Genomic DNA, 72,089 nt, shown 5'->3' with positions numbered 1-72,089 from the left:
GAAGAAGAAGCTTGCAAGCTATAAATGATACAATGTTTTCAACTGCTCAAAGGGGAGTGGGAAAGGATGAAGTTTTTATACATATTTGAGATGTTTAGGTATTTTTGACTGTCAGGATTAAGGGAGAAAGAATCAATTGGGAAGTCAGGTAGGAAATATGTGTGTGTTGGGGTGGTCTGGGGATAAGATATATGTAAATACAATAAATAAGAAAAGGAGGATGTTTTCTGTTCTTTAGATTAGTCCAGAACCAAGACATCTTTTTCCCTTTATACAAGGCAGAAACCAAGATGTTTGCTTCTCTCTAAGCTGGTCAAGACTGGTTTCAACAGTTGCAGACATCTCTGAGTTCACCTAAAGTTTACTTAGCAAAGGATCACTCATATGTCAAACAGCCCTGAGAGTCAGAAGTCCTCCTGATTGGCTACTTGTTGTGTTACTCCATTGTCTAGTTCCCTTGTGAAAAACAGAAGATCTAGCACATTTAATCAGTTAGTGCAAGCATTACAAAGTCCATGTTCGCAGGAATGAAAATACACTGAATTATAGGAAAATTGGCAAGGAAAAAACCTGAAGAAAATAATACAACATTAAAGGAAATACAATCTCCATACATACAAAATATTTTAATATCTTATGTAATAATAAATATATTAACTCTAAAAGACAGGATTTCTAGAGACAATTTAAGGATTATAGATATTCCTGAAGGATATGGCATGTCAAAAGGAAAAAGAAGAAAAATTGAACATCTTAATACAAGAAATAATTCCAGAAAACTACCCAGAATATCTGAAAACAGAAAGCAAAGTATCAAATAAAAGAATTCATGGATTACCTCCAGGGATGCAAACTCCAAAATGCATACTGATTAGATTTGTCAATTATAATGACCAAAAAAATTTCTACAGATGACCTGGAGGACTTTTATATAGAAAGGATAGTATAGTAAAAAAAAAACCACCAGAATCCTATTCTCTGCCCACCACAAAATGCAGAAGGGAATGGAATAATGTGTTCTGAAAAGGAAAAAAAAAAGATTTCAAGATATAACCCAAGGTGACAAGCTGCAAACCTGAGCTTAGTCATAAATGAAAAAAGATAAACATTCAATAAAAAAATAATCATTTGGAGCATTCATACAAAGAAAATCAGACATAAGCAGATCATTTGCTTTGTAAACTATTCATGAAGAGGCTCTGATCTGATTTTGTACAAGAATCTTGAAAACAAATACCAAAGACTAAGTTAGATAAATGATCATTATTGGAAGAAATTGGGTGTCAGAGAGAAGCTGATATAGCTACACAAAGAAACTAAAATATCAGAGACTATAGGACAGAGAAAGAAACTATAAGACTATAGAGCTGAAAAACCAAGGATCTGAGTGGCAATTAGGAGATGAGCACCAATGACAAAAATTTTGTTTATTTATGATGATGATGAAGAGTTGACAAAATGAGAAGATCTGCGGTTTGAGCCAATTGGAAGAAAGGTTGAATCCTCATCTGAAACTGAAAAGGCAGCCTGGCTCTCTACTGCCATCTATATATTGAGAAATCCCTCAAAACAAAACCTGAATAGCTATACAGATTCCAGGATTTAAGGGAGCTTCCTTTTTTATTGGAGTGTCATGTTGACTCAGCTCTTAGGCAGGAGAGCAGACCTAGAAAAAATGCTATTCCCAGGTTTAAAACTGCTAAAATGAGCTTAACCACTATTCTAGCATTCTGAGAGTATCATAGAAACTGCTTCATGAGCAAAAGAGTGAAAATAGCAGAGAAGATTTGGTCTAACAGAAGAATCAGAGTAGAAAAATGTCTTTTTTTTGGGGGGGGGGCAGGGCAATGATGGTTAAATGACTTGCCCAGGGTCACACAGCTAATTAATGTCTGAGGCTGGATTTGAACTCAAGTCCTCTTGAATCAAGGGTTGGTGATTCATCCACTGTGCCACCTAGCTGCCCTCCAAAATATGTCTTTTTATAAAAGTTAAGTGAGAAAGTTTAAAAAAGAGGTAGTCTCATCTAATAGGTGATGTGTGGTTCAAAATATTTCCTCAAAAGACCAAAGACATCTGGAGCTGTAGTAGAGTCATCTGTGGCCCTTGGTACATGAATTTATTTCACTACTCATGTGCCTCTCTTCTAGAAGGTTTCTGTAAATAGGATCACTTATATGTCAAACAGCCCTGAGAGTCAGAAGTCCTCCTGATTGGCTAGTTGTTGTGTTACTCAATTGTCTAGTTCCCTTGTGAAAAACAGAAGTTCTAACACATTTAATCAGTTAGTGCAAGCATTACAAAGTCCATGTTCACAGGAATGAAAATACACTGAATTATAGCACAATTGGCACCGTCCCCACCACCAGACACTTTATTTGTTTATGGGAGAATGAGACCAAAGTTTGTGGTTTTACTATAAGGTTTTAATTATTCTGTCCTTAACCTTCTATTTGGTATGTTACATTATAATTTTCTCACTTTTGCCTTTTTTGTTTATTAAATATTTTAATTAATGACACCATTAATTGTGCTGATTTGTGACTGATTTGTATAAATGGGAACCATATTAGTGGGGCCTCACAAGCTTCAATTATTATTGTTGACATATGGTTTTCCCCCATATTAGGGTTATATGTAGGATCCTGAATACAGGATATATCATCATAATCTCCTGTGATTTCCCATGGCTACTCCACTTTTGGGAAAACACTCTAGACCTCTCAGAAGGCGGGAAACAATGAAGCAAGTGATCCACCTCAAAAAGAAATAAGGTGTATTATCTCCCCTATCCCTTGGCCAAGCATGCTACTTTAGTATGCTTTGTCATTCCCCCTTCATCTCTTTTTCTTTTTAAAAAATAAATTAAAATTTTAAAGCCATATTCCAGTTATGAATCTTATTCTACAAAATCTCAGTGATACCTGAGACATTAAATATGCTTATGTATTCCAGGAACTCATGCTTCATGCACTGTGTATAGAGAGCTGAAGTCCTGAGTTTTATGTGTGGCTCACATGAATTACTAAGTTGTTTTCCTAATGATTTTCTTATGTGGTAACTAACTACTCTATGGTATCTTATGGGTATAAATATTTGAGATTTTTTTTCTTCTCTTATCTTTAGTTTATAGCCCATTAGATTCAATTTCCAAGTCTACTATTAAATATATCTAGTATGAATGAATGTGGTGCCAACCTCCAACTCTCTTCAAATTCTTTTTCTGTGTTGGGACTGGTTTGTGTACCATATGTGCACCAACTCTGACACATTGGAGTGGTTCTATAGAGGGAGCACACTACTACACAACACATTCTCAGGATCCTAGGTGTAAATATGGTATGAAGAAACTGTACAACTCAAGCTTCTGAACAACCATTTGTGTGCTTCCCATTTAAACAAATAAGTTATCATGACACATTTATTAAGAAGAAAGCAAAATAATAATAATCAAACATGTAACACATAATGGAATATAAAATAACATAACATATGACATGACATAGCAGTTCACCCACAAACCTAGGTCATGCTTTCCATCAATGCACACAATGTCCAGAAACCTATAAATGTGACAAAAATGGGGAAACCAATGTACCTGGTACAGTGGATAACTACAGAGTCCTTAGTGGGCCTTTTTTTTCTTTGCAACAAACATTTATTTTAATTTTTCCAGTTACATGTAAGGGTAGTTTTCAACATTCATTTTCATAAGATTTAGAGTTCCAAATTTTTCTCCCTCCTCCCTTTCCTCCCCCCTCCACAAGACATCAGCCAGGTTATATATGTACATTCCACAAGTGCTCTTTTTATCAGTTCTTTCTATAGGGGTGGATAGTATGCTTCATCATTAGTTCCTTGGGATTGTCTTGGATCACTGTATTGCTGAGAGTAGTTAAGTCATTCATAACTGCTCATCAAACAATACTGCTGTCACTATGCACAATATCCTCCCAGTTCTGCTCATTTCACTATATATCAGTTCATATGAGTCTTTCCATGTTTTCCTGGTATCATCCTGCTTATCATTTCCTATAGCACAATACCATTCCACTACAATCATACCATAGCTTCTTCAGTCATGTCTCAATTGATGGACATTCACTTGAATCCCAATTCTTAGCCACCACTAAGAGTTGCTATAAAAATTTTTTGTACAGTTTTCCCTCTTTTCTATTTTTCATGATTATTCTTGTTAACTGTTTCCCCTCTATCCTATTCCCTTCCTCATGATATTGACTCTATTATCTGTCTTTTTCACCCTATCTGTCTTCAAAAGGGATTTGCTACTTTCTGTCCCCTCCTCTTATCTGCCCTTCCTTCTTTTGCCCCTCTCTCTTTATCCCTTCCCCTCCTATTTTCCTGCAGGGTTAACTAGATTACTCCACCCAACTGGGTGTGTGTGTGTGTTAATCCCTCCTTGAGGCAACTCTGATGACACTAAGTTCTTTGAGCCTATTCTGATGAGTATAAAATTCATTTACTGCCCTGCTCTTCCCCCATCTCTTCTCCCAGTCCATAAGTCCTCTCCTATTTCTTTTATGTGGGATTTCACCCCCATGCTACCTCTGTCCTTTCCCCTCTCCCAGTACATTCTCCTCACCCCTCAATTTAACCCTAAAGATGTCATCATGTGGCAGTTAGGTGACAATGTACAAAGCATCTACCCTGGACCCAGGAGGATCCCAGCCAAAACCTGGCCTCAGACACAAGACAGTTGCCCACTGAATGACCCCAGCTCCATTTTTTTATGATTCTCTAGGGTCTTGTGTTTGAAAGTCAAATTTGCCATTCAGTTCAGGTCTTTTCATCAAGAATACTTGAAAGTCAGGGGGCAGCTAGGTGCTGCAGTGGATAAAGCACTGGCCCTGGATTCAGGAGTTCCTGAGTTCAAATCTGGCCTCAGACACTTGACACTTATTAGCTGTGTGACGCTGGGCAAGTCACTTAACCCCCGTTGCCCCACAAAAAAAAAAAATACTTGAAAGTCCTCTTATTCATTGAAGTTCTATGTTTTCCTCAGAAATATTACGTTCAATTTTTCTGGGTAGGTGATTCTTGGTTGTAACCCAATTCCTTATCCTCTGGAATATCATATTCCATACACGCTGATCCTTTACTGTAGAAGCTGCTAGAATTTGTGCTATCCTTCCTGGGGCTCCACAGAACTTGAATTCTTTCTTTGTGGCAGCTTGCAATATTTTCTCCTTGATATGAGAGCTCTGGAATTTGGCTATAATATTCCTAGGAGTTTTCCTTTTGGAATCTCTTTCAGGAGGTGATTCATGGATTCTTTCAATTCTATTTTATCTTCTGCTTCTAGAATATTGGGGCAATTTTCCCTGACAATTTCTTGGAAGATAATTTCTAAGCTCTTTCCTTGATCATGTTTATCTCCCCTGGACCTATTTTCCAGGTCAGCAGTTTTTCCCAAAAGATATTTCACATTGACTTCTATTTTTTATTCATTTGGATTTTCTTTATTGTGTTTTGGTTTCTCACAAAGTCACTAGCTTCCATTTGTTCAATCCTAATTCTTAGGCGATTATTTTCATCAGAGAGCTTTTCTACCTCCTTTTCCATTTTGCCAATTTGGCTTTTCAAGCTGTTGACTGTTTTTCTCATGTCTTTCCTGCATCACCCTCATTTCTCTTTGAATTTTTTCCTATACCTCTCTAACTTTACCTTCAAAGTCCTTTTTGAGTCCCTCTATGGCCTGAGATCAAGTAATATTTTTCTTTGAAGCTTTAGATATAGGAGCCCTGACATTGACATCTTCCTCTGAGAGTGCGCCTCTATCTTCCTTGTCATTAAAGAAACTTTCTATGGTCCTCACCTTTCTCTGTCTGCTCATCTTGCCTTTCTTTTACTTGACTTGTATTTCCTTAAAGTGGGGTACTGTTTCCAGGCTGCAGGATCCCAAGCTTCAGAAGGTCCCAGGTGGTATGATTTAAGGAGGAACAGGTTTTTCACTTGCCTGACCTGTTCCATGGTCCCTAGATGACCACAGGCCAACTTGCTAATCATCCAACTTTTTATGTTGTGGTTGTCAGCTTCATGGAGTCTATGTCCCTGCCCCACCTGGACCACTGATACTCAAGCCTACCTCCTGGTTCCCAGCAGGGGTGAAAAACCCAAGTTCTGTCTCAGCACCAGCATAGACCCCTGTACTTTCCCCCATGCCAAGGGCTCAGCCCTTTCACCAGACTGTGAGCTTAGTTCCATATGACACGGGTGCTGCAGCTGATTCAGAGACTCCTGGGGCTATCTCTTTCTCTGGTGAGGCCTTCCTAGGACTGGATCTGTGTCAGGGTGACTGTGGGGTTGGTCTCCACTCCTGTCTCAGCATAGCAGCTCAATCCTTCCAACCTTCCAAACTGTCTTTGTTTGGAAGATGATTTCAGCACATTGTTCTGTGAGTTTTTCTGCTCCAGGCATTGTCCTATGGCATTATTTGGATGTTTTTTGGAGTGATTGTGTCATGAGTTCAAGAGCTCACTGCCTTTCCTCTGCCAGCTTGGCTCTGTCAGGAATTCCTCCTTCCTTAGTGTGCTTTTAGTCTCTTTAGGCAACAGTCTGCACAATGTATAACTTTCTGGACATCATGACTCTTCTTCTGAGCCTCAACACTCTTGATGGATGAAACTACTTTTCTTTTACTTGTTTGCCACCAATGTATAGTTAAGAGCTTTGAGAAAACTACCTTATTCCTAAGATCCACAGTCTTTCTCATACCTACTCCCTTTCCTAGTCAGTAAGGTAGCATTATGGTCTTTCAAAAAACAAACCAAAGGAAACAAACAAAACCTGGAAAACGAAAACAAACAAAAATAGTTCCCTTAAGAATAGGATCAGGGCAGCAAGGTGGCACAGTGGATAGAGCACCAGCCCTGGATTCAGGAGGACCTGAGTTCAAATATGGCCTCAGAAACTTGATACTTACTAGCTGTGTGATCCTGGGGAAGTCACTTAACCCCATTTGCCTCATTAAAAAAAAAAGAATCGGATTTATAAAACTATTCAGGTCTGTTAACTTTGCTAGGATTATCCACTTAAGCAACAGAAGGCTATAAAGGGAAACAGAGATAAGCTTATAAGGGTTTTCTCTCAAGCTGTTGAGGGAAGCAGCTTTTTTTTTTTCCAATCATTTCTCAAAATATCAGGTAATTAAGATTTCTCCAGTCATCTATTGTCATCAACTGTAGTCCCTATCTGTCCTTGTCTAGCTGATCTCAGTTCAAAGAAGTTGCTATTGTCTTCTATCCCCACTCTCTTTCTCTATTTCTATCATGTCTCTGTTCCATTAGCTTCTGTCTTCTGCCCTCTATTTTCTTGTTTCTGTTTTCTATCTTTTGTATGTAGCTTCTAACTTCTAATTCCTCTGCTCTTTTTTTTTTCATTCTTGTCTCAAATCATAGCCTCCTCATATGTAATGACCTACATGTATATGGGGTCAGTAAGTTAAAAGTATACACTTCTTTCAGATATGACATGTGTCATATAAAATTTTTCCATAATATCCAAATGGCAGTTCTTTTATTCAGTTTTCTATCCTTAAATTTTAAACTTCTAGAGATACATTTTAAAATGTGTAAAAAATTAAAACAACAGCAATGATGTGCAAATTACCTTCTGTGAAATAGCTTTTTTTATCAGCATGTGGTTTTGTTGTTGTTGTTTGGGTTTTGTTGTTGTTGTTGGTTTTTTTTTTTGCTTCTGTGAGGCTGAAGGATTTCTCTCAAGTCTTCTAAGAATGATTTGCATCTCATCAAGCACTTTTATAAGTGGCTGTTTCTCTAATATATTCTCAGAACTGTCTGTTTCTCCTCAAGCTACCCTTCTCTGTGTTTCATACACAGATGTCTTTTTTTCCTGCCAATTTCAGTAAATAAAAAGTCCAGATGGGAAAGGTGCAATGCATTACACACACACACACACACACACACACACACACACACACACACACATGCGTGCGCACACTTATGAATTTGTTCGCTATTCTTCATTAGCAACCTATCATTACTATATATTAACCTAATGTTTTAGAAGATAAAACCAGAATGAGAATAAGTGTAAGAAAAAAATGATTTAAAGACCTCGTGGCTATAGTATACTCAGACCTTAAAGTAAGTCAGTTGTATAATGTGGTTTTTTTTAATTAAAAAAAAAAAAGAGCCAAACTTAGGTAATTAATATTTATTGGCCAGAATGAGGAAGGTGATAGTTTCATTTTGTTTGTTTGGTTTCTTTGTGGGACAATTGGGCTTGTGATTTGCCCAGGGTCACATAGCTCGTGTGTCAAGTGCCTGAGCCCAGATTTGAACTCAGGTCCTCCTGAATCCAGGGCCAGTACTTTATCCACTGTTCCACCTAGCTACCCCTGTGATAGTTCTATTATATTTCCCTTGCTAGAATGAACCAGATACAGAATTCTTGGAACACATCTGGCTATAGAATTTACAAAAGACTTAGATTGAAATAAACATAGAGGAAAAATATATTTGATGGTGAGGCAGCCCAAAACTTTTTCCCCCCTGGAAAAATTCACGTTTTACCAAACATTTCAAGCATTTCACAGTGTGTGTGTGTGTGTGTGTGTGTGTGTGTGTGTGTGTGTGTATTAAAGATTCCAGAAATTTAGCTTATTTACAAACTAAAATCTAATTGCTATATTTGGAACCTTGTTTTGAGGCCTCATTATTGGAATCCTTTGATTCTGAGTCCTTCCCACAGCCCTTTTTGGAAGCCTTACTATTTGAGTCTCTTTCTCTCTCACTCTCATTTTGATTTAACGCTTGGTGAAGGTGATGGGGACTCATTGTCAGAACCAGTGGAATGACTTTTTACTGACTGGATAGATTCATTACTATTTGGACCCTGAGTGTCTCCTCTCTGGAGTTGACTTGGTCACTGGCAGAGTACTCCACTGAATCCTACATGCTGAATGTGGACATTCTGACTTCACTCCCAAAATGCTTTGTGTTCTTGTTAGAATTGTTCTTAGACATGACAGGTTTCTTTAGCAGATTACCATCATAAGAATCACTTTTGCTGTTCTTTCCTGGCATGTGTTTTTGTTTTTGTTTAAATTAAAATATATATATTTAGTTTTCAATTGTGAATTCATTCATCTATCCTTCCATCCATTTATTCATTTATCTATTTATTTGTTTGTTTGTTTGTAGCATGTTAGGATCTTACAACATGCCTGTGGGAGAGTAGGGAATGCAGGGAGGCTGATAAATTAAGGAAAAGGACTTTGAACTCATTGAAGAATTTCCTGAAGATCAGTTGGAGTCAAGATGGTAGAGAGAAGCCAGCAATCTGTCTGAGCTCTCCTTTAGTTCCCTCAAACAGAACATTAAATCAAGCCTCTAAAGAGATTCTGAAACTACAGAACCTACAAAAAGACAGAGGGACACATTCTTCCAACCTGAGATAATTTAAAACACTTCAGGAAAGGTTGGTCTCACTCTGGCAGGGGGAGAGGGGGGAACACCTCACACCTCAGCACAGCAAAGCTTGTAAGGGGTTGGGGCAAATCATAGGGAAACTAGAAGCCACAGCTGAGCAACTGAGGCCCTTTGATCCTGGCTTGGTGGGCTGGTGGTGCAGAGGGCCTGTGGTGAGATCCACCAGCACCAGCTAAGAGGGCAGGCTGACAGATAGGGGGCCACCCACAGGACAGGTGTGAACAGGGTTGGCCATCTCAGCCCGCACCAGGAGTAAGCAAAGGGAGCAAGCCCAGGGTGGTGAGGAATCCACAAGCCATAGAAGCCTCAGAGTAGGAAGCCAGTGACACAGTCCCTATCTCCCAGCACAAGAAGCTTGAAATAGTGGCCCTGATTCCCAAGGAGTAGACCTCAAATTAAAATAATAATAATAATAATAATAAGCTGCAATATGAGTAAGAAAAAAAAAAGAGCTCTCATTTTTGAGATCTTCTGTGTTGACAGAGAAGAGCCAAACCCAAACTCACATGAGGAGAATACTCTCAAATTGCCTATATGCGAAGCCTCAAGAGGGAAGGTGAATTAGTCTTAAGACCAAAAAGCCTTCATGGAAGGTCTCAAAAAGGATTTTAAAAATCAATTGAGAGAAGTAGAAGAAAAAAGGGGGAGAGAAATGAAAGGAACACAAGAAAATTATGAAAAAAAATAATCAGCGGCTTGGAAAAGGAAGCATAAAGATTGACTGAAGAAAAGAATTCCTTAATAAAATTCATTTGGCCAGATCAAAAAGGAGGTACATAATCTGAATGAAGAAAACAATGCCTTAAAAATGAGAATTGGATAGTTGGAAGCTAATGACTCCATGAGACACCAGAATTCAGTCAAAGAGAATCAAAAGAATTAAGAAAAATAGAAGAAAATGTGAAATATCTCACTGGAAAGACAACTGACCTGGAAAACAGATCCAGGAGAGACAATTTACGAATCATTGGACTGCCTGAAAGCCATGATCAGAAAAAGAGTCTAGATGCCATATTCCAAGACATTATCAAGGAGAACTGCCCTGACATTATAGAATCAGAGTAAAAAATTATCATTGAAAGGATCCACTGAACACCTCCTGAAAGTGACCCCTAAAGGAAAACTCCAAGGAATATTGTAGCCAAATTCTGGAATTATCAAGTGAAGGAGAAAATACTCCAAGCAGCCAGAAAGAAGGAATTTAAATATCGTGGAGCCACAGTCAGTATTGCTTAGGACCTGGCAGCTTCAAAATTAAAGAACTGCAAAGCTTGTAATATGATATTCTGAAGGCAAAGAAGCTTGGATTGCAGCCAAGAATCTATTACACAGCAAAACTTAGCATTCTCTTTCAGGTGAAAAGATGGACATTCAATGAAATTGAGAACTTTTAAGGTTTCCCGATGAAAAGACCACAACTGAATAGAAAATTCAGTCTAAACATACAATACTCAAGAGAAGTTTAAAAAGGTAAATAGTTGGGGAGGGGAGGAAGTTATTCAATAAGGTTAAACTGTTTACCTTCCTACATGGGAAAATAATATTTATAACTCTTGAGAACTACACATATATTTGGGCAGACAGAAGGATTATACACACAGGATATAAATATAAATTGTCTTTGATGTGATGATATAAAAAATTCAGGGGTTAAAAAGTAATTTAAGGGGAGAAGAGGAAAAGGGAAGTAGAATGGGGTAAATTACATCATATGAAGATGTGAAAAACACCTATTACAAGAGAGGGAAATAAGGGAGGGGTGAACATTGTTTCAACCTTACTATCACTAGATTTGATTCTGTAGGGAAGTAAAAGGGAAAGGGGGAAAGGGAGTACTGATAGAAAAGAGTACAGAAGCATGGGAGAAAAGGATAAAGAAAAGGGAGGGAGGCTGATAAAAGGGAGGGAAGATTTGGGGAGGCAGGCATAAGAAGCAAAAGTTTGGTGAGAAGGAATAGAGTGAAAGAAGGGGGTAAAAGTAAAAAGGGGGCAAATAGAATGGAAGGAAATAGACAGCTAGTAATAATACTTGTGAATGTGAATGGGATGAACTCTGCCATAATACAGAAGCAAATAGCAGAGTAGATAAAAAACCAGAATCCTAAAATAAGCTGTTTACAAGAAACACATTTGAAGCAGAGAGATACACACAAGAGTAAAGGTAAAAGGTTGTAGCAAAATATATTATTCATCAGCTGACATAAAAAAATAGGGGTAGTAATCCTTATATCAGACAAAGCAAAAGCAAAAATAGATCTAATTAAAAGAGATAAGGAAGGAAACTACATTATGCTAAAAGGTATGATAGATAATGAAGTAATATCAATGCTAAACATGTATGCCCCAAGTCGTATAGCATCCAAATTCTTAGAGGAGAAGTTAAATGAGTTACAAGAGGAAATAGCAAAACTATACTAGTGGGGGACCAGAATCTTCCCCTCTCGGGATTAGATAAGTCTAGCCACAAAATAAATAAGAAAGAAGTTAAAAATGTGAAAAGAATATTAGAAAAGTTAGGTATGATAGATGTCTGGAGAAAACTGAATGGGGATAGAAACGAATATACCTTTTTCTCAGTGGTACATGGCACATATTCAAAATTTGACAATGTATTTAGGCACAAAAACCTAATAGTCAAATGTAGAAAGGCAGAAATAGTAAATGCATCCTTCTCAGATAATGATACAATAAAAATTACATGTAATAAAGAATCATGGAATGGGAGACTGAAAATTAATTAGAAACTAAATAATTTCATTCTAAAGAATGAGTGGGTCAAACAACAAATCATAAAAACAATCAATAATTGCATCCAAGACAATGACAATATTGAGATAACATACCAGAATCTATGGGATGCAGCCAAAGCCGTGCTTAGGGGAAATTTTATAACTCTAAATACTTGCATCAATAAAAAAGTGAAAGAGGAGATCAATGAATTGGGCATGCAACTTAAAAAGCTAGAAAAAAAAACAAATTAGAAATCCCCAATTAAATACTAAATTAAAAATCCTGAAAATTAAAGAAGTAATTAATAAAACGGAAAGCAAGAAAACTATAGAATTAATCAATAAAACTAAGAGCTGGTTTTAATAAAATAGATAATCTATTGGTTAATTTCATTAAAAAAAGAAAGAAGAAAACCAAATTACCAGTATTAAAAATGAAAAAGGTGATTTGACCACCAAGGAAGTGGAAATTAAAGCAATAATTAGGAACTATTTTGCCCAATTGTATGTCAAGAAATTTAAAAATCTAAATATAATGGATAAATATTTACAAAAATACAAACTGCCCAGGTTAACCGAAGAGGAAATCAAATCCTTAAATAAGCCCATATCAGAAAAAGAAATTGAATAAGCCTTTACTAAACTCCCTAAGAAAAATCTCCAGCATCCAATGGGTTTGCAAGTGAATTCTACCAAACATTTAAAGAACAATTAATTCCAATATTCAAATTATTTCAAAAAATAGGTAAAGAAGGAGTTCTACCAAATTCGTTTTATGATACAAATATGGTGGTGATACCAAAAACAGGCAGAGCAAAAACAGATAAAGAAAATTATAGACCAATTACCCTAATGAATATTGATGCAAAAATCTTAAATAAGATATTAGCAAGGAGATTACAGCAAGTGATCACCAGAATAATACACTATGATGAGGTAGCATTTATACCAGGAATGTAGGGCTGGTTCAACATTAGGAAAATTATTAACATAATCAACCATATCAATAAGAAAACTAACCCAAATCATATGATTATTTCAATAGATGCAGAGAAATCTTTTGACACAATACAGCACCCATTCCTAATTAAAAAAAAAAACTAGAGTGCTTAGGAATAGGTGGTGCTTTCCTTAAAATAATAAGCAGTATCTACCTAAAACCATCAGCAAGCATTATATGTAATAGAGATAAGTTATAGGCATTCTCAATAAGATCAGTGGTGAAATAGTGATGTCCATTATCACCTCCATTATTTAATATTGTTCTAGAAATGTTACCTTTAGCAAACAGAGAAGAAAAGGAATTAAAGGAAATAGAATAGGCAAGGAGGAAACAAAATTATCACTCTTTGCAGATGATATGATGGTATACTTAGAGAATCCTAGAGAATCAATTCAAAAATTACTTGAAACAATTAACAACTTTAGCAAAGTAGCAGGATATAAAATAAATCCACATAAATCATCAGCATTTCTATACATACCCAACAAAGTCCAGCAGGAAGAGATAGAAAAAGAAATTCTATTTAAAGTAATGGTAGACAATATAAAATACTTGGGAGTCTACTTCCCAAGACAAACCCAGGAACTCTATGAACACAATTACAAAACACTTTTCACACAAATCAAATCAGATCTAAATAATTGGGAAAATATCAACTACTCATTTACAGGCCGAGGTAATATAATAAAAATGACAATTCTACCTAATTTAATTTACTTATTCAGTACCATACCAATCAGACTACCTGAAAATTATTTTATAGAGCTAGAAAAAATAATAACATTCATCTGGAAAAAACAAAAGGTCAAGAATATTGAGGGAAATAATGAAAAAAATGCACAGGAAGGTGGAATCTGAAGCTTTACTATAAAGAGGCAGTCATCAAAATGTTCTTCATCTTCTCCACATGGTGGGCTCACAAGGATTTTCTTCTATCATTCTTTCTCTCAAAGACACTTCTCTGCTTATTTCTTCAGCAATATCATTTCTCTTTCTTGATGCTATTTAGCCACAACTGTCTGTTTATGTGTGTGGGCCATGTGGTATTGAGCCTGGCTTAGCACTGCTTGGCTTCTCTAGCAGCAAGGCCCAAGTCAATCTCATTTTTTCCCCTCCTATGTTACTCAAGTAACTAAAATACCAGTGGGCAAGTTCCAGTTGTGTAACCACATTAAGCACCTCCTTGAGATTACTTTTCTCATCCTTGAGGACAGAAATAGTCTCTGAAGTCCCTGAGCCACATTGAACATGAGACCTGTATTTCTGGGTGCCACATGTGTAACCTTTAGCAAATTCTGTTTCAACTCCTACAGCTTGCATCGCTTAAAGAAGGATAAGGCCAAACATAGGATGATGTCCAGGTTCTAGTGTTTATAGAACTTTCAGGGGAAGTTTTAGTACATCTGAACAGCACTGATATATTGCTTGTGATCCATGTAGATGTGTGCTGTTTAGTCACACATCATTGAAATCTGTGATTGCCTCTCGTATTAGGGCAAATAAATTATGAACTTCAGGGAAATATCCTTTGAGGGCCAGCACAAGAACTATGCCAATGGCTATGTAGAGGTTCTTATGATTATATCTGAGGATTTGTTTGCTAATGACTAAAGCACTATTGTGATGTTGCTTTTCTTTCTTAGGGCTCTGGTGGGGTGATGCAAAGTTTGTCACCAAGCCACCAAGGGCCAGCATGGAGTATATGTCATTTTGAGTGTATTGTTGAGTTAATATTCTTTTAAATTTCTTCTGTCCTGGACCTCCTTCTTGCTTGGTCAAATGAAAAATGCCAATTGGAGACCAAACATCTGAATGATCCTGATTAATCTGAAGGGCTTCTTAAAACCAATCTTAAGTCTTAAAAAATCTCTCTTATTTTTACTCAATGTTCCTAAGCACTAATACCAACCTACATAATTAGGATAATCTGATAATGTAAAAGCTATTCAGCTTTCTTGCTTCCTGGAATTTACACATTGCCTCATAAAGCCTGGCCACATTGGAGGCTGAGATGGCATTATAGTAATTCTTTTCACGTTAAGTGTCTGCATTGGCAGGATCCAAATAGGCCTTCCCAAATTTCTTTGCCTCACTTAAGTTTCTGAACCTAAAATGTTGCATGCCTTTGTTAAATAAAATCTCTGGTAGGATTATTTACACCTATCCTATAAGATGTGGGTCTCTGTTCTTCAAACTGACATGGTATTTCCCGTATGTCCGTCTGTTCTAGTATTTGTGCCAATTCTATCCACACCTTGACATCAACAGGATAGTGATCAGTGTTTTTCCTCAAGTAGCCCTTGGAAATGTCTTCTTTGTCTTGATTTTCTGAGGTTCCAGAGAAAGAACAAAATTTTTTCATTGTTTCATAATTAAGATAAGCTTTCAAAACTTTTTTCAAAGCATTGAGATGGATTCTTGTCACCTTGGTAAATATACATTTGACACAAACCAAAAAAAAGGACAGTAGTATAAAAGAGGATGAGAAACATTTAGTGACTTGGTCATAGTCTTTCTGAATACAGAACGACCCAGCCAGTTAATAACAACTTTCTGCCTGTATTAGCTTCTACCTCTGTGTTCTGGAGAGCATGGAGAGTCAAGTGCAAGGTTTTTTAGTAATCCTTTTTGAAAAAAAAAGACTTTTATTATCCTTTTTGAAAAAAATGACTTGCCAAGTGGCTTAGTACCATAGAATTGCTAGGATCAATTGTATAAGCTCAATAAAGAAAATAGATGTCATTCTTGGTAGAGTTACCTTCTTTATTGAGTGTAAGACAGCCAATCCAACTAATGTTCCTACAATTTGGAGTTGAGTGCCAGGGCCCTGCCAAATGCCATAGGAACTTTTTCCAGTTTGCTCAGTTTCAGAAAGCAATGTCTCATTCCTAGGTGGACTTCTACTGGTCATCCTAGGTAGGTACATAGTGGTTTTTTATAGTATTCAAGGGCTTCTCTATAATCTTTCTTATTAAATGAAAAATAAGCTTTACCCAGAAGGGCTGGTACAAAATGAAACCGCATCAGCCTGGTCCCCTTTGTCATCTTGCAATAGATAAAAACAGGCTCCATGTACCACTCCTCCCAAAATGGTTCTGATTACATATACATGATAATTTTGTTAGCCATCATATATAGCAAGATTGCCTGTGGGGTGAGTTCCTTCTTGTGCTTTTTTTTTTCTTTCCTGATCTTTTGTACATAGCAGCCTGCCAATGTATCTAAGGAAATCATCTTTTTCATGGTTTCTATAATACAGGTTGTCATGTATTTGTGCTACTTTGAACAATTTCATAAAATCTTCTGATTTTCCTTGTTTGTAATATTCCTGACCTAAGGCAATCCATATGAGTAGCTGAGTATGTTCTTGTATCAGAAGAGGGATAAGCTCATCTTCTTCCAGTAACTGATGGAAGTCAAGTTCAATTATCTCTTTACTAGATACCTTTAAGGTCTTTTCCAAGCTGTGGCTCTATAACCAAAGTCCCTGGGTTCAGGTGCTATCCCTGCTGTCAAATTACCTCTGTGACCTTGGGTAAACAAGTCAATTCATTCACTCCACTCAATCCATCTGTGTAATTTAAGATTCTAAATGTGGATTCTAATGTGTTCCCCCAGTTTGGGGGAAACTGACTAAAAATCACTGATAAAACGAGTTTAGGTTTTTAAGGGTTTATTGGAAAATAGAAAGAAAAAGATTGAGAACAGAATTCTAACAGTCTGGCATTCCTATCTTTCCTCAAATCTCCTGTGAAGTCCTCTGCCGCCACCACCATCAAGTCCGGAAGCCAAAAGGGCCCGCGCTCTCTGCGCAGGCTCCCTTTCCTCCTTCCTGTCTCCTCCCAGACCATAGGAGGCTCCTCCAGTTGATTGGCTGGTAGACTTGATAGACAGCACCCATGAGCAAGCGTCATTTCCTGACGCCAAGGAAAAGCCACAATGCCTCTGAGGCATTTTCCTCATGGTGGAGCTCTCCACAGCAAGTCTCCAGTAGGTGGCGTCATTCCAATCATTACACATCCTAACTCAGTTTTCTTGGATTACATGGTCTGTGGTCACCATCTCAGCTGAACATTAAACGGAGGGTAAGAGATGTTTCCAATCCTGTTCCAACCATAATTGTTGTCTCCAGTCCTATCATCCCATCTGCTGATTTACATTCTGATGCAAGCTTCAGAATCCATATGAGGGTGTTAGGGGTGAACAGTTGTTCAGTTTAGAACTCAGATACTTTTAGATAGAAAAATACACACAGACACACACACCCACATACACACATACCCTTTGAGCTCAACATTGTATCTAGCTGTTATTTTTAGATGGACTATCTGTACACTGAAGATTCTCCTAGCAACCTCCACTCTGACTTTGTAGGTGACTATTACCAAGTAAGAAGCTGATACTGTTCAATCTCTTCCATAAGTATTTGGACTGTCAGTGGACTATTACAGATAGGAAAACAACCAAAGGATAATAAAAAAAAATAAATAAACATGTGGCTAAAAAGAAAGTTATAATATATTTCATTTCATAATGCTATCAAGAGAACTCAAAAAATGGCAACCTATGATTCCATAGATAGAAAATTTTGCCAAAACTTTGTATCCTTGTATCACAAATAGTTCTTTCCTTATAATGTTTGAGTTTTTATCTCCAACTGACTTTCTGTGTGAGTTTATGTGTCTCTTTGTGAGTCAGAATCATAGGTCCTCTTCTCTGGCTGCTGTTGTTGAGTTGTGCACTTTGGACTGGCTTAAGCCAGAATTGTGTTAAACTGTTGCTACAAAATATCCTACTTCTGTGTCCCCCCCTGTTTCTGGAAAAGACTGTCCACTCTCTATCTTAATCTCTCCCTGATCTTCTTCCATTAATTGTCCCTGCCTCTCCTAAGCTATGGGTTCCATTACCTGGTTGTCCCAGCACACATCTACTTTTCCTTCTAATAAAACTTTTCTGCTTTTAAATTAAATTGGAATGGGGCAGCTAGGTGGCACAGTGGATAAAGCACCAGCCCTGGATTCAGGAGTACCTGAGTTCAAATCCGGCCTCAGACACTTGACACTTACTAGCTTTGTAACCCTAAGCAGGTCACTTAATCCCCATTGCCCGGCAAAAACAAACAAACAAACAAAAACACAAAAAACAAATTAACTTGCACTCCTCTCTTTGTGAGAGGTAGGCTTTGCCTGGATGACACTCTCAATCACTTTTTATTTTATAATAGTACAGTTAATGTGTTCTATGACCCCATCTCAAGTCATCTTTTGATAGCTTCCTCTCTTTCAAATATTTTGAAAGTTGATATCTCAATACTATCAAAATAGTGGTGACAATAACACAAATTTCCTGAATGTATTTGTCTAGTTTTTTTTTTCTGTTTTCATCTATGGAGAGCTAAATTTCTTAGAGTCCAAGTATGTTTGTTTCACTCATATTGATTTTTAAAATAATTTGTTGACTTTTAATATGATTATCACACATTCTGACAAATTTGCTCCATATTTGTGTCTATTGTCACTCTTTCATAATATATGGAAATATGTATATCATGATTATATATATACATATATATAAATTATATATTTATAACTAATGTATATTATTTTCATATTAGTCATGTTGTAAAAGAAGAATCAGAACAAAAGGGAAAAATCACAAGAAAGAAAAAAATAAAGTGAAAATAGTATACTACAATTTGCATTCAGATTCCATAGTTCTTTTCCTGAATGTGGACAGCATTTTCCATCATAATTCTTTTGGAATTTCCTTGGATTATTGTTTGGCTGAGAAGTGCTAAGTCTTTCATAGTAGATCATTACACAATGCTTCTGTTACTGTGTACAATGTGCTTCTGATTTTGCTCATTTTACTCAGCATCAGTTTATGTAAATTTTTCCAGTTTTTTCTGAAATCTGCCTGCTCACCATTTCTTATAGCACAATAGTATTCCATTTATATACCACATATTCATATACTACAACTTGTTGAGCCATTCCCCAATTGATGGGCATCCCCTCAATTTCTGATTCTTTGACACCACAAAAAGAGTTGCTATAAATAATTTTGTACATGTGGTTTCTTTTCATTTTTCATAATCTCTTTGGGAAATAGATATTGCTGAGTCAAAGGGTATGCACAGTTTTGGAGCCCTTTGGGCATACTTCCAAATTGCTCTTTAGAATGGTTGGATCAGTCCACAACTCCACTAACAATTCCAATTTACCCACATCTTCTCTAACATTTATCATTTTTCTTTTTTGTTATATTGGCCAATCTGATAGGTGTGAGTTGGTACCTCAGATTTCTTTTAATTTTCATTTCTCTAATCAATAGTGATTTAGAGCATTTTTTGATATGACTATAGTTATTTTTGATTTCTTCATCAGAAAACTGCCTGTTCATATGCTTTCACAATTTCTCAATTGGGGAATAATTTGTGTTCTTATAAATTTGTTTCAGTTCTCTATATATATTGGAAATGAGGCCTTTATCAGAAAAAACTGTCTATAAAAATTGTTTCCAAGCTTTTTGCTTTCCTCCTAGTCTTGATTGCACACTAAGTCTGTATTCTAAAACAGTTTTGCCTTTGGATAGCATATCTCTGCAAATGACAAAGCAATAAAGTGTTGACTGAAATTTCTGGGCTCTTTTGGTTTCCTTTTTTATAGTGATTCTTTACATTGGTTGATTTTCTACAAGAAATGGTGGCAGATAGTTTCAAGTTCCATCAACCAATATACATTGATACTTTCCTGGCAGCTTAGGGTTTTAGATAATTTCTTAGACCACTGAGAGGTTGTGACTTTTCTAAGGTAACATAGACTACATGTGTCATAAGTGAAGACCGAATCCAGGTATCATTGATCCAAGGCTAGCTTTCTATCAAACACACAAGGCTTCTGCTTCTTTAATCTTATAAAATATTCAATTTTATTTAGAGTGATATCATTTAATGATTATCATATGCCATATATTCCAGATGTCTTACTGAAAAAAGTATATATGACCAGCTTTGTGGCTTCTGAGTAGCCTACATAACTTTGGTTTCTTTCACTTCTGAATTCTATACCATTTCCCCCCAATATCTGTTCATTGCCCTCCTTTATTCTTACTATCTCATTAAAGTCACTGAGAATCAAGGCTAGGTTTGGAGGAGCTTGTTCAGGTCTTCCTGAATTTCCTATACCTCTTCATCTCTTAAAATAGATGTTTATGTATATGTTATGATTATCTTCATGCTGTCTGCTTTGTGAATGAACAGAGCAAAACTGGATGGTAAAAACATCCATTATAATGCCTTCTTGTTACCTTTGATTATACAAAGAACTTATCTTCATCAACTCTTTTTTTTTTCCTCCCCAAGGGGAACATTAGAGCCATTCTCCCATTTAGCTACAAATTTCTTGTGACAACTGTTTTTATTCATAATGAGAAAAGGATCTCACTTTTATAATACTAAGTTAAATTAATGTTATATCTTTTCCTTTTAGATGGAATTGGTATGCTTTTTTTTTTTGCTTAACTTTTTTTTCTTTGTTACAGGGTAGGGCTCAGTGGTGGGAGCTTTAGTAGGAATTCGAATGATGAAAATACGGAATAACTAATGGACAGTCACATTGTGTTGTCAGGAGATTGCAATGAAGGACCCCACCACATTGGGTGGACTCACTGTTGTGAACCTTGGGAAAGGTATGGATAAGAATCATGCAGTAATGCAGTCATAAATGTGTCATCAATCTACATCATTAACATGAATACCCACATTTATAAACAAAGACAAAATACAGTAAAAATGTCATTTTTTTTAAAAAGGATGAGTCTTAATAACCATTGCCTTTCTCATGACATTTTACCAATATCACTACAGAATCATAAGGGTTATGAAAAGTTTTAAGGGCCATTTGTGATTTTTCTTTGTGACATGGGCTGCCATATTTTGAAAAGTGGCCTGTTCTTTTTTTTTAGAACTTTTTTTTTCCCAAATTACATGTAAAAACAAATTTTGACATCAATTCTTTAAAACTTTGTGTTCAAAATTCTCTTCCTCCCTCCCTCCCCACCCCAAGAACTCAAGCAACTCAATACAAGTTATACATGAGTAATCATGCAAAACATTTCCACATTATCCAGGTTGTGAAAGAAAACAGATAAAAGCAAAATTTCAGATAAAGGAACTAACACAAACATCTGGGCATCCTTATCTTTACCAAACACTTTTTTGGATTCCTGTATTATTATCATGATGCTTCTGTATTTCCCCCATACTTGTTATAACTGAAATTGTTAAACTTCTTTTTTGCTTCTGGGTTGATTTCTGTATAATACTATTGAAACTGACAATGTCTTATAAACAGTGGACTAAAACCTTATATACCCTCAGAAATGGGGAGTCCTCTGAGCTTTTCTCTTAGGAGTGACAATAAAATATCAAATTGACATTTGTTTTTTTCTGTCTGTCTCTATTTTCATAGGTGGACAGGTATGTTTTGTTTTTTTGTCTGTCTCTGATTTGTAAGAGAAATTAAACATTATTTCCCTGATCTGTTTGTAGGAGACAGGTAGATATATCATGTTCTCTGATCTGGTTCATTGTAATTTCTCTGATCTGTTTGTAGGAGGCAGGCAGATACAAAAGCTATATTTTAATATTCGACAACTTTTATCCAAAGAATCAGTATTTTGTTGGTAAGGCTACTGGTGATGAACCTCTCCCTCCTTGGCTGATATGGTCCTTGAGAAAATATATATTCTGTTGTTAGTATTGTCCTTAAAACCCTTAAAATTCTGTAGAACCTGCTAATCTTTGTATAACTGATATACACATTTCATCTCTAAAAAAATCACATATAAGAGTAAGGCTTTTATGGAAATAGTGAATAAAAATATTTAAATTCATAGAAATTACCCTGTTATAATTGTTTTTAGTTTTGTCCATATATCATTCAGTATATCTGATTTCATATAGTATTTATACAGTCTATAATTATTCATATAGTCTCCATATTGAATTCTAGGATAAGGAAATTTTGAAAATTTGATGTATCTTCAATTATTTAAAATATTTGAAATGTGAACACAGAGTAGAATGACAAACAACTATAAACACTGAAATGGTAGGAGCACTGGGGTTTTATGAGTCCCTGAACTGTATCTCCTAGTAGCCTTTACACAGGCAGAGATTCTGCATAGGTATTCTTTATGCATTCCTGATTTAAGAATACATGACAGAGATTTCTCAGGGGGATGAACCGATTTGGGTTCCTGGTTCTTGCTTAGGTTTCCATTTTGGAGTCCTAGGGTCCCAATCAACAGACGGGCAGTTCAACTGATGAAGAATTCTGCAGCAGGGTGGACCATTGGGGCTGCTGAGGCTGTCCCAGATAGGGCTGCTACCCAAAGACTCAACCATTGGGCAGGTATCATAACTTCTGAGCTCAGATACCAAAGTCCATGTTAGGAATTCGACAGGCCTCTGAGCCACCACCCCAGGCCCCACTCCCACCCCCCACCCCCAGCCCGGAAAAAGGGTCAGTGGGTCTCAATTAGTTTGTTAATGCTTCAAGGGGCTGCTGATCACACAGTCTCATCACGTGCAGTTGGGGGCGGAGCTCCTGGTTGCTAAGGTTCAGTCCTGGTGGGGAAGGCTTCAAACAGCCATGAAGATATTTCAGAGTCCCCTTTATAAAGTGCGGGGAACTTAGAAATGCCCAAGACAGATGTCGGAGTTCTTGATAGTGAGTCAGAGCAGCTATGGGAAGAAGCATCTGGCCCATCTCAGCCGGATGAATTTGGATTTTCAGCTGCTACTTCTGTTACCTCCCTGGTCTGGCTCCAGCTAGAGAATGTTAAGGAACTAGCTTTTGCACCCCATAAAAGGACCTTTACCCTTATACAAACTGGAGCTGTGCTCCAGATTATCTCTTGATAGGTCTGTAATCAGCCATATGATGGGCACATGATCAGCGAGTGAGTTATCAAAAGCTTTACACCTGGAGTTGATATGTATTACCAGTCAAGTCCAAGTTTTCAATCCAGGCCTAACCATTTCTAGAAAGGAATCATGAACTGGATCTTGACAAACTCCCAGAAGCTTCTCCAGGTACCAGTGATGTTGCTGTAAGCAGGTAGGGACCCTGGAAGCAGATATTAAGATTTTGTTCCCAGGGATCATGCTGGTGTAACCTGAATATGTAGGCTCCTCCTCTCTAAGCCTCCTTATGTGCTGGAAAGAAGCAAAGTCCCAGTTTAAAATAGAGTATTATTTGTGGTATCCTTTTCAGAGGGCGGGTGAGTATGGGGATTGTAGCAGGAGGACTTTGGGGTCCGGGTTCCATGTCAGTAAATGAATGGTTGTCAAGTGGCTGCTGGGGATGGATGCCTGGGGCCCTTTAGGTTGGCTATGGAGAGGTCTTACAGTTCCTGTCAATGGGTAGTTGGGTGGGATTGCTCCAAGCTACTGGGGTTGGGGTTTTGAGTTGGGTGGAGCTTGGAACTGCTAGGCAAGGGTAGCTAGGGCTGGGCAGGCAGGATAGGAAGGTAAAGGTAAGGCTGCTGTGGAGATCTCAGTGTGTCCACGGAGCCCCCAGCTTCTGTGCAGGGTCTTAGAGTCCTCAGGGCCACTGCCTGGAGAAAGGGGTCGGTGTGACTGAGGGATGTTAGGAACTCCAAGGGACTGCTGAACCAATCTCAGTTCTCATGTCAGAGGTGAGGGGTAGGCCATAGGGTTGGGGTAGGGGAAACTGAGAGGCTTCTTACTGAGGATGGGTTCTGGGTAAGTTGGAAGAGGAGTGCAGAATTTTGAGCTGCTAGGAAGGGATCCTGACGTCACCCATAGCAAGTGTGAGGGGTTCTAAGCAGAAGAGGAAGGGTGCTAGAATCCTTGTCAGCAAGAGAGCAGCTGCTGGGAGTGGCCTAGGAGGGCAAAGATGTTATAGCTCATTACCAGGAAGGGATTCCAGGGTGTCCCTGTGAGGCAGGTTAGTGGAAGATAAATTGGAATGGGGTGAGACTTGAGGCAAGGAGACCAGGTGGAAGGTTTTTTTGCAGTAGTCCAAGTGAGAGATGACCAGGGCCTGAACCAGGGTTGTAGCTGTATGGGTGAGTGGGTAGGAGCCTTATACAAAAGATATTGTGAAAGCAGAGAGGGCAAAATGATTTAATGTGTCAGATGAGTGAGAGCGCAGTGAAGGATGACAATGAAGTGCAAGTATGGGTGACTGGAAAGATATTGAAACCCTTGACATTAATAGAAGATTCTATTCAATAAGCATTTGTTTATTTATTTATGTTGTAAGGCAGTCAGGGTTAGGTGACTTCAGCTAGAAGTGTCCAAGGCCAGATTTCAATTTAGATCCTCCTGACTCTAGGGCAAGTGCTCTATTGTCCACTGTGCCTGTTAGCTGCCCCTAAATAAGCATTTATTAAGCATTTACTATTTGTAAAGCATTTTGCAAGGTACACAGGAGACTAGGAGAAAATGTGATAGCTATTCCCTTCAAAATCAATCTTGATCTGTAGTTAAACAGAATCAGAATGAGGTGAGAAACCAGAAGAACAGATAGTTGTGAATTGTCAGGATGCAATCATGATGAGTGAGAAAGAGGGAGAAATGGAAAAAAAGAGGTTATGTGAGAATAAAATTGGATATTAGATCATAAATCTCCCCTACTTAACTTTTACCTTAATTTATCTCAGGCAAATGAGGTAAAGTCAGTGGGGGTTGGCATAGTAATATAATCAATTTGTAAGTGCTCAAAAGGTGTATATGCTAGGGGACGCCCTCCATAAGCTTTGGCCTTAAAAGCATACTGATATACCAATAAAGTGACATATGCCAAAGAATTTCCCATTTCTTTTTTTCTTAGGCTTAGATAGGGCCTCAACTATACTACTGGGACATTTTGCCTAGACCAGTAGTAACAATTTAAGTTCATTATGGTCTGCTTTTACAGGGACCTCAACTAATCATTTTTTAGCTCATGTAATTAATGGCCAAGGTTGTTGGTAAAAAAAAAATACCAATATATTAATATCAGACTTCAGAATTACTAGAGTAGATGATTTGGAATAGGAAGCATCAATATTTTAAGATATTAAAATAATTAACCTTTTTTTAAAAAATTTTGTATCATTTATACTGCTGAAGTTAGTAAAGCTTAAAAATACATTAAGAAGGGGCAGCCAGGTGGTGCAGTGGATAGAGCACTAGCCCTGGAGTCATGAGGACCTGAGTTCAAATCCAGCCTCAGACATTTGACACTTACTAGCTGGGTGACCCTGGGCAAGTCACTAAACCCCAATTGCCTTACCAAAAAAAAGAAAAGAAAAATGCAAAAATACATTAAGATTTTCGGGATATCTTGTACATAATTCAATATATACATACCTTCAGTGGTAATATTTTACCTACCCAAGAATTATTTTATTCATTTTAAGTAAGAAACACTGGAAACATTGTTTACCTCTTCTCTTTCCATCAGCATTTATGCTTGTTTTGGACTTCACAAAACATGATCCACCTTCTCATCCCTCTTTTCACCTTGCTTTTGTGATCAACACATAAGACCCACTTAAATGTTTCTTGAATTCAATTGAATTGGTTCATAGTGGTGAAGAGGCTTGCCTGTAGTCATATGGCTGGTAGATGATAGAGCCAAGATTCCAGCCCAGATTGTCTGTTTCAAAACTTGTGTGCTTTCCAATTCAATTATCTGAAAAGTATTTCATTCTGAAAAGTAATGTCAGTCATATATACAACTAACAAATATTTATTGGGCACTTACTGCCTATAAAGCTTAATGTTAAATACTTGTCAAATGCTATGTTGCAATGTTGAAAACTGAAAAGGGCTATATTTACTGAAAGTCATTTCTACCCATCTTTTGCCCCACCTAGTTCACTTCTACCTTTCAAGGTGCAGCATGAGTATTGCCCTGTTGTAGGGCCTGGCATTTTGGCTGCTTGATCAATCTGTTTAGGTTAGGCCCTAAACATCATTCAAGATTGTGCAAATGGATCTCAAAATCTGGCCTGAACTCTGCTTCCTGAACACTTGGTGGTTCACTCTTGTTAAGGGCTAAAATTCTAGCTAGTCTGTCTAAAATATCTAATGAGTGGTCGCCAATAAATTATAAGCTTTAGCAAGAGTTAGGTTTTTAAGCATTTATTAAGGAGAATAAGAATTTGGTAAAGAGAGAGAGAAAGGCCTAGATTCCTATCTATTAAAGGGAGAGCACATTTCTAGCTCCCTTCTCCGCCAGCGTCCTCAGGAAAAAGAAAGAGACTGAGCGCCAGTCTCTTCCTTCCTCCTCCCACTAGTCTGCGTCACTTCCTGATGCCTGGTCTTGCCCTCAGAGACCTTCGCTTCATGGGCAGAACTCTTTTACAGTAAGTATCCAGCAGGTGGCGTTATTCCAATCGTTACAGTCCCCCCTGTTGTTCCTCAAGAAACAAAATGTTTCCTTGACGGAACAGTAAAAACAATATGATAACTATTGCTAACTAATAATATGTGAACAACAATATAGAAAAGGAAGAGAGGAAAGTTTTGTCCAGAGGGGCGATTTTTTTTTGTCCTCATGAACTGACGCTTTGACATTAGTCTTGCAAAGGGAGGGCCTCTGCAGAGAATACACGTTACAGATGGTGTATATTATAACAGAAAGAGAAAAAAAAACAACAAAAACAACAAATCAAAACTGTTCATTTAAAGTCTCTGAAAGTCTTTTCTCAGATGTCCTCTAGGTGTAGTCGTGGAATGGAAGTCTTTTCAGGGGTTGATGTGTGGATGCTGGTAATCAGCCAGGAAAATTTCCTACAAAATTGAGCTTAACACAACTTTAAAATAGCTTTGTCAATAATCAAATCAAACAATGAAAGTTCTCAAAAACATGTCTAAGGGAATTCAGAATCTTAGTTGTTACACATGAAACATATAATAAAACAAAAATTGAAACATTCTTTAAAATTATAATATTACTATAGTCCCCCCTTATGGAGGGTAATTGAGAAGACAATTGCTGCAATATTAATTAATAAAAATAATTTTTATCTTTGTTTCATCACTTTTTGCATCATCTGCCTAATTATCCTCATGCCATTATGAGAAATTAGAAAATCTAATATAATTGGTAACAGATGTCAAGGCCAAATTCAACACTGTTATTTATCATGACACCTGAGATAATTATGGGGGTTACCATAAAAGAACAGAGAAATGATGGGATATGAGCATTCCCACACTTGAGCAATATATACTGCCCATGCAGTATGCCAGGTCTAAAATAGGTGGATGGAATATATGTCCATGCCACCAAACATATTGGAGGAAACTGAGTCAGACTTAATCAGATACATGGGATTGAGATGTCCATGGCATCAGGCATATAGGAGGGAGCATAGAAGCCAGGTGTAGAAATGAGATGGGTGGGATGAATACTTCCAGCCATCTGTACAATATTGTGGGGAAAAATAAAATAAAATATTAAACCAAGAGAATCCAACCTCAACATTAGTCAAAAGCCGTTCCCTCGGCCATACCTTGACTTCATGCATGTCTCCCCTCATGTGACAGTTCAGTGTCTGCTCTTGCATGTATTCCTCTTGTGATTGGATGGCATCTTGGCCAACTGGCATCTGATAACTCAGAATAAAGGCAATTAATGTCTTAAATGATAAATTCCCATAATCCAAGTCTCATATGGATTTAAAAATTGAGGATAATAAATGATTGCAAAAAATGTGAATATATCTTGACTCAGAATATAATATATAATTATGCAACAATTTCAAATAATACCCCTTTTTTTTACTTAGTATACAATTACTTTTGTGAAAAATCAGAACATATTTGAATACAAGTTAAAGCACAACACAATCTCAAAGACAACTTTTACAAATGTTCCTCTCTTTTTTTTTTTGGAATATGCTTATCAAAAATAATACTCCTAGAATCAATTTACACTTGCCATGGCAAACAATTTGCCAGGGAAATGCTTTAAAGAGTTTGATCAAATAATCAGTTGAGAAAAAATAACAAAAACAAACAACTCAGAATATGGGAGCACAATACTCCTAGAATTAACATTGTATTATGAAATCAAAACCATCTCTCAATTTTTTAAAATTAGATAAATGAATAGAAGAAAATACACATGGAACAATAAAAAACAGTGAAATTCAAACTAAGGAAATCTACATGAGCATGAATTTAATATTAATAAGAGTATTATAAAATATAAACTTGATCACATGACTAAAAAGTTTTTACAAATATTCTCCTTGTTTTAAAAACTAAGTATAAGACACAATCTCAAGCCTGAAAATCTCTATGAAAATAAACCCATACCATTAATTTCAAAATGTATATGTAATAGCATAGAAATCCTATGTAACCTCTGAACTGACATTAATACTCTGAATGAATTCAGAACACTTTTGATTCCGGTATCTAAAATCCCCAATACTCATATCAATACCTTGCTGCTTACTTCTACATTTCTGTACAATATATACCCTTCCATGGCAAAAGAAGCGGAGTCTTGAACTATGGTGATGATTGTCATTCTTATTCAGCTTAAGTTTTTCTTCTTTAACCCCTCTATATTGTCTGTCAGTCTTTTCACCATACAAATGCTTTATAAGATTACTAATTAAAGACAAAAGCAGGTTAGCAAAATTATGAACAAAACGAGCATATCTGGAATTTAAAGGGCTTTCTAAGGTTGTCTCAGAAGCACAGCCAGGCTGGGGAAGGGCTGAGCCTGAAGCTGCAAATGTAGTTAGAGAAAGTTGAGCATGAGCATTAGATCTCTGGACTTTCCAGGCAGGGGAAGCAATGGGCTTGGCCATAGGAGTAATAGAGGGTGGGGTCTGGAGAGGAGGGGAGGGACCAGAGCAATTTGAATCAGACTTGATTTTGAACTCAGGCCTGGATTCCTCTTCCCCCACTTTGCCTCCAGGTGCTAGGGGATTAAAAGCTTCTAGAGAGTGGGTCATTGCCTCCAGGCATGCAAAATTAAAGCAACAATTACTGTTAGAACTGGGAAAAGCTGCGGGAATCTTTTCAGGTTTCTCTGAAAAAGCATGGTTGGGAGAGGGAGAGATATTTCCTTGTGTGAGTAAGTTGCTGGCTCTTTTAACAAAAAGAAAAAGAAAAATAGAAAATCCACAAAAACAAAGCATTAACATGATCTTATCTCCCATTTGTCTGGTTAAACAGACTAAAATCAAAAATAGGGTAATTAGGGAGTTTAAAAGGTCCATTCGAAAAAATTTAAAGGGAAAACACAGCCAGTACACCAGTACTTAGCAGTTAAAGGGAGAGGGAGGGGAAATTTCTTACCCAACCAGAAAATCAGAAGACTGAGGTTTAGCTTTCCTCTTCGTGGTCAGCCATCTGTTAAGGGCTAAAATTCTAGCTAGTCTGTCTAAAATATCTAATGAGTGGTCGCCAATAAATTATAAGCTTTAGCAAGAGTTAGGTTTTTAAGCATTTATTAAGGAGAATAAGAATTTGGTAAAGAGAGAGAGAAAGGCCTAGATTCCTATCTATTAAAGGGAGAGCACATTTCTAGCTCCCTTCTCCGCCAGCGTCCTCAGGAAAAAGAAAGAGACTGAGCGCCAGTCTCTTCCTTCCTCCTCCCACTAGTCTGCGTCACTTCCTGATGCCTGGTCTTGCCCTCAGAGACCTTCGCTTCATGGGCAGAACTCTTTTACAGTAAGTATCCAGCAGGTGGCGTTATTCCAATCGTTACACTCTACTGGCCTTTGATGATATTAAAATTACTTATGTATGTGTTTTAGCCTCTTACTAGTCTATAAGCTCTATGCATAAACTTCCCTGGTATCTAGCACAATACTTTGCATCTTGTATACATTACATAAATATATGTTGAATTTGGCTGAATGACCAAGTTTTTCATTTTTATCCATCACTGTTTTTTATATTTACTTTTTTTTGACTATTACTCAGCACAGAGTATGATTAATATGTGACATTTGACTCAGAATATCCTCCGATACACAATTCTATAGACTGAGCTGGGGTCATGTTTTATTACTGGAATTAGCTTTTCTTATACATGTATATAGATACCCATAGAAGATAAACAGAGATCTGTAAAAAATGTCTGCTCTATCAGGAATACAAAGGATCAGATTTATCTTTCCTGGTCCAAAATCCAGAAGAGTTAGTAAAGGAGAAAATGCAAAGTCTTACAACACAGAGGGCAAAGTACCCTACAATTAGCCATTGTAGGTTGGAACCCTGCAAGGAATGGACCCGGATTTGCCCATAGCCCCCCCTTTTTTTTGAAATGGGCACAACTCTGTTATACACTCCATTGGATAGTGATGTACCATGTTAATTTTAACCTCTAGAGAAATATATATTTTTCTAGCATTTAGAGTACCATAATATACTGTGTGAAATAGAGTGGGGGTTAAGTTTGGCGGGGAGGGGCCAGGAAGACTCTCTATGACATAAGAGCCAGATGGAGGGGCTATTCTGCAGCCACTTTCAAATAACTTATTAGGTGTTACCAAATACTTCTTTGAAAAAAAATATTCAAATCTCACTCATTTTCAATGATGGAAAACTAATCAATATTTGTAGAAAAAAGAATTGAATTACAAAATATTAAAAAAAGAAATTGATTTCAATTACTTATATTTACACAAAGTAATTTATAGGAGATTAAAATAGCATGGGCCAGTGGAGATATTTAAAGGACTTACATAGATACTTCAGTAATTTGATAAGAATGCCTTGTAACTGCTCTATTTTTCAAATGTGATTATAAATGCCATAAAATAGTCTGTTGTCCCATGTAGAGTAAGCGTTTCTCTTAGAATCTAATTTGCATTATGATTTTTCCTAGCAAATCCTTTTTTAGAGGTAGTTCCAAACTAAATTTCAACCTTTTCCTTTCTATATTACAAATTCTGAATTAGCAAAAGCTGAATTAATGAGGGGACATTTCAAGTTCCTAGGATTTAGAGCTGGAATAGCCAGAAACCATGAGGCCAAGTTGAATAACATATAATAGTACTGAGAGAACTGGTCTGTGGTTATCATTTAAACATATAGAGAGAATGGGGAAGGTATCAGAGGATTAGAGAGAGTAAATTTTTGCCCCCTTTTGGGGAAGAGGAGAGGGATTATAAACAGGGAAAGTCTTAAAACTATGGGCCAGTGATCTTGAATTTGATTAATAGTAAAATACTAGAATGTATTATTAAAGGAATGACTTAGGAGTACTGCACATTTATAAAGGCTTTATAAAGAACAAGTCATAACAATAACTTCAATTCCCCTTTTCATAGAATTCCTGGACTGGTAGCTCTGGGAAGTACCGCAGACAAAATATTCCTGGATTGTAGCAAGGCTTTTTATGAAATTTCTCATCATATTCTTATGGGCCACCTGAATGAGTTTGACATGATTGCACATTAAGAAGAATTCCAAAAGGTAGTAATGAAGAGCCCCTCAAAGCCATCAATCTATCTTATCCTGGAGAAAGGTTCTAGTAGAGCTGTCCATTTTCCTGTGCTATTATACAATTTAAACAATGACTTGGATAGGAATATCATTGGAATGCTTGTTGAATTTGCAAATGACACATTTGGGAGGTATTGCTAATACAAAATGACAGAATCTAGATTTTGATAGTCTATAAAAAAGCCTAAATTTAATAAGATTACGTTTAACTATGGATAAACTTAAAGCACTATACTTGGGTTGAAGGAATCAATCCCACAATTGCTAAATAGAGAAAGCATGATTGAACAACAGGTTATGTGAAAAAAAAAAAACTATGAATTTTATTGGATTATAAATATGATTCATATGAGTTAATAATGACATGGAGGCCAAAATTAAACTAATGTTATCTTCAGATGCACGAATACAGGCATAGTGCCTAAAATACAAGGGAGTTTTTAGCCCTATTGTTCTCTGTTGATCAGGTCATTTGTGGAGTTTTATGTTTAGGTGCAGGCACCTTTTTAAAATGAGGACATTGACAAACTACATGTCCAGAGGAAAGCAACCTAAATGATAAGACTAAATAATATACTATGCAGCAATAGTTTCCCTTCAATTTTAGATATTTTCTCTGGAGAAAGAAAGGCTACAAGGAAACCTTATATCTATATTCAAATATTTGAAAAGTTATGTGGAAGTCTTGTTTTCCTTGGCTCTGGGTAGAAGAATTATTAGCAATAGGCAAATATTTCAGACAGGTAGATTTTGCTCATATCAAGAACATACTTCATAATAATTAGTACTTTTAAAAATGAAATAGGATGGGGGCCGCTAGGTGGCGCAGTGGATAAAACACTGGCCCTGGATTCAGGAGTACCTGAGTTCAAATCTGGTCTCAGACACTTGACACTTACTAGCTGTGTGACCCTGGGCAAGTCACTTAACCCCCATTGCCCCGCCAAAAAAAAAAAAAAAAAGAAATGGGATGTTGCTAGGTAGTGATTTTTCCGGGCATTCCTGTTTATGGTTGGTTTGAACCAGATGACTCTTGAGTTTCTTTCCAACTTAGAGGAAACTTGATTATGTAATTTTTTTTTCCTTCTGAAATATAAAGTCTTGTAACCTGAGAAGTATGAATGCCTTCCTTTAATGTTTCTAGTAGTAATAGTGATTGTTTCAGGGATCCTAATTTTAGAACCTGCTAAGAATTAGGGATCCTGAAAAAAGTAATGTATGTGTTTTACTCTATTCATTTGATTTTTATTTCTTATTTTTACATTTAAACAATTTAGTTGATGGGGATAAACTGCTAAATTACTAAATTAGTTAAAAAGTAAATTAAAGCATTAATAACTCAGAATTTGTCATTTGTAAACTTTTTTTGTATCACATATACACCAGCTCATCAAAACTGCTCTCGTTCCTATTTCCAATATAATTAAATTGCTTTAAAAAACAATAACATAATTATGATCAACAACAAAACATTATTTACTTTATTTGCATGCTTCCTGATAGATAATGTAGTTTAAGACACTTTACCTTTGAGGAGCTTATAAGTAAGTGGTTTGAGAGGCATTACATATGATGAATGATAGTGGAAGGGAGCATAGCTTGAATATTGAGTGATAAAGTATGTGATGATTGGAATGATGCCACCTACTGGAGACTTGCTGTGCGAAAGCTCCACCATACCAGAATCCAGCTTCCTCATGATGACTTCTTAAAGGAGGGAAGGGAGCCTGCGCGGAGAGCTCGGGGGCTTTTGGGTTCCTGACTTGGTGGTGGTGGCGGCAGAGGACTTCACAGGAAATTTGAGGAAAGATAGGAATGCCTGGCTGTTGGAATTCTGTTCTCAATCTTTTTCTTTCTATTTTCCAATAAACTCTTAAAAACCTAAACTCGTTTTATCAGTGATTTTAGTCAGTTTCCCCCAAAACTGGGGGAACAGATTAGAATCCACATTTAGAATCTTAAATTACACAAGTAGTTTGTACTCTCAGAATTTGGAGGGGGGGGGTGAAGGAAGGGTCATTGAGGGTTGAAAAACATAAAGAAGGCAGTAAAATGACTTTTTTTTTTGTCCAGACCTTTGATTTCCATGGTGTGGAAAATTTCATTTAAAGAAACTTCTTGTATTAATGCAGATCTGCAAGTGTTCTGGAATTGAAAATTTTATAGTATTGTTGCCAAGGCACTGAGAGTTTAAAGACTTGCTCAGGGTGACATAGACAGTGTGTGTCAGAGTCAAGTTTTGAACCCAGGTCATTCTGACTCAGATTGACTGTCCAGTGAAATCAGGTATCTAAAAATTGAATAAATGAAAAAAAAATTTCATTGCTTTGTAAATTAAAATATACATTTTTCTGTCCATTCCATTCTCAATAGGAAAACCTATTTTTTTTAATTTCTTATAACTAAAAAAAATTGATTCAATGACTGATAATTTCAACAAAGTGCAAATACTTCATGATATATTTCAAATGCAACAATGAAAATGGAAACTTTTATTTTGTGAAAAAACAAATTAATAACATCATAATTCATCTTTTGTGGCAGAGGGAAATTTTTATAGTAATTATGGGAGTTTTAGAAAGTATGAGTAAAAATATGGAAAGTGAAGTGAAATTCTGATATAAAACATGAACAATGACTAAAATATCCATAATACTTTCAGTTTTACAAAACATTTTCTTGTATATGCCTTATAATTGAAAACTAAACTCATTTTTGTATGCCATAGTCACTTATTACATGTTTGAGTGATTGACTTAGATTAATACTTTTCATATGTGGAAAGTATTAAGTATAGTTACTAAAATTACAGAGAAAATGATTTTTAAAATTATATTTTTTATATTTTCTATGGATGTTTGACCTAACTACTATAGATACTCTACTGATGCAAGTTATGGCTTGTTACATATTAATATGAGAAAGTATGGGGGATAAAACTGAGGCCCAAGCTAAGGCCCTGAAAACTAAATTAGGACACATTGGTTTTCCCCCAAGCCTGTGGTTCTGCTTTCCCCTGATGCCTGTGGCTCAGTACCTGCTTCCTGTTTATCCACTGTTTCCATGACATGCATGACTCTGTTTACTTAAATATGCCTTCCTGTATTCAAGCAGCAGCTCCCCACAATGTACTTGTGAGACCCCACCTGTATTCACACCTAAGGGATATATAACTGCAACTAGGACACCTGTTCAGGCCCGGGTATCAGAGACTACTCTGCTTTGGGCCCTCGTGCTCTTCCTTATTCCTGGGTGCCATTTGGGTTTCTCCATCAAAGTTCTCCATAACAATATTCTCCTGCTATATATATATATATATATATATATATATATATATATATATATATATATATATATATATATATATATATATATATATATATAAATAAACAAACCTAGTTAAACATCTAATTGAACTCATGCAGTCTACCTATTTTAGACAATTTTTTCTAGCTAAACTTTTTAGTGTACTTTCAGGTTGAAATCATACTTTCATAGCAATTAAGCTTTTATGGAAACTTAAGTGCTTTTAATCAACTGTTATATAAGCTGTATTACAAAAGTGAGAAAATTTGGGGTTTTTTCTCCTCCTTTTAGTTTTTGAAAGGGAAAAAAAAGAATATTTGTATATGGATAAAAAAATCAGCATTAGAAGAAACACAGTCTCAAATAAAAATACTCAAAAAGAGACTATTTGGAGGAACTGAAATGTATAGAGATCTATTTTGAGTAGAACACTGATGGAGTTAAAAATAATTATGGTGCATTGTAGTGAATCAACTCATTGGCATATGACTGTTGTCAGAAGTTTAAACATTTTAACTAAGAGAATATAAATCAACTGTTTGGGGACTATAGGAAAGTTATACAAAACCTATTGGGGTCTTTACCTAATGGGTGATATATATCATAAGCTAAAGATAATTCACTAAATTAAAGGAAGTCCTATTTGATGAATCAGAAGTTATGAGAGAAAGATGACAAACTGAAGATAAAACATAGTAAATAAGAAGTTAAATACATGAACAGCTAGAAGAATCAGGGAACAGAAAAACCAAAAGGCAACAGAAAAGCTACTAAAAGAAGGTAGTATATAGAGGCTTATAGGAGCTCAGCAAAGCTAATGACCAAGCTTTAGCTCATTTTAGATAAGCTCTTTGATTTAAGGAGACTATTATTGAGTCATATGTAACTCTTTATAATCCCATTAGGGCTTTTTTTGACAAAGATATTGAAGTAGTTTGGCATTTCCTTCTCCAGCTCACTTTACAGAGGCAGAAACTGAGGCAAAAAGGATTAAGTGACTTGTCCAGAGTCACACATCTAGTAAGTGTTTAAGGTTCTATTTGAACACAGTTCCTCTTGACTCCAGGCCCAGAACTCTATCCACTTCACTACCTAGCTCTCTAAGAATTGTATCTGCTGGAATCTCAATGGAAGAAAGCCAAACCCTCTGCTATTTGAAAAGCTGTCTGAGCTTATTGTCTTCTAGTAAAATCTACAGTCCATTTAAGGGGAAATATCAGGGTGTTTCTCTTGCCTTTTGCCTTCATCTATAACTTAAGGGGGGAAAGGGAAATAGTTATGTTTGTGCTGTATTTTTGCTGGTTGCTTTGTTGATATATTTTTACCAAAATGTACATAACATTTTCTCAGCACCCTGGCAAGGCCGACTTGATTACATGAGCTTTAAATTGCTTAAGTGGCCCATTAGTATCAAATAAGCAGCTTTGCCCTACAGAAGAATTGTGAGGACCAGGAAAGGAACATTATCAGATAGATAGCATTGCACATAATAGGTACTTAATAGGTGTTTATGGATTAATTCTCTAACAGATGATGTGTTGCTTCAAGAGTCAATCAATAAACAGTTATTAAGCACCTACTAAGTGCCAGTGCTGAGGATACAAAGTAAGGTAAAAGTCCTTTTTCTTAAGAATCTCACAGTCTAATTAGTAGTAGGGACAACATATAAGCAAATATATACAAACAAGCTATATACAGAATAAATTAAACATCAGGAGAGGGAAGGCACTAGAAATTAGCAGGATTGGGTTAGACTTTGTGCAGAAGGTGGTATTTTAGCTGGGACCTGAAGAAAGTCAAAGAAGTCAAGGGACTAGAGATGGGAAGAAGTTCATTCTCATGGGAGATAATCATTGAAAATGCCTGAAATTTGGAAAGAAAGGATCTTACTTAAGCAGAAGATTTTATATTTGATCCTGGAGGTGATAGGGAACCAGTAGAGTTTAATGAGAAGAGGGATGTCATACCTGAAATTTAAGAAAAGAATTTTGACAGCTGAATGGAAGATACAGTAGAGTTGGGATAGACTTGTAGCAGGCCAACCAACAAGCAGTCTATGGCAATAGTCCAGGCATGAAAGTGATGAAGGCCTACACCAAGGTGGTAGCAGTGTCAGAGGAGAAGAGGGGGCATATGTGAAAGATGTTGTGAAGATACAATCAACATGCCTTGGCAACAGATTAGGTGAGAAAGAGTGAGGAATTGAGGATGATACCTATGTTGTGAGTCTGGAGGCTTGGGACAATGGTGATGCCCTCAACAGAAAGGAGAGTTTTGGGGAGAAAATGAGAAATTTTTGTCATGTTGGATATCCACTTCAAGATTTCTAATTAGAAATTAGCAATATGACACAGCATATCAGTAGAGAGGTTAAGGCTGCATGAGTATATTTGAAATCATCAGCAGAGAGATAATAATTTGATTTATGGGAGCTGAAGAGATCACCAAGTGAAATAGTTTAGAGGGAGAAGAGTCATAGGACAGAACCCTGTGGGACAATCACAGTTATCAAGCATGTTCTGGATGCCAAGATGAAGATCCATCAAAAGAGACTGAGACAGTGGTCAGATAGGTAAGAGGAAAACCAGGAGAGAATATTAACATACTCTCTCTCTCTCTCTCTCTCACACACACACACACACACACACACACACACACACACACACACACACAAAACAAAAATTAGAGAGAAGAGAGCATCAAGGAGAAGAGAATGATCAGCAGTTTCAAAGTATTCAGAGAGGTCAAGGAAGAAGATTAAGAAATAGCAATTAGAGTTGTCAATTAAAAGATTATTAGTGATGGAGCCAAGATGGCAGAGGAAAGACAGTGAGCTCTCAAACTCATGACACAATCACTCCAAAAAACATCCAAATAATGCCATGGGACAATGCCTGGAGCAGCAAAACCCACAACAGAATGTCCTGAAATCATCTTCTTACCAAGAACAGCTTGGAAGGTCAGAAGGAGGGAGCTGCTATACTGACACAGGAGTGGAGACCAACCCCACAGTCACCCTGACACAGATCCAGTCCCAGGAAGGCCTCACCAAGGAAGGAGACCACCAGAGCCTTTGAATCAGCTGAAGCACCAGTGTCATATGGAACTAAATTCACAGTCTGGTGAGAGGGCTGAGCCCTTGGCAGGGTGGAGACTACCTGGGACTATCCTGGTATTGAGGCAGAACTTAGGTTTTTCACCACTGCTGGGAACCAATAGGTAGGCTTGAGTAGCAGTGGCCCAGGTTGGGGAGGGGAACAGGCTCCTCTGAGCTGACAACCGCAAAACACAAAGCTTGTTGATTAGCAAGTTGGTCTGGGGTCATCTAGGGACCAGGGAAGAGGTTAGGAAAGTGAAGAACCTGATCTTCCTTAAATCATATCACCTGGGACTTCTGAAGCTTGGGATCCTGCAGCCTGGAAACAGTGACCCACTTTAAGGATCTAAAAGGCAAGTAAAAGAAAGGCAAAATGAGCAGACCGAGAAAGGTTAATACCACAGAAAGTTTCTTCAGTGACAAGGAAGATAGAGGTGAACACTCACAGGAAGATGTCAACGTCAGGAACCCTATGTCTAAAGCTTCCAAGAAAAATATGAATTGGTTTTAGGCCATAGAAACATTCAAAAAGAACTTTGAAGATAAAGTTAGAAAGGTAGAGGAAAAAATAAAAGAGAAATGAGGGTTATGCAGGAAGGGCATGAGAAAAAAGTCAACAGCTTGAAAAGTCAAATTGGCAAAATGGAAAAGGAGGTACAAAAGCTCTCTGATGAAAATAATTGCCTAAGAATTAGGATTGAACAAATGGAAGCTGGTGACTTTATGAGCAACCAAGACACAATAAAGCAAATACAAATGAATAAAAAAATAGAGGCCAATGTGAAATATTTTCTAAGAAATACTGCTGACCTGGAAAATAGGTCCATGAGAGATAATTTTAAATTACTAGTTTACCTGAAAACCATGATCAAGGAATGAGCTTAGACATCATCTTCCAAGAAAATGTTAGGGAAAATTGCCCTAATATTCTAGAAAGAGAAGGTAAAATAGAAATTGAAATAATCCACCAATCACCTCCTGAAAGAGATCCCAAAAGGAAAGCTAAATATTATAGCCAAATTCCAGAGCTCTCATGTCAAGGAGAAAATATTGCAAGCTGCCAAAAAGAAATAATTCAAGTACTGTGGAGGCCCAGTCAGGATAACACAAGACCTAGCAGCTTCTACATTAAAGTATCAAGGGGCAAAGGAATTGGGATTACAACCAAGAAACACCAACCCAGCAAAACTGAGCATAATCTTTCAGAGGCAAAAGTGGGACTTTAATGAAAAAGAGGACTTTCAGCTATTCTTGATGAAAAAGACCTAAACTGAATTGCAAATTTGACTTTCAAATACAAGATGCTAGAGAACCATACAAAAATAGAGTTGGGAGACATATCTAGGGTCATGGAGTGGGTGACTGTCTTATGTCAGAGGCCATGTTTTGGCTGGCATCCCCCTGGGTCCAGGGTGGATGCTTTGTCCACTGTGTCACATAGCTGCCCCATGATGATATCTTTAGGGTTAAATTGAGGGGTGAGGGGAATGCACTGAGGGAGAAGGAAGGGTAGAGGTGGAATGAGTTGAAATCCTATATGTAAGAAACAAGGAAAGGGCTTATGGAGTGGGGGAAGGGATGAGGGAGGAGGAGGGCAGTAAATGAATTTTACACTCATCAGAAAAGGTTCAAAGACCTTAAATTTATGAGAGTTTCCTCAAGGAGGGATTAATACACACACCCAACTGGGTGGAGTAATCTATTTAATGTGGGCAGTAAATGAGCCTAACACTCATCAGAATTGGCTCAAAGACCTCAATCTCATCAGAATTGGCTCAAGGAGGGAATAATATACACATTCACTTGGGTGGAGTAACCTCGCTAACCCTGCAGGAAAATAGGAGGGGAAGAGGATAAAGAGAGAGGGGCAAAAGAAGAAAGGGCAGATTGGGGGAAGGGATAGACAGAAGCAAATTCTTTTTGAAGAGGGATAGGATGAAAGAAGATGGATAATTCAATAAATATCATGGTGAAGGGAATAGGATAGAAGGGAACAGTTAATAGTAACCATAAAAAAGAGAAAACGGGGAAATGTTTACAAAAATATTTATAGCAACTCTATGGTGGCTAAGAATTAAGAATCAAGGAAATGTTCATCAATTGAGAAATGATAGAAGAAGCTGTGGTATATGATTGTAGTGGAATGGTATTGTGCTATAGGAAATGACAAACAGGATGATCCAAGAAAATCCTGGAAAGACTCATGAACTGATGTATAGTGAAGTGAGAAGAACTGAGAGAACATTGTCCATAGTGACAGCAGTATTGTTCATTGAGTAATTGTGAATGACTCCACTACTCTCAACAATACAATGATCCAAGACATTCCCAAGGGACTGATGATGAAGCATACTATCCACCTCCATAGAAAGAACTGAAAAAGAGCACTTGTGGATTGTACATATATAACCTGGTTGATGTCTTGTGGAGGGGGAAGAAAGGGAGGAAGGGAGAAAAATTTGGAACTCTAAATATTATGAAAATGAATGTTGAAAACTACCCTTACATGTAACTGAAAAAATAAAATAAATGTTTGTTGCAAAAAAAAAAAAAGAATATTAGTAACTTTGGAGAAACCTAATTTTACCGAATCCTGAGATCCATGCACAAACTATAGAGAGCTAAGAAGAAACCGAGTAGAAACAAAGTGGGGCTCAAGGATTTTAACCACAAAGCAAGTAAGAAATTTTGGATGATAGATAGCAGGTGATGGATAGATCAAGTAAGAATATATATATATATATATATATATATATATATATATATATATATATATATATATATATATATATATATATATTTAATTTATTGGATGGGGGAGACTTGGACATGTTTGCACATCTTGTTGCCTAGGTCTTTACTTTGGAATTGTGAGTTGACCTAGGTACATAATTCTCCACTCATGTGCCTTATTTTTAATGTAACCCAAGTCTCAGAGCTCATTGAGTGAGGAGAGAGGCTCTCAACAACTCTACCCCTATCCTTTATGCATGTGCCAAGCATTGATCTTTACTAATAAGAAGAGAGTCCTATAAAGTGGGCTTTGGAAGTTGGATTATATCAGGTTTATTTATATGTCTGCCAACTCTCCCTCATGGATACTATATTCATTAATGGGACAGTCTGATCATGGTTTATGAGTGTAATGTTATAGTTTTGTCATGGTATGGTTGAAATTATTGTGTTCCTTTAACCCTGATACATTTATCAAGTGAAAACATTTATTGGGTGTTCATTAGATGTGAACATGGCCTGGTTACCTCCTTAGTAATTCAGCTGCAATATGTGGAGGAAATCTGGTCATGCCTTTTGGTTTCTCTATAAAAGATAAGGCCAGTTCAGAGCACAAAAGTAAAGTATCCATGTGGTTTTCTGTAGGAGTCATTCCAAGAAAATATCCAAGAAAAAATTCTTGGTACGAGAGGAGACAAGCAATTCTTGGTCTCCTTTGCTTCCACCCCCAAAACCTAACTTGACCAGAAGGAAGACATCATGGAAGCTTTAGAGAATCTGAAGATTTTTAACTCATTAACAACCTAGTATCATTCTCCCACGACAGCAGCAGTGTCTAAATATGGCAGCAGTAACGTAGGTGTCATTCTCTATTCCTCACTCTCACCTAATTTGTTGCCAAGGCCTGTTGTTTTTACCTTCATAACACATTTTACATATGCCCCCTTCTTTCTTCTGACATTGCTACCACCTTTAATATAGGCCTTCATCATTTTCATACCTGGACTATAGCTTTCTATTTGGTTGGCTCGCCGCAAGTCTGTCACAACTCCACTTTATCATTCAAGTATCAAAATTATTTTCCTAATGTTCGGGTATGATCATGTCATGCCTCTTCTCAGTAAACTCTAGCATCTCCAGGATCAAATATAAAATCCTTTCAGAACCTGTACTCCAGCAGCATGGCCTTCAGGAAACTCAGATAACTGCTTAATAATAAAGTATTACAGAAGGTCTTTTCAGAGGATGAAGTCTCATTTCAAGCTAATCATACTTAGGAATTTATATCTATAAAGTCCTTGGTGTTAGAAACACAGCTAACAGCTCAAATATTGTTTTCCAGCTGTAGTGTTAGCAGCCCTAGTGTTGGCAGCTCTAGTGTTGCTATCAGGTCCTGTTCAAAGAATCCAAGCAGGCAGCAGTCAGTGGGTGAAGGCTCCTTATTCATCTTCACAGAGATGGGCACTCTTCTGAATGTGCCAGAGAGTGTACTGAATTTAGGTCCCTCACCTCTATTTATACCCCTCATGGATCCCTCTGGACCAATCACATTACAGTTCCTATTTACATACAGCATTACAAAAACAACCAATCACATTACGAACCTCCCATCTGTGACAACTGTAAGGACCAATCAGATTGTAGCAGTAGGTCAATCAGACTGCCCCTTTAACAATTGATCAGATTTCACTGGTCGACGAATCAGATTGTGGTACCAGGCCCCAACCAAAAGCTGGAGTAAGAATGTCCCCATTCCTTACTAGAACAGTTCTTGATGTCACTTAATGATTGTAAGGGTCTAAAATTCTAGCTGTGATGTTTAAAATCTAATGAGTGGTTGCCTTAAATTAGAAGCTTTAACAAGAGTTTAGCCTTTTAAGCATTTAAAGCATATTAGAAGTTAATGAAGAGAGAGAGAGAGAGAGAGATTGAGAGCAGATTCTTTATAGCATGGGAAATCCTAGTTTATATTTATTTGGTATAGCCAGAGAGAAAAAAACTTTCCTCTCCTAGCAGCCCATGTGAAGTCCCCCCACCATGCCAAAGTCCAGAAACAAAAGGACCTCACTCCTAAGCGGCTTCTCCCAGAAGCCTCCTGTGAAACCAGAAACAGGGCCGTCCACACAAACAGCTCCAAACTAATAGGCTGGTAACACTGATTGACAGGACCCACAAGCAGCAGACATCACTTCTGGATGCCAAAGTCACATGGTTTCTTTTCAGGCCAGAGCTCACAATATCCATCCCAGAAGGGGGTGTCATTCCAATTCTCACATGATAAAAATCTGACATAGATTATTTTAAAAGTATATATGTATATGTATGTATGTGTATATATGTGTGTGTGTGTATACAATTTATTTTTTTTTAATTTTAAGCATTATTTTCATTTTAAAATTGTGATTTCTTTGTCAGGTCTCTGGAGAAGAGAAGAATTTATTACCAAACAAGGTACAAAATGGATAATTGATTACATTAAATCAAAAAGGTTTTGCATAAACAAAAGCAATGCAGCCAAGATTAGAAGGAAAGCAGAAAGCTGGGGAACATTATTTACACCAAATGTCTTTGATAAAGACCTCATTTCTCAAATATGTAGAGAACTGAGTCAAATTTATATGATTAAAAGTTATTCCCCAATTAATTAATTGTCAAAGGATATGAACAGTTTTCAAAAGAGGAAATCAAAGCTATTTATAGTAATATTAAAAATGCTCCAAATCTGTGAAGTATTCACTTATACCTATCAGACTGGCTAATATGAGAGAAAAGAAAATTATAAAAGTTAGAAGAGATGTAGGAAAATTGGGACACTAATTAATTTTTGGTAGAGTCATGAACTGATACAACCATCTGGGGAATAATCAGAATGTTAAGGGCTAAAATTCTAGCTAGTCTGTCTAAAATATCTAATGAGTGGTCGCCAATAAATTATAAGCTTTAGCAAGAGTTAGACTTAAGCATTTATTAAGGAGAATAAGAATTTGATAAAGAGAGAAAGAAAGGCCTAGATTCCTATCTATTAAAGGGAGAGCGCATTTCTAGCTGCCTTCTCCACCATTATCCCTAGGAAAAAAAGTGTGAGACCAAGCGCCAGTCTCTTCCTTCCTCCTCCCACTAGCCCGCGTCACTTCCTGATACCAAAGAAAAGACTCCTGGTCTTGCCCTCAAAAACCTTCGCTTCATGGGTGGAACTCTTCTACAGTAAGTCTCCAGCAGGTGGCATCATTCCAATCATTACAAGAAAGTATACCCAAAGGGCTATAAACCTGTGCATATCCTTTGATCCAGCAGTATCACTATTAGGTCTGCATCCCAAAGAGATAAAAAAGGGAGGGCAAAGGACTTATTTGTACAAATATATATATAGCAGCTTTTTAATGGTGGCAAAGAATTGGAAATTGAGAGGATGTCCATTAATTTGAGAATGGTTATACAAGTTGTAGTGTATGATTGTGATGGAAACTGTTGTGCTATAAGAAATGGCAACCTGGATGATTTCAGAAAAAAACAAAAAAACAAGAACAACCTGGAAATACTTATATGAACTTATGCAGAATGAAGTGAGCAGAACCAGGAGAACATTGTACATAGTAACAGCAATATTGTATGATGCTCAACCTTGAATTAGTTAGCTATTCTTAGCAATACAGTGATCTAAGACAATTCCAAAGGACTCAGGGAAAAAACAAAAAACAAAAAACAAACAAATAAGAAAATGTCATCCACCTCCAGAGAAAGAACTGATGGAATCTCAATGCATATTGAAGGCTATTTCCCTTTTTAAAAACCATTTTTATTTTCTTGGGGTAGTTCCCTTCTCCCCAATCAAAGAGCTATCTTGATAGATGCTAATTGAGAGAGAGAGAGAGGGGGGGGGGGGAGAGAGAGGGGGGGGGAGAGAGAGAGAGAGAGAGAGAGAGAGAGAGAGAGAGAGAGAGAGGTGGGTTCTTTTACCTCTATACCTACTGAGATAAGAAGGTGTTTTGTTAACTATGTGATTATCAAGGAAAGTGAGGAGTAGAGGCCATCCTGTGGTATTCTTCCACCCATTTATTATTATGTTAATACTGAGAATCATTATACCCACAAGATTAACAAGTATGAGAGGAGTTAAGGATATAGCTCTATAAGATATCAATGAAGGACTGCCTATATCATTTGATCCAGCAATATCACTAATTAGTCAATTTACCAAGATGATTAGGGAGAAAAGAAAAAGAACTTATATGTTCTAAAATAATTATAGAAACTCTCTTTGTGGTAGCAAAGAACTGTAAATTGTGGGGATGCGCTTCAATTGGGGAATGGATGAACAAGTTATGATATATAATTAGGATGTAATACTATAGTGCTAGAAAAAAATGATGAGTTTGATTACCTTAGAGAGACATGAATAGACTTGCGTAAAATAATGAAGAACATAATGAGCAGAACCAGGAGAATGTTGTAGACAGTGACTACAATATTATTTTAAGAACAACTTTGAGTGACTAAGTCATTTTCACTATTAGAAACACCCCTATTCTACAAAGGATATATGAAAGAAGACACTATCTGCATCCAAAGAAAGAACTGATAAATGGAAGTATATATAGGACGATTTTACACGCATACTATTACATATACACAAATTTTACATATATACACACAAAAACATACACATATATTTCTGTCTAATGGTTGCCATCTGTAGGGCAGGGTAAAGTGGAGGGAAGAAATAAAGAAAACAAAAAAAGAAAGTTACATGGCATCTTTATTATATATTTAAAAGGAATAGCAAATTGTACACAATAGATTTCCAGTTTTATATACATTTATCTCCCCCTCCCATTCGACTATGATATGGAAATGCTTATTTTATTTCTTAAGTTTAGAATAAAAGAAATAATATATTTTTAACAAAAGACCAATTATTGACCTTTAACATTGCCAAAGAAAGCAGGCAACTGGGCTGACCTCACAAGAATGTCTTTCATCTCTAAGATTCCATGATAATGGCAAAAGAAACTTTCAAAGTCTTAAATTCCAAATTCAAAATTATAAAACTATGTCAAGTACCACAAAGAGAAGGAGAGGTGCAAGCTTTAGCATAAGCAAGGCTTTTAAATAAAATCAATCAAGTTATTGAAATGTCAGCTCCTTTTGAGAAGGAAGAATAGTAACGAACTGAAAACTGCCTCTTTCTGCCACATCTCTGAGGCCTGATACCTGATGCACTTAGAGCTCTCTCTACCTTTTGCACCTTCCTATCTGAATAACTCTTCACTCCTGACACCTCTTCAAGTTGCTCTCCATGACCAACAGAGACCTCTGCCCTGAATTGACTATAGCTTTGGTCTCGACTTCTTTTCATCCTGCTTCACTCAACTAATGATCTCACTACTGCTTATCTACAGGAACACTAAATCCCCTTGGGACTGTGTTATCCTTTTTCATATTGCACAGGGATATGTTTGTAGAGGCTAATAGCCCTCTGGCTCCCCTAGAAATAGGCTTCAAAAGCCTTTATACACAATTCCAAATCAGCACCACAATACTCTGAAAAATACTTTCAATGTCATTGCCTACCTAACAGTCAATCCAAATGCAACTATATAGTAAAAATTAATAAGTGAAGGTATTACTTTAAAACTAAACATATTTCTTTCAGCATAACACTCCCCATCTCAATTTGTTTGTAGGCACATAGATTTTAAAATATTATAACAACTTTAATGCCCCATAAATTATTTTATTTGGGTTTTCTGCCTTTATATCACTTGTGGCTTTGGCAAGTCAATGATTTTTGATGACCAAGTATAAGTGAAGAGAAGGAAACAGGGAAGAATAAAGATTAAAAAAATGGAAAAAATGATGGGAGAATATAGGAATGGGCAAAGAAAGGAAGAAGTGGTCTGTATTCAGTGAGAGGTATCATGTCACATTGTCAAGAACGCCAGGAAATTGAAATATAGGATTGTCCTACCTAATACCTAACTTTTAGTCATCTTATCTTAGTGAAACAGGGAGAAGAGGTAGCAGGCATTATTCTCTTCCCATATGTCCTTTCTCAGGAAGAGTTTTAAAAGCACAAGCTATTTGTCCTGCTTGTCTGTTTTCACTATTAAGACAAAACAAAACAAAACAAAACAAAAAGCAAAGATATCCATAAAGTGGGAAATGGTACACAGGGATGCAAAACATGAAGGAGAATTAATATTCACATTTAGTTTGGACTGGATACCTGATTTTAATCAGTCAACTAGCATTTATTAAGCACTTGCTATGTACCACATATTGTGCTATGCTCTGGAGATAATGATAGGCAAAAATTAAACAAAACCAAAAACGAAACAAAACAACACACTACCCAGCATCAAGAAGATTAAGGTCTAATAGGGGAGACAACAATATACAAATAACTATGTACAAACAAGATATATACTTGATAATTTGGGGGTAATCTCAGAGGGAAGACACTAAAATTAAAGAGGACCAAGAATAGCTTCTTTCAGAAGGAGGGCATTATCAGAAATTCAAGGAAATGATAGAAGCTGGGAGACAAAAATGAGGAAGAAGAGAATTTAGGAATGGGTACAGTCAGGAAAAATACTCAGTCAGGAGATAGAGTATTAGATGCAAGGAACAGCTAGTAGGCCAGTATATGGTGGTTTTGTACACTTTCAGTCATATCTGATTCTTTGTAACCCCATTTTGGGTTTTCTTGGCAAAGATACTGGAGTGGTTTGCCATTTCCTTCTCGAACTCATTTTACATATGAGTAAACTGAAGCATATTAGGCTTAAGTGAATTGTCCAGGGTCACACAGCTAGTAAGTGTCTAATGCCAGATTTCAACTCAGGAAGACTCATCTTCCTGACTTTTGGCCTGGTACTCTATCCACTATGCCACCTAGCTGCCCAGGTCAGTATGATTGGATGTCAAATTTTGTGTTAGGGTATAAGGTGTAAGAATACTGGAAAGGTACCAATGAGTCAGGTTATGGAGGGCTTTAAAAGGCAAACAGAGGATTTTACATTTGATCTTGAAGGGAATAGAGAACTATTAGAGTTGATTGAATAGAGGGGTGACATGGTCAGACTTGGGCCTTAAGAAAATCAGTTTGATAGCTGAGTGGAGGGTCGACTAGAATGAAGAGAGACATGAGTCAGGGAGATCAGTAGCAAGCTAATGCAATAGGCAAGGTGGGAGATACTGAGGGCCTATACCAGGGGTGGGGTTCAGTGCATGCAGAGGAGGGGATATATATATATATATGTATATATATATATATATTTTTATGTCTGTGTGTGTGTATACATACATATATATATATACATATATATGAAAGATATTATAATGACATGGAAATGACAAGACTTATAATGTGGTGGGAGGACAGTATCAGTTCATGTGAAGAGAAGAGGTTGACATTGAGGTTGTGAGCCTTGATGACTGGGAAATTGGCAGTGCCCTCCACTAAAAATTAGGAAAAGGGAAGAGTTTATGGAGAAAGATAATGAGTTGACTTTTGTACATGATGAATTTAAGATGTCTATGGGAAATGCAAATTGCGGTGTCCATTAGACAGTTGGTGATATTAGAATAGAGATCAGGAAAGAAGCTAAGTCTGAAAATCATCTGCATGCATATAATAATTGTAAACCTGGGAGCTGGTGAGATAACCAGGTTGGATAGTACAGAGGGAGAATAGGGTCCATTATAAACTCTTGGAAGACCCCTATGTTTAGTATATATAACCTGGAAGTTGTATCCAGCAAAGAGGACAACAGGAGAGAGTAGTGTGACAAAAATAAATAAATAAAAATTAAAAAAAAAACAATACAGAGGAGAAAATATCCAGAAGATGAGAGTGATCAATAGTTGCAGAGGCTTAATAAAGGTGAAGTACAATGAGAATTGAGAAAATACCATAAATTCAGTAATTAAGAAATAATTGGAGGGGGCAGCTAGGTGGCACAGTGGATAAAGTACTGGCCCTGAATTCAGGAGGACCTGAGTTCAAATCCGGATTCAGAAACTTCACACTTACTAGCCCGTGTGGCCCAGAGCAAGTCACTTAACCCTCATTTCTCCCCCACACACACACACACACAAAGAAAAATAATGGTAACTTAGGGAGAGCAGTTTCAGTTGAATGATGAATTTGGAAGGTAGACTGCAGATTGTTTCAAAAAGTGAGAGTTGAAGAGGAGACACCAATTGCACACAGCTTTCTCAAGGAGTTTAGCCAGAAGTAGGGGGAGAGATATAAAGTGATAGATAAAAGGAATGGTCAGATTAAGTGAGAGAGGGTTTTTTTTCAAGGATGAGCAAACATTAGTGTTTTGGTGGGGTTGGTGGGGTTTTTTTTTGGTAAAGGAAGAGATTAAGAATTATTGAAAAAGTTGAAAAAGTGGGGGCAATAGAGGGGATGATCCATTGGAGAAGATAGGATAGAATGGGATCAAGTTTACATGAAGATGGATTTTCCTTGCCAAAGGGAATGGCTACTTCTTCAAATGAGACAGGAAGATTGGAGGAGATTATGGGATAAGGAATCTAAACAATGTCAAATGAAAAGAAAGGGAGAAGATGGTGCTCAGATAAAATATCCCCAGTTTTTAGGTGAAGTATGATGCAAAGTCCTTAGCTGAGAGTATTGGTGGGAGAGATAGGGACTGCCATGGGAAACTTGAAGAAGAATGAAAGAAATTAGAGTAGCCACTTAAGTTAATGGGGTGGTAAATCAATTATAAATGCATCGTCTTTTCCCAAAGAGGACCCATTCGAGATTATGTAACATACATTTGTAGTGGACCAAGTCAGTATGTGATTTTCAGCAGTTTTCTTTAACAGAACAAGAATAAATGTAAAAACAGCAAATGGTGAGAGTAATCTAAAATGAGGTGTTGGAGAGCCATGATAAGTGATAGGATAAGGGGGCAAAGGACTGGCGTATAGAAATGTACTGGTTCACCAAGGGGTTGATAGAGGGTTGGGAAGAGAAAGTTACTAGTTCAGGATGATGAGCTGGGAAAAATCTGAGAGGTAGAGGAATTTGAAGTATTGGTAAGAATGAAAAACAAAATTATGGGTCATAAGGTAGAGAAAAAGAATGATAAAATATTATGAACAGAGAATTTCAGAGTTGATATGAGAGAAGTTGTTATTTTTCTATTATATTAATAAGCAATTATTAAATTAGGATTAAGACTTTTCCTCTTTATTTCCTCATTTAGGGACCAACCCATGTAGGACCAGTCTCTGAAGGACATGGATAATAAATGAGATTGCCCTAATCCTTGGGGAACATGCTCCTCACAGGACCCCGCCCAACTGTGTATTTTTGCCCTCAAGCAATGAGACCATTTGCCTTCACCCCTCCATTGAAGTTTAGGGTGACCAAGCTCATGAAGGAAAAATCCAACCAGAGTGGTTCAGGTGCAGATGGATTCTTCTGTCCAAATTGTCTGAGTCTTCTAATCAAGTTAAATTCTCAGTAGGAGGAACTGAAGAATTCAATCCCAACTTCTCATTAAAATATCCGACAATCAGGGTTGAGTTTTACTTGTCAGAGGCATCCCCTTTTCCAAAAGAATATTAGGACTTTCAGCCTCTCCTCTTTAGTTACTGTGAGAAATCTCTGATCATTAATTTATTGATTATTAGCTAGCCTAATTAACAAATTGATTATTAATTACCCACATTTCTGAATATGGAAGTGAAACACTTGTGGGTGATGCCAAGATTGGTGGTGGTCTGTGTGTGGCTTAAGTATAATAAAGGAGTAGGACATGGAAAATGAGATCAAAGAACTAGGAAATTAATAAGTTTGAGAGAGTAGTAATATGTATGATGACATCCCATAGTATGAAGGCAAGAGTTGGGGTGAAGTAAAAGATTGCAAGGCAGTCAATGAATTCATTGAAGAAGGAAGGAGAGTGTCCTAACCTACCTTGTAGCTAGCTACCACTTTAGATCAGGTTCTTATTCTTATTCTTATTAATAACAATAATTATGACTTAGATTATTACATCAACCTCCTAACTCATCTCCCTACCTCAAATTTCTCCCCATTTTAGCACACCCTATATATCATCACCAAAGTAGTTTTCCCTAAGTAAGATGTGAGCATGTGAATGGAATGAGTAGGGGTTGTTTTATTCTTTTTACTTCTTTTATGCTTTACAACTTGTACACACAGTCCATGCCTAACACATATTAAGCACTTAAAAATTACTTATTGATTGATTAATTTCTTGGAAGAGCTGAGAGGTGACTTGACTTGCCTACTGTCCCACAACTAGTATGTGTCATAGAGAAAAGACTCAAACCCAGATCCTGATTCCAAGGCCAGATCTTTATACCCTGTACCATGGTGACAATTATTATTATTATTAGGTAGGGGTTGAGGGGGAGAGCATAGATTAAAGAACAAAAAAAGTTCCAGAATAGAATTGTTAGTTTTGTACCCTTTTGATTTTGTCAGAGTACATATATGTGTTTTTTAAAAAGTTTTAAAGAGAATTTGAAAGACAATCTAAATCCATTTGTCATCCCACTGCCCCTAGCACTTCCCTGCATTACATCAGGCAGGGGCTTTGTCATGATTGCTCTGGGCCCCAATGCACTCTTAAGCTTTTTGTGAACAGCAAGATAACAAACAATGTAGCACTGGTTGATTTCCCAAGAGGATTTACAGGTGAACATTACTTAGACCAAAAGCAAAGTATCCTGGAAGTCAGCATTCTCTCATTCCCCTAGTGTCAATGGTGAGAAGTGAGTCCAACAAGCTCTGAAAGAAAAATCCCTGCTTGGAAGCCTTGAAAGAATGACCTGTTTTCAAAACATGAGTTATTTAGATGTTTCTATAGTCCTGAAAAGTAAATTTGTATCTCTATGATCAGAGTATAAGTGGATTTTTATGAAAAATTCAGTTTCATTAAAAAACTAGCATTAGCACAGGACATGGAAATTTTATTATGAAAGGAGAGATAAATAGAGAAAAAAAAAGTAATTGTTAGTGCAGTCAGAAATCTGTTATTGGAAAGCAGTTTAGAGAGGATGCTGTAGTCAGCCAGAACTCAAAATGGAATTTCTAATTTAACAAATCTATTTGACTTATTTGCTAAGACTAACACTGAACTGACTCACGTACTGACATGGCTGATATAATTTTAGTTATGTTTCTAAATGACACTTCATCTGGCATTTGAGGTAAAGTCGTTTTGAAATATCTATATCTATCATCTATATATCTATATATCACCTCTGTCATTTAGACAGCAGGAAGAATTAGAAAGTGGCTAAAGGAAATATTCACAGAACTCAGACTTGGGCAGTCTTCTGGGGAGGAAGGAGAGGAATATTAACTCCTCTATTTCACTAACAACATCTGTTAATTTTTAATATAGATCATAGATAAATAAGCTTTCATTTTGTTTTTACCTTCCATGTGAATATTTAAAAATAAAATCATCTCTTTTCACACTCTGAACATAGGAAGGAGTTGTAGCTGGGAGCAGTGAAGAGATTAGTCACCCTACTCTTCTCAGCGTTCTTCAATGGGTTGTGCAACCTCTCTGGGGCAGTAACTCACAAGTCCTTGTACCTTAAAAGGAGCAGACTATAGCCACTTCAAGTAGTCTGGGTCCTTCATTAGAGATATCATGATGAACAGACGCTTTAAGATCATCTCAGTTGACTTATTGCAGTCACAGAGTTAACAATTTCACCATCTCATGTTCAAGTTGCTGGACTACCCCATAATTTACACATGGGGAGTGGTGCTTCATATGCATTAAGAGCTTAATAAACATTACTTATATTAAATGGAATAAAATACATAAGCAAAACTTTAGTGAATGAGAGGAAAATAAGTGTGATTATATGCTGTACAAGTGTTCTACTGTATGTTTTCTTTTTTTTCTGAGATAGTTATTTTTAGGTCCTTTAAAAGTCCCTAAAGTTCGAATTAGTATAGGGGTAATTTAGATGAAAAATATGCTAGTTTAAGTGATTATTTGTAGTTTGCCTTGTCATTGTCAACAACATGATGACAACTAACATTTCTATTGCATTTTATGATTACAAAGCATTTTATATTTAATACATTTCTCGAACCACACAACTATCCTGTGAGGCAATTAGCAAAAACAATATTATTCACATTTAAGGGTTAGGGAACTATGACTTAGTGAGGTTAAGGGTCTTTTCCATGGTCAGACAGCTAATATCTGAATTTGACTCATGTCTTCCCTCTCTAAGATGAATGCCCCTTCCATTATGCAGCACTGCTACCATGACATTTGAGAATATCAAGTATACATCGTTTTATTTTTACTAAAACATAATCAATTAAGAGCTCTAAATGGCCTTAACAGACAAATGACAATTTTATTTCCAAAACAGGGTATGCATTTCATTCTTAGTGGTGAGATTAGTTTAGAACAATCAATCATTCCTAGCTCCTGTATTCCCTTCTCAGTTCTGGTTAGTGATTGTAAATAGCACTATAGATGATCCAGATGTCCATTTGCCCTCCTTACAAAAAACAAAAAGCCAAATGAATACTTCATTTAATTTTCTGCTGCACTTATTATTTCTGCTGTATTTATTAACATTAGACATCTAAAGTGTTAACTGGCCATCTTGGGACACTTACTAAAGAAAGGAGCCTATGTGACCTATGGCTGTTGGAACAAATATTTCTCATCTACCCATTCTACCACTGGAAGAAGTTTTCATATGCATGGGGTAGACATCCCTCTAATTCACAGGTGTGTTTGAGGTCTGTTGGTTGGTTACACTCAACCTGGTTTAGTCTGTCTTGCTGACATGGATTTACCAGGGTGTGGCCACTGCACATGCTAAAGTTTCTTGGAGCTACAAGTTAGAGTTGGGTGATTATCTATCAATTATTATCTCTATGACTGATTCCCAAATATCTATCTAGACAACAGCCTGGTGGCTGTAGCAGGTGCTGTGGAGCACTTAGAGCTTGATCAGACATTGAAGATGCCACTAACTACATCCCAGTCATCCTGATTTTTGTCTTTCCACTGTACTTCAATGGCTCAGAAAGAGAGAGTGAAGCTAACAACTCTGCACAACTCTGCCTCATTTAAACCCAATTCATAGGCAAGACAAGACATCACCCTGTGATATCATTGGTCCTTTTTGAAAAATAGGAAGAACAACAGCACTTTATTATATACATTTAACAAAACTTTAAAGGATCTCGGAAGACTTTTATTTTCTTTGCAGTTTCCACAATCTCCTACATAAAATGACCTGGAAGAATTCTAAAATGACTGTGTAGAGTTGGGACCCCCACCCTACTTGTTTTTGTTCCTTAGTTCTTTCTGCAAACAACAAAATCACTGCTTTTTCCATATTTAATATTCCCACGATATCATCCATATTTTATTTACCTAATTTGACAGTTAAATTAGTTTTATTTCCTCATGCTGGGTGGGGGAAGCAAATGTTTTTTAAGAATCTCTAAAAATGAGTCTCTGCCATTTATTTATCAATGTTAAACTAAAAAAGGTTGAACTGAAAAAGATATAGGGGGAAGGACTGTGGTAAAATGAATACTATCATTAAGAATTTAACATCTTTTAGTGTCTTTTAAACAGAGGAGAAGGCTAGGAGACATAAGTATGACAATCTCTGACCTCCAGTTTACAAGCCAATTGAATGTGTAAAAAGTAAGATAACAATATAAGATTTCACTGTTACAAAGAAAGCACTTAATATAGTAGAAGTCATTCCAGTTGCAAACCTTTTAAAAAATGAGTCATGAGCAACTCAGTTTTCAAAAGGGAGGAGATATGCAAAGATAATCTCATGTGAAGTGACTTTGAAAAGACTTAAATTGTATTCCTTCTTAATGGTCTGAGTGATTATTGACATTAGGCTCTTTTAGGAAATAGTATCAAGTATTATTAACTGAGCAAAAATTTTCTCCTTTCCTCCTCCTCCTCCTCCTCCTCCTCCTTCCTCTTCTTCTCTCTCTCTCTCTCTCTCTCTCTCTCTCTCTCTCTCTCTCTCTCTCTCTCACACACACACACACACACACACACACAATCTTACAATCAAGTCTATGCAAAGATGATTACATTTTGATGATAATTATTTCGGTGACCACAATATAGTTATCTTCTTCCTGTCCTTTTGTCCTCTCCTGGACCTTCTGTCCCTCGCTTCTCTCCTTCCCTCCTCCCTGTCCCCCACAGAGCCTTTCTCTTACAACTTGGCATAATCTTTGTTTCTAACAGGAACTTTTAAAGATTTGAGATCTATTAACAGTGCATACATTATTTATTAACTTACATCAGGGGCAATTTTACAATTGGCAGACATCAGAAAACTGAGGAAAATTAGCATACCACCTCCACTGTGTATATTATCTACTTTCTCAGCAGTTTGCTTCCTAAGAGACTTTATTTTTCTATTAACAGGCAGCCTCCATTTTCTTCAGTTTGACATGGAAAGATAACAAATTGCTTAGTTCATTCACAATTTCCCCTTTGCACATGCAGCAATCACTTGTGCATTAGCATGAAGACTTTGACAAACTACATCCACATTAATCTCTAAATGCAATTCAAGTTCAAGCACAAAGTTATTAAAATGTACTTTTGTGGACAAGGTTCCTGAGAAAGCAGGTGTGTTGTGTACATTTTAGCAAATGGTCTGGAATGAGAAAACCCAAATCCCATTATTAGAAGAATTTCTTCTTTTAAACAGTCTTTTAAACAATTACATGGGTTCTTTCCCCTGTGATAACTATTTGCTCTGGGAACTATTCCCAGGCTCTAGCACCTACAAGTATTATTTCCTACCTAAAATTCATGTTACTATTCCTTAGGGGGAAGTAAGCAATGCTGACATTTGACTTCTCATATAGTGAAACTGACAAGTATCTGGAACAAGCTGTATATCACTGTACGTTGAGTGGGGGAGGAAGGTAACAGCAGGGTTAGGAAGAGGAGAAGGAATTTGGGCAAATGGGATGAGTGGGGAAATAAAGTAAAAATTAATTCTGTCCAAAAAGATTGGATAGACATCTAATAACAAATCATTTATATTTGTACAGACAGGATCTGTAAGGAAAAAGACATGGAATATAAATTCCATTTAGTCATAATACTCTAGCAAAGGGAAATTATTTTATTAATGTTTCAGGGACTCACCTGAGCTAGAAAGGCGAATGTGCTCAGGCATCTCTCTACCATGATCCTTGGTATAAAAATAGATTACTTCATCTCATTTTTGTTGATTGCAATTACTTAGGTATTAAAAAGATGTGAATGCAGTATAAATGTTTAGGGTACATATGAACTCTTTGTGACTAGATAATAGTAGAAAATGAAAATGGCTTTAGGAAAACAGCATGAAGAGATCTGGTCTTCCAGGTGCGAATTACACTTTAGATGTTTACTTGTAAATGTCTTCATGATTTGCAGGGCTTTGGGGAAGCTGGTTTCCTTAGCAATTTCATTTCTCTCTCTGATCCTGTCTGGCAGCTGAAATGTGCTTGGAAACACCTGCTGATAGATGCTAGTTTAAAAATCCAAGGGATTGAAAGCAGGTTCTAGGGTATTGCCCTTCTAGGGCATTAATTTTTCTTTTTCCTTTGTCAGACAGAGAGAGAACTCCACTAGTTCAAGAGATCATCCTCATTAGACTATTGTCTGAATATTTACCAAAGCATAACTGGAAATCCAGAGATATTTCCATTATATATGTGGCCTTAGAGACCCCTGTAGAAAGTATTAAGAACACAGAGATCAAATAATGATTGTTAAATGACAAATGAGTGGTATAAAAGGACATACGTACAATGTTTAAATAATACAGATTAATTTTTCCCATATGCACATGCACACCACCAAGCCCCAGATGAAGAATTATGCCAGAATAACCAAAGTTTTCCTTGGAAAATTCTTCAGGCAGATTTTAACTTCATAACAGACAATGAAATTCAAAATAGCAGTTTATAGATGCCTTTTCATTCAATCACAAAAAATTCAAAAGACATTGCTTAGGTGTCTTCTGTGTGCAGAGCATTGTGCTAGGAGGAGATTCAAATACCGTCCTTGTCTTGATGGAAGTTCCAGTCTAGTAATGATATATGACACATACATAAATAAGAATAGTTCAAAATAATATTTTAAAAGTATATTCAAGAAGTATAAAACAATGTTTCATGTGAGGTGGGAGGAAGTTACTAATCATTGGGGAAATTGGGAAGGATTTGTTTCTTCATAGAGCAAATGGCATTTGAATTGGGCTTTATGGCATGGGACAAATTAAACAAATGACGAGAGAGGGAAAGGAAATTTCAATCATGGATGTGTTGTAGAATGAAGAAAATCAAAACAGAGGTTAAAAAGAAAGCCATAAAAAAATCCATATTTTGAGGATACAACATAGTGCAATTTGGCTGGACACTGAGTATTGGAGTAGTATTGGATAAGATTGGAATAAAGTAGGTTGGTGCCAGATTATGGAAGGCCTTCAAAGACAGACAAAATAGCATATACTAAAGGTCAGTGAAAGTTTAACAAAAAAACAAAAAACAAAAACAAAAATATATGCGTGATATAACTAGTTATGCACATATGAAAGATAAATTGGCAAGAGTTTGAAGGTTGTAGTAAAGAGAGAAGATTGTGATACTAGGATTATCCATTATAACATTATTAAAAAGTCAGGGTAGTGGTAATTCAGGCTAACATTAAAATTATGGCAATGAAAATAGAGAGGAAAAATAGTTGCAAAAGGTATTATAGTGTTTGATTCAACAGGCCTTGATTAGTAATTGGTTATGATTCATAAGGGACTGAGAAAAGTCAAAGATAACATCATAATTTTAACTTCTTAATGTATCCCAAAGAGCAATAAAAAACATGCAAAAGGGAAATCAACTTGAAATCATCTCAAGAAATGAATATTTAATGGTATTATGGGTATTATGATGTATATTATAGATATTGCATAATGGATATTTTTGAGAGCAATTCGTTAAATGCAAACTACTAGAAATTTAATATACTTACTTCTGCCCACTCTGTGACCCAAACTCTTATCTGCTTGCTCATTCTGACCACCCCTTAACTGCTCTCAATCCCTTTACATGTACATTGACCCAAGCAATGCTACCTTTGACTTAATGGGGGATCTGAAGAATGCCTCTCCACAAAACAGTGTTAAGAGGGGTGGGGCCAGGGGGCAGCTAGGTGGCACAGTGGATAGAGCTCTGGCCCTGGAGTCAGGAAGACCTGAGTTCAAAGCCAGCCTCAGACACTTAACACTTACTAGCTGTGTGACCTTGGGAAAGTCACTTAACACCAATTGCCTCACCAATATTAAAAAAAAAAAGAGGGGTGGGGCCTAGACATTCTTCCAAAACTTATGATCCCATTGCTGAACCTGGGATAGATAAACTGCTGTCTATAAATACCTATATATGGCTCCTCAACCTTGGGGTTCCTATTAATCCTGCTGAAGGGGCGGATGGACTATTTGTAATTCATTTAGGGTTCAAGGGTAAGAGTCTGTATTTAGTACATATGTGTAAAGTATCACCAAAGTCTTTAGCTTGTTCTGAGGATTACATTTTAGTAACACATTTATTGCATAGCAAAGTTTTACCATCCGTAGTTCAACAGTTGGAATGTCTATGGGTCTCCCATATTATCTGAGAGGATTTTCTCATGAGTCTAGATATGTGAAGAATGTTTATTATAAAGGGTTTTTTTCTTGTCACTTTCCACATAATAGACACTGATAGTCATTAGCACTTGACAAAAAAGGGCCATACATTTCTTTTTTGCTCTGATGATTCCAATATGTGTTTTGTTACTAAATCACCCGCTTTAAATTTGTGTAAGACATACCATTGTAGAAGGAAAGGGAAACGCATAGGAATAGGTAATTCTGGGATAGCTGGGTGGCATAGTGGATAGAATGCTTAGCCTGGAGTCAGGAAGATGAGTTTTCCAATTAAAATCTGGTCTCAGACACCTACTAACTGTGTGACCCTGGGTAATTCATTTAACCCTGTTTCCATCAGTTTCCTCATTCATAAAATGACCTAGAGAAGGAAATGGCCAAACCACTCTAGTATTTTTGCCAAGAAAACCCCAAATATGGTCATAAAGAGTCAGATATGACTGAAAATGACTGAACAACAGTAATAAATTTATGGAGGAGTAGAAAGTAGAAGTTTTCACATATGCCATTCAAAAAAAAGATTAATACTTGATTATAAAAAAATTAAATATGTACCATTGTTGTTATCTCAAAGGATATTTCAATTTAAATCAATGAAACATTTTCAAAAAACCCCTCCAATATCTGAGATCAACCAGACAGGATTAGATAACTTTATTCTAATCTAGAGCAATACAATTGGTGCTAGAAAGAACCTTGAGAAATTATTGAATCCATTCTCTTCCAGGAACCACCAATATTGCCTTTAGATCATCCCGGACCTTTCTGGAGTTGCAACATGCTCTCATGCTTCTTCTAGTTTCATGTAGTACAACTCTTCCCCAAAAAGTGATCTATAGAATGTTTAAAACTTTGAAAACATTAAAGAGAAGTAAAATTAATTTTGTCTCAAGAATTGAGTTTAATAATACTTGGCACAAGTTGTTCATGTTGTATTTGGATGGATAAACCTGAAAAATCATTCACTTATATGGTACTGTTCCATTATTCAAAGACTTCAGTCAATTAATCATATAACAGTCATTTATTAATGATTTAATACATTCCAGGAATTATGTTAGGAACTGTAGAGAGTAAGACAAAAAATATAAAAGAATCCTTGCTCTTCCAGGGTTTATTTACATTAAATCAGAGAAAACATGTTTACATATAAGCATATATAAAAATAAGGGCACTTTAGTAGTATTGGGAGAGTTGCACTAGTATCATGGAGGGGATCAGAAAAACTTCATGGAGAAGGTGTCAGGAGAGCTAAACTTTGAAGAAAATGAGAAATTCTGTGAAGAGGAAGTGAAGAGGGAGTGTATTCTGTCCACCAGCTCTGGTGAACAGATTAGGCAAAGGCACCAAGATGTGCCATATGTTAGGGATAGTAAAAAAAGACTTACTTGGCTCTCTTATGATTTAGCCTACAAAAAGTATGCAAAAGGCAACATATACTAAATGATATATAATAAACATATCATTTATGGAAAGGCAGAAGCGAACCAGATTTTGAATTTGCTCTGGATTGAGCCTCACTCAGTAGTTTAGGTCTGATACTGGAATGAAATTCAATACTTTTAGGTTGTTTGATATGTAATAAAAGGATATTATATAACCATTGTGAGGAAAACTATTCAAGAAACATATACATAGAGAGCACTGTAAGTTAATTAATCTGAGCCTTTAAGTTTCCTGGTCTCTTAATTGCCAGTGGTAGGCCTCCAAACAAACATTAGAGCTCCTAGAGATGGTTCTTACTGTTTCACACTTGGACAAAAACGAAGTGATGCCAAGCTTTTGGTCCTATGAACCAATTAAGTCTTGAGGATATTTTCAATATCTTTTATTGTTTTTTTTTTTTTTTTTTGAGGAGCAATGGGGGTTAAGTGACTTGCCCAGGGTCATACAGCCAGTAAGTTTCAAGTGTCTAAGGCTGGATTTGCACTCAGGAACTCCTGAATCCAGGGCCGGTGCTTTATCCACTGCAACACCCAGTTGCCCCTCAATATCTTTTAAAAGAAAGACTACCTTGACTTTCATAGTGGTGTGGCTGTTAAAAGTTTCCTTACTTAAATGCAAAAAAAAAATTTATATTTCATCCTAAAGATAATAGGAAAAACTGTACTGTATTAAGCCTGGTAATGACGTACTCAGAGCTGGAATTTAGGTAGATTACTTTGACTACTGAGTAGACAATAGATTAGGGAGAAATCTGATGTGGGAAAAACAATTAGGAAGCTAGTGCAATATTCCAGGTGAAAGAGGTGATGATGGCCTGAAATAGCATGGTAGCTTGTGAGTAAAGATGAAAATTAATTGAGGGATTTCATGGAAATACACTCAACAATGTTTTCAGCTGATTAGATATGTTATATGAGAATAAGGAATTGAGCATAATGCCAAGGTTGTTTAATGTGCTGGTAGATGGTGAAATGGTGTCAAAACAGTTTTGGTAGAAAGAGTTTCAGACTGTATTAGAAGGATCAGTGTTTGAGATGAGATCTGCTTTCTAGGGTTAAGCATTCAATAATTTCCAGTAAAGAGGATGCCATACCATATGTCATCATCATTATGTTACTGGGGCATGAGAGAGTGTTTTTCCTCAGTCAAGATGGAAGGCTGGATTTCTCTAGGGTTGCCAAGAAGAATAAAGTTCTTGCTCTGATTTCTCCAACTCCATACTCTCCCTACAAAGGAAAGAAGGTAGCCTAGTCTTAATGCATGTCCCAGAGGGGACTTGCTTAATATTTTCATGAATGTTTTAATTTCTCATTCCAGTTTGTCTTTTGAATATTTTTTTAAATTTTTATTGTATTTTTATTGTATTTAGCAATTGTTCAGATGTAATGGAGGGAAGGGTAACAGTGAAAGGGTTAAATATGTCTCATCTGAAGTTTATAGTACTCAGTGACTTAAGTTGGCCCCCAATGAAAAGCTGAAAAGCAGAGGAGAGCCAAAGTAACACAGAGTGCTGTGATAACCATTCTCAGACTATTCCTTTTCCCATTAGAGCATTAATTTCCCCCTAAGAATTCCCCTTGGAATAGTGGGTTTTATTTTGTATTATGAATATGATCTTATCTCCATATCTAGCTATTGTTGTTTGCTCCCCCCATAAGCAGTAATATCATTTTATTTTTGCACAAAACATCTCAATTCAAGAGGTTTTTGAATCTTTGAAGCTATTTTACATCCTTCATAGGAAGTGATCAGATGCAGTTATCCCTAATACATAACTTCAGGGATACTGTAATTCAAGGTTCATCTAATTTATAGAAAATATACAAGTTGTTAAAAATTTCCTGATATCCTTTAATAAATACTTCACATCTACCTAATTTGTCCATAGAATAATGGACAATATCCACAAGTACTTATAGAACCAGTAATTCCCTGTGACTCTTTAAATGTAATATTGTACACCAATATTCCAAATGTGTGACATCTTTATTGCTCATTTTCTGGCTTAAATAATATTCAGAAACAAAATCAATGGGAATAAGTAATCATATAACTATACAATAGTGATAACCATTATCTTGTAAAAATGAATAAACAAACAAAAATTGGAGGTCCAATTGAACACTTCTGTCTCCTCAGGAAAGTAGCCAATTAGCAATGGTAAAAATCTTTGAGAACCTGGACAATTTACTTTTAGTTCTTGTTTTCCCCATTCCCTTGTTCAAAACAGACACAGTAATTGTCAAATTGAATTACGCAGAGACAAGAGACAACATGAAGAGAAGCACAATTATGGGAAAAGGAAAAATATGGTAATGTTGGGTAATCATTTTGACAAAATGTAGAATTATAAAGGAAAACAGTTTAGATAATCTGGAAAGACAATATGGAACAAAATTGTGGAGGACTTTAAATGCCAGGATCAGCATACATTATTCTTTTTTTTTTTTTTTTTTTTTTTTTTTTTGGTGAGGCAATTGAGGTTAAGTTACTTGCTCAGGGTCACACAGCTAGTAAGTTTCTGAGGTCGGATTTGAACTCAGGTTCTCCTGAATCCAGAGCCAGTGCTCTCTCCACTGCACCACCTAGCTGCCCCCATAAATTATTCTTTAAACAATAGCAAGCCAGTGAATGTTTTAGATTAAAGGAGTGTTACATTCTTAAGACTATATTATGGAAGTCAGGGTACTATGATGAAGGATAAATTAGAAAGGAGAGAAATAGAAGGAAGCAAGACCAATTTGGAGGCTGTTGTTGTCCAGAGTAGCTAATAGAGGGACATGATCCAGAGCAGGTATAGTAGGAATCTCTTTTCCAACATAGTTCAAATGTGGAAAGACTAAAACCATGTTCCTAGTTTCCACATTTGTCCAAGCTCTGGAAAATTTGTCTTATTATTACTACCAATAATTTATTAGGATTGACATTGCTTTTTGCAATTTAATTGGTATAGAAGATTCCTGATAAAGAAATTCCATCAATCAATGAAGATGGACAACTACCCTACAACTTACAGTCATTGGGTATTGGCAGAGGTCTGTAAGAGGTTAAGTGACTTAGTATCACAAAGTCCATGTTTGTCAGAGATAAAATTGGATCTTGAGTCTTCCTGACTCAAAGACTGACTCTATGTAATATGTCAAGATGCTGCTTCAGGATGAGAATAATCCCTCAAAATCACACTGATGAGTGGTTTCAAGTTTTTCTACTGCTGGCATTTCTCCTGAGAGGATATTTTGATGACTAATTCCTACTGGAGAGAGGAAGAGGATTAATAAATATGAACTGTCTAACAATTAGAATAATCAAAAGTGCAATAAGGCTTGCATATGAATTAGTGAGTTCCCAGTCACTTGGAGAATCCAAGCAGAAGCTAGTCACATTTTAGAGATGTTGTAGAAGAGATTTGCCTATGAGTTGGAAGTTGAACTAGATAATTTGTAAAAATCAATTCCAACTCTAAAATTCTATGTTTAGAAGATACAAATCAATTTACTATTTTTTTCTTTATATGAAAATAATAAATCACAGAATTAGAGAATTTGAGAGTTGGAAAGTACCTGAACATCAAGTCCAACCTCTCCTTCAAGACCGAGAAGGAAACAGAACCCCCCATACACAGTTTTCAAGGCAGCCTATTACACTTTAAAAGCTTTTAATTATTAGGGCATTATCCCCCTCAATATAAATTCTAAATTTACCCAGAGCAGACATTCTGAACCAGAACGCATATATCCTTCCTCCATGGGATTTCCCTTGAGTTACTTATAAGCAGTTATTTTGCCTCTCTTCTCAAATTGAACATCCTTAGTTCCTGTGACTTATATTCATATGACGCTAATTCAAAGCCCTTTATCACCTTTTTTGCCCTCCCCCAGATGTCTTCTAAATTATGAAATAGAGAATGAAACACAAAATTCCATATAAAGTATGAGAAAATAATGGGATTTGGCAGATACTCAAAGGCCCCACCCGGAGATTCATCTAAACTGATTGATTAAGTGAGAGTGATTAACTTTGCTGATTAGCCTACTTAAAGTTAATTAGATTATAACCACACCAGCCAGCCCTTAAGAAGGTATTTTCTCAGAAGCTAAGGACTTTGAACTCAACTGGAAACCACCTTCAAGTCCAGTGAACCAATGGATTTGGATGACACTAACCAGTCAGCTTGAAACAGTGTGTAAGGACCACCTATGCTCTGGACCTATAAAAAGCTTCCAAACTCACTTTGCTGAGGGAGTTCATGGTTGAATCAGGCTTGTGGTGGAGGACATGAGAAAGAACCAGACCAGGCTGGAACTCTAGCATAGATAGGCTTTTTCTTAGCCTTTTGAACTCCACATGTTTTCCTTTTTACTAATACCTAGTATGCTCTAATAAATGCTTAATGCCCAAAGACTGGTGCTAAAGCTCCTAATTTAAGGTGACCATAGATTTAGATTTTAAACATCACAAAAGTCTAAGAAGAGCACAGTATAATAATATATATTTTTTAAAAATCATTTTCCTATTCTTGGAAATTATTATATGTATTTCCTAATGAGCCCAAGATGATATTATGATATTTAGCTTGACTCTTATTTAGCTTGAAATCCACTAAACTCCAAGATCTTTTTCTTTTTCATAACAGCTATCATCTAGCCATGCCATGACCACAACGCACTCATGATCCTGGGGGGTTTGTACTCACATATAATACTTTACATTTGTCCCTACTGAATTGACTTTTATTAGAGTCGATTCAATTTGTGAGCTTGTCAAAACTTTTTGTAAATCTTGACTCTGCCCTTCAGTGAGTCAGTTCTCCTTTCAATCTTTATATTATCTTGAAATTTGATGAGTATGGCATCAGTATTTATCTAAATCATTAAAAAAATGCTAAATAGCAAAGGACCAGGCATATTTCACTACGTGTTCCAGGAGATATCCTACCATGTTGACATTGCAACTTGTCCTTTGAGATTGTTGGCTATTTATACTCACTGGTTCTCTTTCTACATGTTTACTAACCATCTTTTAAATGAGCTTTTCTAGAATATTACCAGGGTTCAAAGTCAAACTCACTGGCCTATAGGCGTAATCAGTGTTCCATCCCCTCCTTTTTTTAACTGAGACATACATTCTTCTCCAATCTTGTGGTTCCATAGTATTTCAGATATTACTGACAGTGGTTCAGCAGTTATAACTACCAGTTCTTTTGTTACCCAAAGATACAATTCATCTTGAGGCATCCAGGGCCATCTCCAGTCATCCTGATCTATATCTTGCTACTGTACCCAGATGTCTCTGGAGGTGAGAGTGAGGTTAGTAACTTTGCACAACCACAAATCACTTAAATCCAATTTACTGCAAGTCATGATATCACTTTCCTGATGTCATGGTCATCTTTGAAAATGAAAGACAACACCACCAATATCTGGAACAGAAGAATTAGTTAAGTGTGAGTAGGTTCTCTCTTATTCCCTTACTCATAGTGGGTATTGTCAATTCCTTGTGAGTCATTTTTCTTATTTCCAGTGCAAAGGCCATACTCCTTGGCATAGAAAATCATATCTGTGCCTTGTCTTTAACACCCATTATTATCATCACATTCATGCCAAGTAAATATTTCTTCTTTAGTCCTTCTTTTTCTTCCAATAAGACTAAGAAACTTTGTATTTACTTCTACTAGTTTCTCTCTTTAGTATTGAGCTTTAATACTTCTTGGACTCTTTTCATGGAACTTTGCCAAACTCATATGGATCTTCTTTTATATGTAGTTAATTTTAATCTTTTGTTTCTTTTTTTTAATATTAGTTGGTTGGTGAGTGCCTTATACAGCTAAATGTATTTCTTCACATGCATGTCATTTTTCCTCATCATTAAAACAGTTTACCCTTTCTTCAGAATTTCATTCTTTGTACCTTTAATTCCTCCTCAAATGATTAGTTTTATAGCATTTTAGTGATTGGGATCCTACTTATCTTTCCTTTAATCTTTTGAAATGCTTTCCTCAAATCTAGGGAACAAGTTAACCCATGCCTGGATTTCCTCTCTTCTTTCATAAACTCTAGGAGGGAGTGGACATTCCCCTAAAGGTTACCATAATTTTCTCTCTTTTTTTGTCCTTTTTTCTTTTTTTTTTGGTTTTGTATCAAAAAACATTTATTTTATTTTTTACAGTTACATGTAAGGGTAGTTTTCAACATTAATTTTCATAAGATTTAGAGTTCCAAATTGTTCTCCCTCCCTCCCTCCCTTTCCTCTCCCATCCAAAGACAGCAACCAGGTTATATATATACAATCGACAAGTGTTCTTTTAATCAGTTCTTTCTGTGAGGGTAGATAGTAAGCTTTGTCATTAGTCCTTTGGGACTGTCTTGGATCATTGTATTGCTGAGAGTAGTTAAGTCATTCACAATTTCTCATTGAACAATACTGCTGTCACTATGCACAATGTCCTCCCAGTTCTGCTCACTTCACTATACATCAGTTCATGATTCTTTCCGGGCTTTTCTGGGATCATCCAGTTTGTTATTTGCTATAGCACAATACCATTCCACTACAGTCATATACTACAGCTTCTTCTGTCATTCTTCAGTTGGTGGATAGTCTCTTGATTCTCAATTCTTATCTACCACAAAGAGTTGCTATAAATATTTTTTGTACAATTTTTCCCCCCTTTTCTCTCTCTCTTTTTTTTTTTTGCTAGGCAATTGGGGTTAAGTGACTTGCCCAGGGTCACACAGCTAGTAAGTGTTAAGTGTCTGAGGCTGGATTTGAACTCAGGTCCTCTAGAATTCAGGGCCAATGCTCTATCCACTGCGCCACCTGGCTGCCCCCCCCCTTTTCTCTTTTTAATGGTTACTATTATTAATGGTTTCCCGTCCATCTTCTTCCCTTCCCCATGATATTTATTCCATTATCCATCTTCTTTCATCCTATCCCTCTTCAAAAGGGATTTGCTTCTCTCTGTCCCCTCCCCCAATCTGCCCTTTCTTCTTTTGCCCCTCTCTCTTTATCCTCTTCCCCTCCTATTTTCCTGCAGGGTTAGAGAGATTACTCCACCCAAATGAGTGTGTATGTTATTCCCTCCTTGAGCCAATTCTGATAAGATTGAGGTCTTTGAGCCAATTCTGATGAGTGTTAGGCTCATTTACTGCCCAAATTAAATAGATTACTCCACCCAGTTGTGTGTGTGTGTGTGTGTGTGTGTGTGTGTGTGTGTGTTAAGCCCTCCTTGAGGCAACTCTGATGAGTTTAAGGCCTGCGAGACTTTTCTGATGAGTATAAAATTCATTTACTGCCAGTTCCTCCCCCATCTCTTTCCCCACTCCATAAGCCCTTTCATGTTTCTTTCCTGTAGGATATTACATCTGCCCTTACCCCTCCCTCAGTTTATTCCCCTCACCCATCAATTTAACCCTAAAGTTATCATCATGGGGCAGCTAGGTGACACAGTGGGCAAAGCATCCACCCTGGACCCAGGGGGATCCCAGGGAAAACCCGGCCTCAGGCACAAGACAGTCACCCACTCCATGACCACAGGTATGTCTCCCAACTCCAATTTTTTATGGTTCTCTAGGGTCTTGTATTTGAAAGTCAAATTTGCCATTCAGTTCATGTCTTTTGATCATGAATACCTGAAAGTCCTTTTTTTTTTCATCAAAGTCCCATTTTTGCCTCTGAAAGATTATGCTCAGTTTTGCTGGGTAGGTGATTCTTGGTTGTAATCCCAATTCCTTTGCCCTCTGGAATATCATATTCCATGTCCTCTGATCCTTTAATGTAGAAGCTGCTAGACCTTTCGCTATCCTTACTAGGGCTCCACAGTACTTGAATTCTTTCTTTTTGGCAGCTTGCAATAATTTCTCCTTGACATGAAGGCTTTGGAATTTGGCTATAATAGTCAGGAGTTTTCCTTTTGGGATCTATTTCTGGAGGTGATTGCTGGATAATTTCAATTTCTATTTTACCTTCTGCTTCTAGAATATCAGGGCAATTTCCCCAGATAATTTCTTGGAAGATGATGTCTAAGCTCTTTCCTTGATCATGGCTTTCAGGTAAACTAGTAATTTAAAATTATCTTTTCTGGACCTATTTTCCAGGTCAGAAGTTTTTCCCAGAAGACATTTCACTTTGGCCTCTATATTTTTATTCATTTGGATTTGCTTTATTTTTTCTTGGTTTCTTATAAAGTCACTAGCTTCCATTTGTTTAATTCTAATTCTTAAGCAATTATTTTCATCAGAGAGCTTTTGTACCTCCTTTTCCATTTTGCCAATTTGACTTTTCAAGCTGTTGACTTTTTTCGCATGTATTCCCTGCATCACCCTCATTTCTCTTTTATTTTTTCCTTTACCTCTCTAACTTTATCTTCAAAGTCCTTTTTGAGTATTTCTATGGCCTAAAACCAATTCATATTTTTCTTGGAAGCTTTAGACATAGGGGTCCTGATGTTGACATCTTCCTGTAAGGGTTCACCTGTATTTTCCTTATCATTGAAGAAATTTTCTTTGGTCCTCACCTTTCTCTGTCTGCTCATCTTGCCTTTCTTTTACTTGACTTTTAGTACCTTAAAGTGGGTCACTGTTTCCAGGCTGCAGGATCCCAAGCTTCAGAAGTCCCAGGTGGTATGATTTAAGGAGTATCAGGTTCTTCACTTGCCTGGCCTGTTCCCTGGTCCCTAGATGACCCCAGACCAACTTGCTAATCAACAAGCTTTGTGTTTTGTGGTTGTCAGCTCAGAGGAGCCTGTTCCCCTCCCCAACCTGAGCCACTGCTACTCAAGCCTACCTCCTGGTTCCCAGCAGAGGTGAAAAACCTAAGTTCTGCCTCAACACCAGGATAGTCCCAGGTAGTCTCCCCCCTGCCAAGGGCTCAGCCCTCTCACCAGACTGTGAATTTAGTTCCATATAACACTGGTGCTCCAGCTGATTCAAAAGCTCTGGTGGTCTCCTTCCTTGGTGAGGCCTTCCTGGGACTTGATCTGTGACAGGGTGACTGTGGGGTTGGTCTCCACTCCTGTGTCAGCACAGCAGCTCCCTCCTTCTGACCTTCCAAGCTGTTCTTGGTAAGAAGATGATTTCAGTACATTCTTTTGTGGGTTTTACTGCTCCAAGCATTGAACTATGGCATTTTTTGGAAGTTTTTTGGAGTGATAATATCATGAGTTGCCTATAATTTTCACCATATTACCTTACCCTGGGGGTTAGTTTCATGTCCAGAATATAATTTTGTTTTGTTTGCTCTTCCATATTTGAAGGGTTAAATTAGCACTAATTCAAGGCAAAAAATTTTTAGCTTCACTGCTTTTGGCAGAAAAAAGCTCCAGTAAAACACTGGATAATTGGTTTCTCCCATTACTATTATATCATGCCTGTTTTCCAGGCTTTTGATCTATTGTTCAAACTCTTTATCTTCAGTCTTTTCTCTTATGTCTGGGTGGTCTGTAGTATAATCCAATGAAAAAGCCACCCTTTTTTTTCTCTTTCAATTGACTTAAATAATTAATGGTCCAAGCCCTAATAACATGAATAATTAGCTTTACATTTCTACCTTTACTAGCTTTTAAAAGAAAACCTGAATGTAAAAGAGTATGAAAGAAGTTCAATTATCTCAAGAATAAAACTAGAAAACCTGAAAGGCATGGTCAAGTACAAGTATTGTCTTATTTAAAGTGAATATAATCCATAGCAATTGAGTTACTATCCTTTTCCTATAGCTCATTTTGATTCTTTCATTCCTCATGGAATGATTTCTGAAATTTGCCTTGTTTTCCCCATCCCCCCAATTTGCAAATGGATACTATTTTGCACACCTGAATGATGCCATTTTTAGATGAAATATATTACATTGTTAAGGAACACAGAATCTCCTACTACATCATTATATTTGAAAAGAGTTTGTTGTTATGTAAATACATTTGTATGTGTTTATAAATAACCTAACAAAAATTTTCACTCTTTACTGAAAGGGTATACTTTTTAAATGATGAAACTACACAGACACATGGACAATGTCACTGTTTGGAGAGAATGAAAATGGAAATTATTAATCAACGGCAAGAAAAAGTGCCTCTGAAAAGCTGCTTAATGTTACACACTTGATAAAAAAAACACATTGAAATTAAATGTATTATTCTGTGTACAAATATGATCCTTTATAAGCATTAATATATGGATAATGTGACATGTTTATATTTATGTGTATGTATATTACATGTATACATGTATGTAATTATAACTAGACATTAATTTAGATCAGAAGTTGCTTTATCATTAGGGATGAAGAAACAGAAATTAAATCAACTTAAATATCTTGCATGAAAGAAAATAGAGAGAAACACCAAATTCACTTATATATTTAGTACTGCTGTAGGTTAATGTATTAGAGAAATACCAAAGAGCTCATTAAATGGAATGTGACAGTCATTTCTATGTTGGAATAAATGGGAATTATCATGTTCTCTACTGCTAAAGCCCAGAGTCAAGAAGAAAATCTTCTAATGATGATGAAGTGAAATGATCTTTTTATTAATTATTTTAATCCTATTTGTCCTCAGGTGCCAAGATTTGTTTTGCTTAAGGGATGCAAGATGACGGTCTAATTATTGTAGTTGATAGTAATCAGATTTTCTAGAGAAGAGTGATCAATGTAGGAATAAGAAATATTCCTTTTACTCTGTATGTGTTTGGTTTTTTTTTTCCTCTTTTATTACTGGAATACTGAAAATGTTAATTCTTTTATATTTCTGCATGCAATCAGCCAGTCAATAATCATCTTTATGTGCTTACTATATTCCAGGCACTGTGATAAGTCCTGGGGATAAATAAGAAGCCAACAGATAGCATCTGCTCTCAAGAAGGTCATAATATAATGGGGAGACAATATACAAATGACGATGTATGAATAAAGATATAGAAAGGAAAAATTCATAATGATATCAGAGGGAAGACACTAAGATTCAGGAGTGGAAAAGGCTTCTTGCAAAAGGTGATACCTAAAGGAGACCAGAGAAGGTAGGAAGCAGAGATAAGGAAGAGAGTTCCAAGGAATGGAAGACAACCAGTGAAAATAACCAGAATCTGGTTATGGAATGTCTTATATTAGTAAGAGCAATAAGGCTAGTATCACTGGATTGCAGTGTATATGGAGGGCAGGAAATTGTAAGAAATTGAAAACATAGGAAGGGGTCAGGTTACAAAGGACTTTAAAATCAGAGAATTTTATATTTGATTCTGGATGTAATAGGGAGCCACTGGACTTGACTGAGCAGGGAAGTAACATGTTGAGACTTGAGCTTAAGGAATATCAATTTGATAAATGAGTGGAGGATGGAATGGAATGGGGAAAGACTTGGAATCCCTAAAGTGACCCTTGTTAATCACTCCAAGATCTACAGAACTCAAAGGATAATCTGGTTCAACCCAAAGCTCAGAAAATCTTATTTCTACTGACTCTTTAAACACAATTCCTTCAATAGAATACATGCATAATAAATCCTTGTTGAACTCAAACTGAATTGAATTGAACCAATTCAGAATAAAACAAGTTACATAATAGTTAGGCAAAAGATACTTAATTACATTATAATAGAATGTAAATATCAAGGACTTAAATAAAGTAGAAAACACTTGCAAGATCATTTTTCCAAATTACTTCCAAATGCGGAAAGTGGCAGAACTTTACCTCATAGTTTACTTACACAATTAAGACCAAGAACTCTCTCTTCTCCTTTCCTTCCCATCTCACAACACTCAGATACCTTCTGCCACTACTACCTTCTTTAAACTTCCTCTCATGATGAGGTGCTCCTTCTTTTTTTTTATGAGATATTTTATTTTTTCCGTTACATGTAAAGATAGTTCTCAACTTTTGTTTATACATGCTTTACAATTTCAGATTTTTCTCCCTCCCTCCCCTCCCTCCCCCCTCCCCTAGAAAGCAGGTAATCTGATATAGGTTATATCTATATATCTCTATACATATACATATAGATATATATATATATATATACACACACATATATATATATACACATAATAACATTAATCCTATTTCTGCATTAATCCTGTTACAAGAGAAAGAA

At 36.6% G+C, this 72,089-nt stretch overlaps 1 pseudogene; it reads right to left on the bottom strand.

Moving 5' to 3' along the window:
- Nucleotides 1-14,206: 14,206 nt before the first annotated feature.
- On the bottom strand, nucleotides 14,207-46,196 carry LOC122747020 (annotated as a pseudogene).
- Nucleotides 46,197-72,089: the final 25,893 nt, after the last annotated feature.

The sequence above is a fragment of the Dromiciops gliroides genome, chromosome 1, assembly GCF_019393635.1.
Source record: "Dromiciops gliroides isolate mDroGli1 chromosome 1, mDroGli1.pri, whole genome shotgun sequence".
NCBI lineage: Eukaryota > Metazoa > Chordata > Mammalia > Microbiotheria > Microbiotheriidae > Dromiciops > Dromiciops gliroides.
The sequence above is the reverse complement of the archived record's forward strand: the minus strand, read 5'-3'. Positions and strand labels throughout refer to the sequence as shown.